The sequence below is a fragment of the Adiantum capillus-veneris genome, chromosome 7 (assembly GCF_014529385.1).
Source record: "Adiantum capillus-veneris isolate H3 chromosome 7, ASM1452938v2, whole genome shotgun sequence".
NCBI lineage: Eukaryota > Viridiplantae > Streptophyta > Polypodiopsida > Polypodiales > Pteridaceae > Adiantum > Adiantum capillus-veneris.
The window spans coordinates 19,243,143-19,315,231 of NC_140937.1; the positions used below are offsets into that span (position 1 = coordinate 19,243,143).

The 72,089-nt window shown below is 41.2% G+C and overlaps 1 protein-coding gene across 3 annotated transcripts; it reads left to right on the forward strand.

The window, feature by feature from the left end:
* The first annotated feature begins 36,643 nt into the window (after window positions 1-36,643).
* LOC147453518 (jasmonoyl--L-amino acid synthetase JAR4-like) lies at window positions 36,644-42,512 on the forward strand. 3 transcript variants are annotated; one of them, XM_086515692.1, is made up of 7 exons: window positions 36,877-36,938; window positions 37,333-37,384; window positions 39,437-39,538; window positions 39,665-39,864; window positions 40,653-41,030; window positions 41,160-41,456; window positions 41,610-42,512. In XM_086515692.1, the coding sequence occupies exons 2-7, from the start codon at window positions 37,377-37,379 to the stop codon at window positions 42,179-42,181; spliced, it is 1,557 nt and encodes a 518-aa protein (XP_086371818.1). In that variant the 5' UTR covers window positions 36,877-36,938; window positions 37,333-37,376; the 3' UTR covers window positions 42,182-42,512. The 3 variants fall into 3 exon arrangements, with proteins under 3 accessions (XP_086371817.1, XP_086371818.1, XP_086371819.1); XM_086515691.1 differs by lacking the exon at window positions 37,333-37,384 and having other exon boundaries at window positions 36,644-36,958; XM_086515693.1 differs by lacking the exon at window positions 37,333-37,384 and having other exon boundaries at window positions 36,931-36,938.
* The last annotated feature ends 29,577 nt before the right edge of the window (window positions 42,513-72,089 follow it).

The window sequence follows — 72,089 nt, forward strand, 5'->3', positions numbered from 1 at the left end:
TGCACCTCCAAATTGTTTCCCATGCGACCACAAAGCTCCATATTTGTGATACTGCAGTCACAAAATTGAAACATACTAAAAGTTATTAAAGCAATGTGATCATGTGAAGCTCAAAAAGGAAGTTGTGAAAGTATACATGTCAATCGCAACCCCTTGACATCTCCTCTTCTCTTTAGTAATCAACACTCCATTCCTCTTTTCCTTTGAGATTGTTGCATCTAACCACCACCCAGTTGGAAATTCAGGTAGTTTTTGAAGATGATCTAGAAAATAAAGGTTTCTAGTGGCACGGTTGCGCTTGAATTGCGTGTTGCATCGATGTTGTCTTCTCTTATCTCTTTTGAACTGATCCAATGTACCAACTCACTGATTTTGTAGATTGTTCTTCTAATGTCATCTATCAAACAACCCTTCATGGCAATTGGTAAGATGAACTATAAAAATTTGTGCCAATCGTGGGACTTAAGACCACTGAGATTGTCATCTTTTGTGAAAGCCATTTTCAAACATCGCATGCACCTTGTGTGAGTCTTGAATGGAGATAGAGTCTTCTTCACTTGTTTCTCTTCTGCACGACTCAAAAACCATGGACCTTTTGATATAGCAAACTTTCCATTGGTTTAAGTCACTGCGGCATTCGACCCACAGCATGCAGGTCATCTCTTTGGGCCGTTGATCTCTCCCTTTTTCTAGTGATGGTTTTGCATATGATCTCCCCCACATTCTTGAAGATGTACATTGGGTCAAGAAAATGATTAATCAGCAAGTCATTCCAATATGGGAGTTCATGGAAAATAGAAATTCTTTTCATTCCAGGTGGCATCCAATCTTCCCTCTCCAGCCACATGTTTTTCCAATCGCTTGCTTTCAGTGGATGCATGTCATGTTTGCATATGTTTGGTCCACGTAGCTCATGTCCTTCAGGCAAAATTCTACCATGCTCCTTGTAAACTGTCTTGCTAAAATGCTTAGAGCGGCAGAAGCCATGTCGAGGACCACATTTTGAACATGCATGATTGCCCGAGTAAGTCAAGCCTGAAACATCACAAAATTCAAATATAAAAGCCTTGGCATAGCCAGCAATCACATGTGTGTAAGGGTTTCAAAGGCACTTACCTGAGCACTCATTGAATCCTGGCCAATTGTGTATGGTCCACATGAGAAGGCCTAGCACATGTACATTCCATCGTCTGATTGGTTAGGACATATCAACCACATCGATTCCTGTCCACAAGATTTGGAGCTCTTCTATAAGTGGTTCCAAGATAGACATCCATGTTTTTTGCTTTGTACTTTACTGGGACGATCGATGACAAAAACAGATGGCCCTTCTTGATAGCTAGCCATGGTGGAAGATTATAATTAACCAAAAAAATAGGCCACGTGCTCCATGACGAACTCCGTAATCCGAATGGGTTTACTTCGTCCATTGCCAGATCAAAGTGGATACATCGAGGCTCATTCTTAAATGTAGGCCAACTTTCCTCTATGCGCTTCCATGCACGAGAGTCAGCAGGTACCCGCATCACATCATCTGTCGATATAGTATTTGAGTGCCATGTCATCAAAGAAGCTATGGACTTGCACTTGAACATGCTCTTTATTCTTGGAATGATAGGAAAGTGTCAAAGGACCTTTGCAGGGATAAATTTTCCTTGTGTGTCCTCCATGTACCTGTTTGATCCACAATTGGGACGTTGTTCCGAATTTGCATACTCATTGCAAAAAAGTATACAATCATTAGGACATGCATGTATTTTTTGATAATCCAAGCCCAAGCTAGTAAGAAGCTTTTTAGCGGCTGGACGGGTAGGGGGCATGTGATTCCCTTCTGGAAACATTTGCTCATTCAGCAACCTGTCGTTACATGAACAAGTCAGTCTCTTGATCACATTATTGAATTTTAATTTGCACTTTATCATGCTTAGAATACAATGTATTTACCTAAAAAGCTCTGTGACTGAAGCGTCAGACCATAGACAGGAGATTGCAAATTAAGCATTGCCAACGTGGTACGGAGAACTGATATTTTTGCACCAGTGTAAAGTGGCATGCGTGCCAAGACTTTGCATCATCTCCCCCTCTTTATTGTTTCTATCATGCCATCTATATGAACGGGATGATTGAGTTTGGTCCGCATTATTGCGTTCAATGTTGTCGTCTTCTATGTTTTCAATGATGGGATCCATGTCAAAGAACGCGTCCAACATCTGCTCCATCTCTACTTCGTGAAATGCCACATTAGGTATTGGTTGAGAGGACTCAGTTGATGGCTGCTTGTTTGAAAATCATTTTCTCTGGGATGAAGTTGGAGCAATATCTACTTGTGGAGTTTGACCTTCAACCTCTAGACCATGAGATCGATAACGCTAATTTTGTAGTTGCTCTATCCGAAAGAGACCGTGATTGCATATGTGTTGGTTATAGATTTTTCGTTTTTGAAAGATCTGATACTTGCAATGCGCACAAGGACACACCAACCTATCATCCATACTTTATCTACCAGTGATGCAACAAATAATTAAAACACTCTAGTTGTTATAACTACACACTTCTAAGTACATGACAACCTCACATTCTCTAGCCAGACCGATCCCCGCACACCTTGGTCTAGAGGTGCACAGAGATTAGGACCACAGGGTAATAATCTCGTCTTTATTGGTCAATGACTATATATTAAGGTTCTTGAAGTCCGTGTCCACTTTTGAAGTCCAATTGCATTTTTTCAACTATTTGCTGCTAGCTCTAACAACCTCACATTCTCTAGCCAGGCCCAATCCCTGCACACCTCTGTCTAGAGGTACACGAAGATTAGGACCACAGGGTAATAATCTCGTCTTTATTGCTCAATGACTATATATTAAGGTTCTTGAAGTCTGTGTGCACTTTTGAAGTCCAATTGTGTTTTTTCAACTATTTGTTGCTAGCTCGAGCTCTAACAACCTCACCTTCTCTAGCCATGTCCGATCCCCGCACACCTCGGTCTAGAGGTGCACGGAGATTAGGACCACATGGTCAATGACTATATATTAGTGTTTTTGAAGTTTGTGTGTGCCTAACCTAAACTATAACCTAACCTATAACCAAATTAAACCTAACCTATAACTTCACCTTTAACAAAACCTAACTGAAGTCCGTTTATGTTTTTTGAAGTAGACGAGTCATTCTTGAAGTCCCTTTGCATTTTTTCTACTATTTGCCGCTAGCTCTAAACTAACTTATAAAATAACCTAACCTATAACCTAAACCTACCTAGCCTAATGTAACCTAACCTAACCAAAGTCCGTTTGCATTTTTAGAAGTACATGAGTCATCTTCAACGTCCGTTTTTGTTTTTTCTACTATTCATTTGCCGCTAGCTCTAACATCACCTATAATCTCTTCTAACCTATAACCTAACCCTAGCCTAACCTAACATAATCTATAACCTAAACCTAGCCTATAGGCTAACCTAACCGAAGTCTATTTGCGTTTTTTGAAGTACACGAGTCATCTTCGAAGTCCGTTTGCATTTTTTCTATTATTTATCGCTAGCTCTAACCTAACCTATAATCTAACCTAACCTATAACTTAAAACTAACCTAACCTAACATAACCTAACCTATAACCTATAACCTAAACCTAACCTATAATATAACCTAACCAAAGTTCATTTGCATTTTTAGAAGTACACAAGTTATCTTCGTTTGGCTGCTAATAATAGATGGACGTTGTGTTTGGACAGTTAGAACTTATGGTATGGTGTGTAAAGCCGCTTATATTAGGTTTCTCCAAATTGGATTAGGAGAGAAATTAGCCATTTCAATCCACTTAGGGCTAGCCACCTAGGGTTAGCGTCTTAGGACTAGTGTTGGTTTAGCCGCTAATAATAGATGGCCGTATTTTGGAGTGTTAGGATGCACTATGTAAAGTTGCTTAGGTTTTGCCACTTCAAATTGGATTAGTGTAGCTTTTTTCCATTTCAATCTTCTTAGGGCTAGCCGCTTAGGATTTTATGGATTTTGGTTTGGTCGCTAATAGATGGTGCATCGTGTTCGAACGGCTAGGGCACACTATGTAGAGCCGCTAAGGTAAAGCGCTCTAAAACATATTAGGGTATCGTTTGGCCATTTAGTCTGCTTAGGGATAGCTGCTAAAGGTTATCAGCTTTAGATTAGCGACTTTTTTTTGGCCAATAATACATTACTATATTTGGATTGTTAGTGTAGGCTATGTAAATCTGCTTAAGTTTGGCAACTTTTGATTTGGTCGCTCCAAATCCAATTAGTGTAGCGCTTGGCCATTTCAGTCTGCTAATAGGGTTAGAGGGTTATGGTTTAGATGCTGGTAGATGGTCGTGTTTGGAAATTTCATCGATAAGTGTTTAGATTAACATAAAAGTACATAAGTTCTAACTGTCCGAACACAACGTCCATCTATAACCTAAACATAGGTTAACTTAGCATTTAACCTAACCTAACTTTTTACGTACAACTTATAACCTAACCTATAATCTAGCTAACCTATCCTATAACCTATAACCTAACTTATAACTTAATTTAACTTTTAATTTAAACCTAACCTAGAACCTAACCAATAAGCTAACCCAACATAATTAACGTCCTATAAGCTAACCTAACCTAACCAGCTAACCTAATGTAACCTAATGTAACCTAATGTATAACGTAACTTATAATTTATAACTTAACATATAACCCATATATACCCTAACCTAAACTAAACATAACCAAAACCTAAAACCTAAAGCCTAAACCTCATCAATTGAATAATTTAAAAAACGACATAATTCATAATGAAATTTCTTCAAAACAATATTTTTTCATAAACCAAAACGGTTTTTTTTCATAATTCAAAACAAAATTTCACAACACAAAGCATAATTTCTTTTAAAGCATTAAAATTTAAAGAATAATTTTTTTTTAATCATATACAAATTATTTTATATAAATTTAATATGCATTAAAAGTTCAAGCACTCACATGCGGCCTATTTGAGCAAGAAAAGGTGTTGTAAACGTCTTTGAACCTACAAAAATTCACACACACACCATGTTAAACCCTAAACCCTAAACCTACAAGTAAACTTGAAAACAATCTCACCTTAGTGCTATGGAGTAGTCCACGAGCAACATTAGCACCTCCAACAACTTGTTTCTCACACCAGATCTGTAAGAGGTGAGGAGGAAGAGAGCAAGAGAAAAGGCACAAGAAGAAGAGAAATGCGCAAGGAAAGCCTGCAGATTTGTGTTTTTGAAGGCTCCGTCAATGCAGGTATCGGTGCAGGCGTCGAAAAGGGCATTCGTACAGGCATCGAAAAGTGCATTCGTGAAAGCGTCGGAAGACACATCGGAACAGGCATCGAAAATTTAAAAATGAAGATTTTTAAAAACTTGATCTTCCTCCATACTTACCTACACATATACCGACGCCCGCCATTGACGCCGGTAATTTGGCGCTGGAATTTAAGTGACCTCTTGTAGTGTTTGTCTTGAGTTGTGGAAGTTTAAAGCACTTGATATTGCGTAAAGTCTTAAATCAAACCATCAACAAACGTATTATTGCGTAAGTACCGTCAAATGCCTGATACACTTCCGTACAGGAGATAAAAGGTCTCCTGAAACAAGCCCAAGCACCCACATTCAAAGGCAAGGGAACCCATATCGAGCGCAATGTTGAAATCTGGATTGAGGTAATGGAAGACTATTTTGAAACTGTAGGAACCCAACATGTAAACCAAACTATGTTGCAATGTTATGTCCTACTTGTGATGCAAAAATATGATGGAAACAACATTGCAAGGACTTGAGAGTTTTAGGTTCTTCCCAGTCTTGGGAGGATATTAAAGAAGCGATTACAACACGATATTTTCCACCCGCTCATCGAGACACCAAAATGAATGATTTCTTTGCTCTAAAACATTTATCTTTATCCGTGGAGGATTATTACTCCAATTTTATAACCTTGTGAAGATATCCCCCGATAATGTCCATTGAGCAACACGTAGCATGGTTCTTTCAAGGATTGAATCATCCCTTGAATACCCATTTTGAAGCAATGAGACCCACATCACTTTAGGATGCTCTCTTAAGGGCAACACCTCTGGCTAAATAAATGACCACGACTCAGGGGAGAGAAGACTTTAGAAATCAAAGGGGTAGGCCCAACAATTGGAGTCCCATACCTGCTAATCAAACTTATCAACCTCACCCTGAAGTGGCAACTATAACAACTCAACTTGAACATATTGATGTTTGTTGTTATGAGTGTAATGAGCTAGGACACTGTAGGAACATGTGTCCCAGAATAATTCTAGCAACTAATGCAAATGCAATCCCTGTAGCACCGAATGGTTGAGGTCAATCGACTCATGGTGGAGAAAGGAATGCAGGAAGAGGTCGTGAAAGAGGAGTTGTGGATCAAACTCATGCCGTTATTATGGAAGAGCCAAATTAGGAGACCTAGCTAGTATGAGAGTAACTTTTCACCCTTGAAACTTGAGAAAGGAAGCTTAGGAATAGAAGCACCATTGAACACCTCGTCAAATGGAAAGATTTTTCTGAAGAAGATGCAACGTGGGAAGACGAGACATCTCTCCTTAAAGATCATCCAGACTTACCTTTGAGATGAGGACATCTCAATTCTTCAAGTTGGGGAGAATGTAAGGTCTTTGGCACCCTTGTAGAGGGGATTCCATGTAAAGGATTAATATCAGGCCAATTCAATCAGAAATAGAAAGTTTCTATTTTTGGCAATTTTTCCACCTCTGATGTACTAATGATGACTATATTGATGTAAGCTTTTCAAAAATAAAAATTTTCACTTTTTGCAACTTTTGTCCAAAAATAGTAAGTTTTGAGGTGCTTACACCCACCTAGACGGAACCGTCTGGTCAAAATCTACCCCGTCCTGAATTTCCATAAAAACAGTTGATTGCTTTAAAACTGCTAAATATAGCAGGTGTGTGCATCTGACACCTTAACTCGTCATCCTCAAGATTGTGTTTTAATAGCAGCTTTCAGAATTAAACTCTAATAAGCCAAGCTCACTCTAGACAACTAATTTTTAGTTTAGTGTTAATAAATGAATCCCCAAGTCTAAGGTATGTATGTGTATGCATGTGCATGGACATGTATGTGTATGTGTATGTGTATGTATGTATATGTGTACATAAATGACCATATCCATGGACCTATCTCTTATGGTATGTTGACTATGAGCATGGGGGTACTACATAAGGTGTATTACCCAAAAGGGTAAAGAGGGACACCTCTAATGACTAAGTGGGAGCTTGTGACACCTCTACTCATGCATTTAGCAAGAGGGGGCAAGCTAGGGAGGTATGGTTTTGAATTGGGCAACAAGACACCTCCAAGTCTCTATATAAAGGGCATTCATACTCAATTTTTATACACACTTGGGAGAAGGGAGCTCTGCTACTGTGGCGAACAACTTAGTGACTACCACATCAAAGCTTTGAGATATCAATAACTCCAAAGCACATTTGGCTAATGTAAATCTATTGTTTAATTAAATTATTATCAATCTCTTCTGTCAATTGGAATCCTTTCCAATTGCACCATACTATTATTCAATTGGAATTCTTTTCAATTACTACCATATTATTGGCTAATATAAATCTATTGTTTAATTAAGTTATTATCAATCTCCTCTGTCAATTGGAATATTACACCATATTACTATTCAATTGCACCATATTACTATTCAATTGGAATCCTTTCCAATTACTACCATATTATTATTCAAATGGAATCCTTTCCAATTGCTACTCTATTATCAAATGCTATACTCTTATTACCTATTCTCAATTGGAAATCAACAATCATTGTACCTAATTTATGGTAATTTCTCTGTATTACAAAGTAATGAAGGTCTCGCTGCTCGAATACATAATCAATTGTGTTGACTGCATGCACAATTCTTCATCAATGTAACCTAGACGCTTGCATGAATTAGCTAATCATATTCAAGAATTTAACCGACTAAAATGATGGATTGTTCTTGCAAGTAGATATAAGTGATTAATCATGTGATTAGTATATAGGTTATAGCAATTTTTTATCATAAGATTATGGCAGGAGTAAGCAAGAATATGTTTTTGGTTTGATGTGTGGAATAACCATATATGTTTTGGAATTAAAACACTTATAATCATTTACCCTACTTCCATCCGATTCTTATACTTTAGCTTACATCTTTTCAAGTTAAATTAAGTATCTAGTGGCGGGAATGGCACCCAAGAGAACTCGATATGGTGGATCACACGATCACAAAGCCGGAACCAGTGATGGTAAAGGCAAAGGAAAGGCCCCAATGAATGAGGATGTGCCACTTATCCCACGAAGTGATGTTATTGCTATGAACAGGTAGGAAACTTCTTTTTGTTCAATGCATCATGAATAATTAGGAAGGACAAAACTACCTAAACATTGGGTCAGTCCCAATTTGAAATTGCATCAATTAAACTTGTTAATTTTCTTTAAGCTGTATTAATATGGAAGGATTGCTTGAGGATATACTGTTTGAAGTAGAAAATAAGTATAGTAGGAAAAATCTCTTCATTCAAAATCCTATACCGATATAGTCAAAACTCCCTTTAATATTCAGGGAGGAGGGCTTAGCGGAGTGAATGCGCTAAAGCAGTGCATATGGGTGCGCACATCTTGTGGGTTTGTGCCCAAAATGCAAGATATTACTTGTGCATTTGTGCCAAGGTTGCAAGTTAGTCACTGCTGGTTTGTACCTAGATTGCAGGTTAATTTAGTTGTATGGGCAACTAAAGACACCGGGACCTATAAACTCTCGCTAAGAGGAGTGAACTGTTGGGGTTGGGATATCTTAATGAAGAAGGGTCTTATGTTGTTTTTCTTCTAGAAAATATTGTTTTAGTGCCGCTTTGATCATGTTGGAAGGGCTATCTTAACGAACTTGTGATGGAAATCATAAAATGGAATTTTGTATATGAACAATCATGTTGTAGTAATTAGAAAACAAGCAAAACAAAGTGTGAGTGTGGGGGTGGAAAGTGGGGTCAGTCAATTAATCAAGAAACTCTCCACTCCCTCTTATTAAGAGAAGAAAAATTAGAGACTCATTGAGCCAAGAGTCGAGAAGTCCCATATATACGTGCCCCTGAAAGCTATGGGGAAAAAGGTATTTGGATTTTCTCTCTTTTGAAAGGTGAGAACTAGGAACGTATAAAATTCTTGTATTAGTTCATGATTTCCCTACGAGACAGGGCTAGGAACCCTCTTCAATGGTTTGGACTCAAGTTACTTGATGACAAGGGACAGTGCATTGGAAATCAATTCCTTCTTGAGTATGTTTTCTCAAGCGATTAGGGCTTAGCGACCTGTCAGGTACCCTCCTATTGCCAAATGGATATGGTAACAGGGTGGGGACCACACACACACACACACACACACACACACACAGAGGAGGTTGCCAACCTTGCTACTGATTGCGACAATCTATGTGGAGAAGGTTTGGCAATCCCTACCATGCTGGAGATGCTGAACAAGATTGCAGGTGAGAGATAGCTGATGCGAGATTCACTATGTAAAGCAAGCTATAGAGATTCTCTACATATAGTTGTTGCATGAACTAAAAACATGAATTTTTCTGTTAAAAAGTCTCGACCACCACTGGATGAACTTCCAGCCATAATTTTGAATCTGCGTGTATGCTTATGAAGTAAACATATCCCCAAGTTCAATTTTGGAAAAGAATCTGCAAATTTGGGTCAATAGACACAACAGGTGATAGACTAAAAACTGCAGAGTAGACCTAGGTTTGGACATTTGACCTATCAAAATAGCTCCAAATCCAAAAAGATTTGAGATATAGCTTGTGAACAAAAAGTGTAACAAGCTACCGAGAGATCAAGTCTATATGTGATTGAACATGGATTGCAATCCATGTACCCTGACCTCAAAAATTGATAAAGATTGGTACAAAGCCTATGCATGACCTTATCTAGCTACTGTCAAAATTTGGAGTCAAAATTTGACAGAGGAACATGGATTGTGATCCATGTAGCTCTTCATACTGGGGGTATTTGACTTGATGAGCTTATAGGTATACTTGAGTACATATCAAATCTCAAGTTTGAGCTAAAATTATCTTTTGGAAATCAAGATACAAGCCAAGGTTCATGTGTCCTGATCCTGAGACTGTTTTGAGTGATGTTTTTAGTGCAGTTCACCAAAATTACTCTAACTTTTCATACATAACTCCTAATTGAGCCAGGTAAAGATATAAAGAGAGATTGCAATAAATTCCAAACTTTTAGAGTGCCCAAATTTTTTTTTGTTTTAGACCTGACCAAGGGGTCACAAAGTCTTGTATTTTGATAGACGTGACCAGGGACAAAAAGGGATAGGTTTCACTAAGCCAAGGTGGGCCTGTCATAAACTATCTTGAGAGTTTTGAGTGCGCCTTTATCATGACAAATCATCCACCACCAAGGTTTTCTGCTCAACTCAGAGATATGCATCTAGAGGAAAACAATCCTTTAAGCAAAAAACCCAATGTGAGATTCATCTAAATGAACAAAGCTATGAGAGGAGTCCAAGGGATCATGCTCATGAGGACTTGTATAGGTTCAAGACTAGAAGAGAGAACGAGAGACGTCTTTGCAAGCAACTCCAAATTGGTCAAATTGGTGACTTAATCACAACAAATGAGACCATCACAAGTGGCCAAATGTGTCAAGACAAAGTACAATCAGTCAAGGGATTCATATGCTCATGTCTCAGTCTTCAAACAAGTTTCAAGATTTGAACAAATTGCAATTTTCACACCCAATACAATGCATTTGAACGGACATTGGAAGGAACGGCCTTGATGTGGTTCCAACCACTTCAAGGCCAACCACTAAACAAAGATGATTTTCCACACATAGAAAAACTCTTACCCAAATTTGCAGAGGAGTTCTCCAAAAGGTGGATCAAGCACCACATAGTGTCACAAATCTACGCTTTCAAACAAAGAGAGAACAAAAAAGTGAAGGAATCTTTGCTTTGCTTCAAATAATACATTGAAAGATATCCCACACGACAACTACCACAAGATGAGAGGCTATCATTTCTCTTCATATAGGGTATGAGGAACAGACTCTAAAAAAGAACCTGCATTTGAAATCATGCACAACATTTGAGCTAGTCACTAGAGAAGCTGTATATCTAGTTGATAGTTGTAAGACTAACAGAGAGGTGACGGACGATGTAGACAATGCAATAGTAGTGCTTCTTCTACGACAATCAAATCCACAATGAAGAGGGATATTCAAGAATTGATCAAGTGATCAAAGAAGTGGTGAGGAGAATAAATCAAGGCTATAGACAGAACATATAATGTATGATAGTCTCAACTGAGGAGATGTGGTACTTGTGGAGGGAACCATACCACTCCATGGTGTGACACTCAGTTAAGACCGCAACATATGCTAGGGCAATGACAACCTCTTCTGAATGATGCTAGAGTAGTAGTCAACTACACTTAACCATCAGATGTGCCACAACACATGAAAAATCATTACTCCATCGAGGAGAACACACTAATGTTCATAGCCAATCAAGAGTATGGATCAAATACCATTCTTACTAGGCAAGAGAAACCATCAGCTGCACCACTAGCTACACAACAAATAGGACCATGCTATGAGTGTGGAAGCAATCATAGCCACAATTGTCCCTATCAAGCAAAGAATGTAGATATATTTGGATATTGTTTAGATTGTGCTGCTATGTACTTGATTCTTGATTGTCCAAAACATCCAAACAATGAGGGGAAGCAACAATGAGCATTGTAGGAGTGTTATCTTCTTCCATCGGATTTGAGGTAGAACCCACGGTTCCTATGAATGTGGTGTCTTGAGCTCAAGATCAAGAAGCTCCCAAGAACAAACCTCTTAAGGAGAAAAGCAAACGGCATGTTCAAATAGAAATGAAAAGCATATCAGTGAGGACTCAAAGAAAATTGTGGAAAGTAAAAAAAGACAAAATGAAAGCAAAAAGACTTAGGGAAAAGATGGCCTTAGAGTCAGAGCTTCAACAAACAAGGGAGAAGCTCAAGCGTGAGCAAGAAAACAAAGAAAAATTTGAGGGAGCGAAAGTGTCAAAAACTTTATCAAGTTGTTCCGTCTTGGTAGATAAAGTTAATGAGCATTTGGATGCCATCATGCAAGCCTACAAAGCAAGAGTTAAAAACAACCAAATATTGGAACAAATGTGGTTGATGTATCTGCATACAAAGTCAAGACAAAATGGTTGGAAATGTGCAAGCCGATGATAGAGACAACCCAAGCATTAAATATTCATTAACACTAGAATGGTAACCTAACAGGACATAAAAGTGTCCTTTCAGGGTTTTGGAAAAAAATTCCAAAACCATAGTAGATCCACTCATTTTGAAAAATTCTTTCATGAGCTTATAGTTCAATACCTACGACATATGGAAAAAATGAGAAACTTGTAATTTTTCTCATCCCTTGGTCACTACAAGCCTCCAAAGTTGATGGACCAGTGCATTTTGCCCAAAACAGCAATTTCTTACGGTTGATTGCATATAAATAAGAGTGGGGATTTTTGTAGGACATGAGATAAAATGCCCCGTTAACTTCAATGGGTTGGTGACCAAAACATATGGTTGCTTTTACCTCACTAATTGTTTTGGGCAAAAAAAATAGGTACAGAAAAGTTGCAGTTTTGCCATTCTGCGGACCTATCATCAAAGTTTCTATAGTCACGCTCAATACAGATACTATATACATGTTTTCTAAGTTCCCTTTGGGCCTTTGGATTCAAAAGGAGCCATGGAGCATGTCAAAAGGATAATGGATCTCTTACAATTGGAACTTTGGGGGCAATGATAAAGTGCTAAATACAGTAAACATGAAAAAACTGGGTTTAGCATTATGACCTCTAGAAACCCATAGAAACTACTCAATATCCATCCAAGTTTGTAGTCTATGATTAGATATGGTTACTACCTACAAAATACACACAATTGGCCTAAGAAACTAGCAATATTGAGAAAGTTATACTTGCTACTCTAAAATGTATCGTATTCTTCAGCAATCAAAAAACTCAACCATCATCATATACTATGCTATATAGCATATTAGGTCCCCCAAAACTCAAGGAAGATTAGCTTTATGTTATACATTACCCTTACAAAATCAAAATTGAATTTGGATATCAAGAAAGCCACCAAAAAAATCATAAAAGTGCTAATTTTGGCCAAAAAGAAGGATTATGAAATTCTTGTAAATTGGTCATAACGTTCAATTTTAACACTTAGCTCTCCCTACAAGCATCAAAACATGTTGAGAACTATGAAGGCCTAACCTCTAGCCATCTAAACCTCACAAACATGAAGTTTAGAGTGGTATAGTTGCCAAAATTTGAAAAAAAAGCAAAAAACAGGACCCGCTTTTTCACACAGTTTAGGTTCAAAAATGTTGTGCAAGAGTAAGGTTAATGGTGAGATCGATACTCCAAAAAAAAATGCTAAGTTTTTTTCAGCTCATAAGGCAACTTTGTGGATATATAGCACCTAGAAATTCATTTTCACACTCTTCAAATAATTCAAGCAAAATGGTCACTTAACAAGACACAAAAGTGTCCAAGGACATAAAAGTGTCATGTTACCATTCTAGTGTTAACAAGTTGTGTTGATACCTAAAAAGGAGGAAGAAATCACGCACAAAGCAAACAAGACATGTGAACCAATGAAACTTGGAAACAAAACACCATTGAATACAAGGGTAGTAGCAAGCACGACGGATGAGGCCAAGTCTCAAAAGATACAACCTATCCCAGAGGTAGAGAAGCCATTGCTGCAATTCTTGTGGAAAACAATCAGAAACCGCAAAGATGGTAGTGCTACTTTATAGTCAGCACCTATCACTAAGATCAACATAGAACACGAATTTTGTCCCAGGGGAGAACACTCTCTACACGTAGATGCCGGGCATATAGCATTTGAAGAGAGAAAAACACACTCTCTACAAACTTTGCGATCTTTTATAGGATAACACAAAGTGAAATTTGATGTTAGAGTGGCCACCTTCATAGTGTAAAGCCACACCAAAAATAATGGATACTAAAAGGAGACTCAAAGCATGCATGAATTGGTGTCTAATCTTATACAATGCAAGATTAATATCTTAGAGTTGCTAAAAATTTGACCGAATCTATGGGGCCAAGTGGGCAAAATCTTGAAAAGAATGAGAGTGAAATTCCTCATCAAGACATTCTTGTAGATGAAAACATGGGGAAAACTCCACTAGATTACTCTAAAGAAGGTGGGAGATTACTGTGAAGGTGAAGAGGGAGACACCACCTTGCCCGTGGAACACAGAGGTGTGAAAACCATAGCCTTACTTGATAGTGGGGCTAGAGTGTCCATTGCCCCAAAATAAATATGAGGGGGACCAGCTCTCAAAAAAACACGAATGAAATTGCAACTTGCAGATGGATTTATAAAAAGACCTTTGGGCCTACTAGGATAGATCATAGTATTCTCATGCACGATCAAGTATGAGAATACCTTTGCAATAGTGAATTTTGGAAAGAGCAACAACTTCAAAGTCATTTTGGGACGACCATTCATGCGTCAACTTAAGATGGTGCAAGATTGGGGCTATGACCACATCTACTTGCGGCATAAGGGCGTACCACTAGGTTCAGCAATTATAGTTATAGAGATGTTAATCAAACCTGTGTGGAAGACTTTGGACTCAACTACGGTCCATGAAAACCAAATACCTACACAGTTGCATGGCAAATAATATATTTGGATTTGTAGAGCATCCAAAAGTGGAAGCGTGAGGAAATAAGATTGCATCCTAGAGAGAACAATGGAAGACAAAGATTACATTCAAGAACCATTTCCTTAAGATACGTTTGAACCTTTCGGATAGGATCAGATAGTGGTTACTCTAGATGTGTGCAAAAACAAAATAACTCCTACAAAGTTTGGTGATGAGGAAGGCCATTACATAGCTCCCTATTTTATGATAAAGGTTGAAGTAAGCTAATGAGAATTGTATGTGTGAAACCAAAACAGGTAAGACAAACAATTTTGTCACGAGTTGTGATGCAAAATCACAAAGGAAGGAAGAGAAGAAGCCACAAGAATATGTCATCATTGACATACCTGAAAAATCGACAAAAGTTGTTTCAACGAATCCAAACACCATATTAGTGAATTTGGGAACTTCCCAATTCCCACTTTCAAAATAATCTTAAGATTTGACCACATGGCCAAATCTTAGCCAAAGTTTTGAGAGCATGGCTTGAAAGATCTTTTCAAGTACTACCTTGTGGAAGGACTTTGTCTTAAAAAATAGTCTGACATTTGTCCATATGGACAAATCTTTCAGGCATTGGTGATTCCCAAATTTACTCTAAGGTCTCAAAATCTCTAATATGGTGTTAACTCCAAAAAGTGCACAACTGAAAGAAGATAAAGAAACAAGTTTGACATAAAGTGATCAACAAACTCAAGATCAAGAGAAGAGCAAGGTTAAGATAGAAGATTGATTGTCCCTACCATGATCAAATTCAGTGTATGTGCAGAAATAGGACTTAGAATCACATGTTTAGCTTTGATAGATCCATATGTGACAAAGAATCTAATTTATTATGGCACATGGATAATGATGGGAAAGCCGCCAATGAAAGAGCTAGACACCAGCTCTAAAATGCCAATTCCTAGCTTTGGCGTGGCAGAAGTTGTACTCAAGTTGAGTATTGGGGAGTTAAAAGACACTTCATACATAATCGATTCCCATCACATCAATGAGAGCTTAATCCTAACAAAAATCTGGATGAACATCTTCTTGCAACAACAACAAAAAGCTTCCACAATAACAACAACAATAGTAGTAATCCCAGAGCCATCTCAAGACCATGCAAAGAAGAAACAACCATCTGCAGCTTAAAAAGGTAAAGCTAAAGCAAAAGCTGAAGCAAAACAACCTCGCAAGTCAACTTTACCTTCAAGAAGTCTCTATCAAACTTTCAACACAACCTCTACATCAAAAGCCAAACCATTGACAATGCAATGGAAACCTAAGCAAAAAGTCATCAATCAAAGTTTCCTTCACAAAAAAGCCTCCAAAAGAAGCCAAAGAGAGTCAACAAAGTGCTTATATCAAAAGAACACATAGATCCAATTTGGATACATCACTCACAAGCTCAACCTAACAACCAAAGGTAATAGGGTGGGTAGCATCAAATGAGTCAATCACTCCTCAAGGCTACTTTCAAGGAAACACAAATATTTGGGCCAAAAATCCTACAATATCAGCCTAGACCTACTCACCTCAACAACCAAGTTCCACAAAGAGATCTAACAACGAAAGACAAACACCTCAAGGAGGAGGAAGAAAAATCGCAAACGGCAAAAGAAAAGACCATCAAAGAAGCAAGCAATGCAGTCGCTATGGGTATCAAAGTCGGACTTCTACCAAGCTACCCAATGAAGATAGGCAAAGCAATGGATGATTCCAGTCAAGCTACTTGACAATAGGGAAAATATGAACCCGGAAAGGGTCCTTCAGGGTCAATGATGCTTTTGGAATATACTGTCTACACCAATGAGAATGGGTTTGTGGCCACAGATCCCACCAATTTTTGTTTTTTTTTTAAATTTCCATAACTTGAGCATTTAAACTTCAAATTTGTCGGATAATAGTGCATTTAGAGCACATTGCCAAGCTCTTTCCATTGATATGTTAGATGATATAATTACGAGGCTTGGGATCCTCTTTGGGGGTGGAAATTACTCATAAGCAGAGATTCTTGTGGGTTATGGAGAAAGTCAATATTAAGATATGGAGGTGGAAGTATGTGCTTCTCCCCTTCCCCAACAGAGTGGAGGTTATCAATTATTTTATGTTGCCTTATATAGCCTTCAACATGCTCCACTTCTAAAGCTGGCTAAATGCAACTGGAAAGAGCTCTTTATACTAGCTAAGAGATTTATGTGGAAGAACAACACTAAAGACGTGCACCCTAGCAGTGGGCAAAACAGATGAGAGATACCACTCCGCAGGGGTATATGCACTAAAATATACAATTTACACCTTTATACAATTTTCATTATACAACAGAGTTGCAAAAGTCTTTGCATAGGGGAGGAATTCTCAGCGCTCGACCAAGCATGGAGTTTAGGCCATGAGCCGGGCGGACTGCATCGTGAGGCACCTGGCAACTAGTGCTACCCCTGAATGGGTGTTATAAATGAAAGAGTACTCAAGATAAATATAACATTATGGAGGGTGAATATATGTTGAGCGAGAGAGAGAGAGAGAGAGAGAGAGAGAGAGAGAGAGAGAGAGAGAGAGAGAGAGAGAGAGAGATATAGTGGAGGGTGAAATAGACTTCCCAAAGACATGAGAGAATGACAACAGAGAATCTTTAAATGCCCCATTTAAAATGAAACAGGCAACCATGTATTAATGTAAAGGAAAAATTTGGGTATACCATAACATAAAAAAGAATATGACAAAATAACTAGCAGAGCACTACACCCTGTGTAGGGATTGACCGGTCCACCCATCCACTTTCGCTCTACTACGGACATAGAGAATTTCACTTCACCGGGAGCAAGCCAGAACACGTCAAACCTACCTGAGCCTGACATAAGTTGAGGCCTCTTTGCCTCCCTCCATGAACCCAAGCTCTGAACGGATTTCAAATACCAGTAGGTGGTAGGGTATCAATACCAACCATACCACTTTAGGCGCCATGCTCTTTGGTGCCCAGCATCGGGTGTTTAGGTAAAGCCAAGGAAAAATTGCCCACGCATTATCCATGTAGGTCATTCAACCCCCCACCCACTAACCGTGTAGATGAGCCTAACAAATAGAAGAAGACTAGGCAACACCACCAATCTAGCAAAACCTAACGTCAACGACCCTTTTATCTAAGGATAAGCGATGTAGGTGATACTAGTCTTGTAGCGATGCTTCCATGAGAAACATTACACGTAAGTCCATCACAATAGTATCTTCCATTTGCACAAACAATCTTGTTCAAGCAGTTAGATTGTACAGGGTCTCTACCCTTATGCGTCTACCATAAACAATCCAAATCACTTCATGATCTAATCCCAAAACAATAAACCATATTTCAATCACATCACACAGGTGGGCACTCCACACAACTTGGGTGAGGCACAACCAATCCTGCATAACCCCTTTAGAACATAACATGGCTGCAAAAATTTTGGCAGCATAACCATATCCAAAGAAAAACACCAAGAGCCACGCCAGCTTTCACAAAACAAAAATCACAACCGTAATCCATGAGGAATCTCATCCCTTATCCACAACCCATATTCACACTGAACCAACTCCCACACTTGGAGTTTGACGTATCTACTGCAGTCATTGGAGGGCACATACATGGCCCTTAAGACATGATCCTTCCATGCATAAAATAGGTATGACCAGCAACTAAACATGATATAAAATTACAATATTGACAACATCTAATCATGCATAGTTGATGCATCAAATCTGCACCATACCTCTCTAGCACATTGGGCTAGTTTTAAACTAGAAAGGTGGAAAGAAATCATACCCATGCACATGAGGCATCCATGTCTATCCATAAGGTTCCATACATCATATGATATCATTCCATCACCATAATCATGATGCAAAATAGCTCCGACCCGTAGGTCGACCATAAGCCATAACTTCATACATATGCGAAAAACAACTTTTCGCCATTTTCGAGAACATACATAACATGCAAATGACAGTGCTTGATCTCAAAAAAATGCATCAAGATCAGCTCCATAATATAAACTAACACTCGATCACATCACTTTGCCCATTTGATACTCATACAACAAACGGTAACACAGAAAGAAAGATACTTTATTCATATATGCATGTGCGGTTCGGGTTGACTAACCATATACCCTCACATGAGTTTATGGACATCCAATACTTAAAATCAACTCACGAAAATAAACCATAAAGCATACATAAACAAATCGATTAACTCATGACGTTATACGGTACTCCCCCTTGGTAGCACCCCTACACGTGTAGGTAAACCAGGTTATGGAAGGATTAATAACTTGCATACCCAAGGTGATAACGAAGACCTAAATACTTTCATCATCAAGTTTAATTATGCTTTTTAATTGGCTAAGTGGTTTTTCCCATCAGGTGAATCTATATAGGTTCTCCAAGGACCCCGAGGTCCAAAATTTTGACAGTGCAGTGACCAGCAAGCTATTTTTTGACCATATCTCTTAGCTCATGCGTGATTTTCACATGACACCTAAGAGAGAAAATGTTCTAAATGATGTGTTTTATCTCTGTTTTAAAGGATTCTTGAGTTATGACCAAAACAGTGCTCCTATCGCTTAGTATCACGTGAAACAAAAAGTGCTTTTTATGCACACACGTGAGCATAAACATATCATCTGCATAAATCAGTGTATTAATCATGATGAAATAATCATAGGGCAGCTTCATACGTACTCAAAAAATCCATATATACACTCGTATATGAAAAAACAATCACCGAGAGGATGTCTACTCAGAAAAACGACATAAGAGAGAGAGAGATGATGATGGCTATGGAGTTTAGAGTTTCTCACCATGCTTTAGAATTGATTAGGTGTTGTTGAAAGGCTTCTTGCTTTGCCACAAGAGAGCGGTGACGAGAGCTACATAGAGGTTTCATCACGAGAGATTTCGGAGAGCGAGTACACCGTGAAACGAGAGAGGAGATAGTAAGCAAGTAGAGAGAGAATATCCTTCTTCTTCTTCTTCTTCCCCATAAACAAGAGAGAGAAGAGCTTACGGAGATGGTGATGAAGAGCTTGCACCACTCCATATAAAAGGTAAGAATTGCCTTGCGGTAGTAGACGCAACCGACGTCACTGAAAACTGAGCACTCCCTGTCAATTTATAGGCACTGCAGCAAGCCAAAGTGATGACCAAGCCAGCTACTAACGCCCCCTCTCAACGTAGATTAGCTACAAACTTTTGGGAAAAGACTCCAGTCTTTTCTAAAATCATGGCACAACTTTTGGCAGTCAACTCTCCCACTTACCATTCAATTTTTACAGTAAAAATTGACTAACTAGCTGGTATCCTTGCGACTAATGAAACCGTTACTAGACTATGGCATACTATGATGTCACGACATAATTATGGATTTCCCGCACTGTCTCAACGTATTTATGGTACTGCTTTTTATAAAAAATAATTCTCATAAAAATCTCGTTTAATCCCGTTTTTTCTCTGGGTGGTCATTTTTTAAATCCGACAGAGACTAAAATTAATATTTTTATGTTTAGGTCATCCTAAAAAGCACATAGCTTTTCAAAAACACCGAAAAGCACAAAAAGCTAGAAATAATGTAAAAAGAAAAAAAAGTTTTAAAATCGAACCACGGGTTTTCCTTGCTCATTGGAATAAGAAAGTGGACTCGCTTTTCAGTGAAAAGCACAAAAAAATCATGAAAAAACTAAAAATAGCGTGAAAAACACTCGAAAAGCAGATTTTTACAAAATTGAACCATAGCTTTCTCAAAATATGTAGGTTAACGATCCGACCCTGATTTTTGCAAAAAAAAAGCACCTAAAAGCATGAAAAACCTAAAATTAGTGGATTTTCTCAAAGTTGAACCAAACATCTATTTAACGTACTGGAACATGGCTTGAAACCTTACAATACTGTCAATCAAGCATCTTAAATCAAAATTTGATAAAACGAACATTAGAATTTGTTTTCCTTATTTGCAAAAGAGACCCAAATTTTGGGGATCTTACAATGGGATACAATCGCAAGACCTATGGAGCAAGGAGGGCTTGGGAACCTTAACCCCAGCACTTACCCAGAGGCTCAATGCACCAAGTTTACGGTAGCCCTCGCTGATCAAGGTCAAGCTTGGGCCATTATGGCCAAGGATATGATGGATAGCTCCAAAATATGCTCACAAGGCGGCCAATGGAAAAGGACTAGAGATGCAAGACAAGCTTGCGGCCCCACAATGGGCCATCCTAAAACTTGGGCGTACAACAGGTGAGCTTGCTCATAAATGCAACAAAGCAATGGAGTATTTGGAATTGGGAGAGCTACCAAGGTACTTCCACAACTCTGTATCGCAATGGTCCCCTTGCTATCTAAGGTTGGAGGCATCCTTCTTATCCCTTTCAGGAGGGAAGTTTCCAGAAAGGTTAATAACAAAGGTATTAGACCTATAGGCCAATTGTGGGACTAGAGTAGATGCTTTTGGAACGGAATGGATCAACTAGCCTTTGAGTTTAGCCTTTGTGGGTCAAAACGATTGTTGATCAATAGAGCTTTAGAACGGCTCGAGAGGTGGTATCCGCCAGATTGTGAATCCAAGGTCAAGTGGGAAGCTTGGCACTGGCCTGTGAACATGCATTCCCTAAAACCAAAAACTAAGGATGTGTATGTCACCCTTATGGAGTCTCAGGATTGGTTCTCTTCGCTCAATAAGCAGTGGGGAGAAAATTGGCAAGAATCAAGGTGGGAGATGGTAGTCAAGAACATATGGCACCTTCAATGGCCGCTTAGGAAGAAGGTTTTCTTATGGAAGGTGTTATGGGGATCCATGCTGGCTGGGGTGAAGGTCCTTGCCAAGGGAATTGGGCCAGACAGATATAGTGTAAAATTGCTTCTGAAGACCTCTCGCACCTTTTCAAGGACTATCCGACAATCTTTGGTCTGGCAGGCAAGATCTGCAAATGGATCCAAAAAACTTGGAAAATAGGATTCTTTAAGAATGATCTTTTCTTGGGAGGAAAGAGTTTTGGAACCATGCACTGCTCATTTCTACACAAATTGTGAGGTATTGCTACTTGAAACACATCAGGAAGGAAAGGAACTATCGAATCTTCGAGAACTCCTGGGAAGTAGCGAAGTTCACGGAGATAGTCCAAGAGAGCAAGGTAACAATCATTGATAAATGAAAACAAAGGAACTCAGAGGAGTGGAACAGAACCCTGAGCGCCGCAATAACGAACATACAAAATTAAAAGTGTGGGCTCATCCATGATCGTGGGGTGGCTCCACGAGCATGACATGAATATGTAATTTTCTGGGTCTATCAACATAATCTACTCACCAGTGTGAGTTTTGCAACAACAAAAAAAGATTGTAAAAAATGATTACAATGTAAAGTCAAAAGAATGTCATTTTTTAGTAGTGAAAAAATATTTTCTATTGTACATAAAATGAATGTACCCGTTTAAATACACCTAGCAATAAAGGGATATATTTAGTGGAGATTTTATTATTTAATGAGAATTTATTTTTGAAGATAGATTTGGATTTATCTTTTCAAGGGTTTTTTTTTTCAAGGCCAGTATTGATATTTATAAAAAATTTCTAGAAGTTTGTTTTTTTCTAAGAGATTGAAAAAAAGAAAAAAGCTCGTGTGGCAACAACTTGGAGTTGCCTCACTTTGACGAAATGCATGCAAATGAAGGGATCATTATCCACGTTATTGACCATGAGAGAGAGAGAGAGAGAGAGAGAGAGAGAGAGATTTTATTGTCGAGCTCATAGGACTCCGTCTCACCAAGGGCACCCTTCAAGCCCTTCAAATTTCCAAGATATTATGGTTATCTTGGAGTTATAGTGTATTTCCAAAAGGTGGCTAACATTTTTCACTTGTAGAAAATGAATAAAATGCCCGACAAAAACCAACCCTCACATTAGCACCCCAAATTGGGAGAGAGATCTCCCAGTTAATGGACCTTTTACCAGTTCTAAGATATATTTTCCTTTTTATTTTTAACAATTAAATTGTGGTCCATGCCTAAAAATCTAAAAATTCTCTAAATTGTGAGACAGGCAAAGGTGCCTATAAAAAATCAGCCACAGAGAGAGAGAGAGAGAGGATAATTTTTTAGTGCCCAATAAATTATACAGCAAGGAGACGGGGGGAGAGGGACACAATGCTTAAGTGTGTGGGAACACTTAAGCATTATTCTTAAGAGTTAAATTGTGGGCCATGCCTAAAAATTTAAAAATTCTATAAATTGTGACAGGCAAAGGTTTCTATAAAAAATCAACCAGAGAGAGAGAGAGAGAGAGAGAGAGAGAGAGAGAGAGAGAGAGAGAGGATAATTTTTTAGTGCCCAACAAATTTTACAGCAAGGAGATGGGGGGAAAGGGAACACAATGCTTAAGTGTGTGGGAACGCTTAAGCATTATTTTTAAGAGTTAAATTGTGGGACATGCCTAAAAATCTTAAAATTCTCTAAATTGTGACAGGCAAAGGTGCCTATAAAAAATCAGCCAGAGAGAGAGAGAGAGAGAGAGGAGAGAGAGAGAGAGAGAGAGAGAGATAATTTTTTAGTGCCCTACAGCAAGGAGACGGGGGGAGAGGGAACACAATGCTTAAGTGTGTGGGAACACTCTAAAAAAATGTTAAAGTTACACAACAACTCTTCAACAAATGAATATCTATGGGGAGAAGACGAGACAAATATATGAGAGAGAGAGAGAAGAAAAAGAAGAAAATGAACAAAATTTTCATTCCCATAGGAACAATCTCAAATATATATATGACAACTTGGGCAAGAATAAAGTTATTTTTGTTTCATCTTTTGATTCTCTCTCTCTCTCTCTCTCTCTCTCTCTCTCTCTCTCTCTCTCTCTCTCTCTCTCTCTCTCTCTCTAGCATCAACTTGGGGTCGGCACTTCAACCGTAGCGCCAATTTGTCAAATACGTAACACGATGACAAGTCGTATGTGTAAACAAACATGAGCTCGAAGCAAATTGCTATCTATCCAACACGTGTGTGTGTGTGTGTGTGTGTGTGTGTGTGTGTGTGTGTGTGTGTTGGGGGGAGGGGGCGCACACACACACACAGACACACACATAGAGAAAAAGAGAGAGAGAGAGAGAGAGAGAGAGAGAGAGAGAGAGAGGTTGGGGGGGGGGGGGGGGGGGATGCAGTGGGAGCATTAAGATTTTGAATGTCATAGTTACCCTACTAGAACAACACTGAGAGGCCTCAAGATCTTTGTAATAAATCTTTGGTTGTCAACGAGGGAAAGGGGGCGAGATTTCTAATATCATAGAAACAATCAGAATGACATGTGAGAGAGAGAGAAAGAGAGAGAGAGAGAGAGTCATCCTTAAAAGTTAGATTGACCTATGGGACCAAATACAACATGTAGCATGCTTGAAGACTATGGATATAATGATGACCACAACGAAGATAGGCAAAGCAATGGATGATTCCAGTCAAGCTACTTGACATTAGGGAGAATATGAACCCGAAAAGGGTCCTTCAAGGTCAATGATGCATTTGGAATATACTGTCTACACCAATGAGAATGGGTTTGTGGCCCACAGATCCCACCAATTTTTGATTTTTTTTTAAATTGCCATAACTTGAGCATTTTAACTTCAAATTTGTCGTATAATAGTGTATTTAGAGCACATTGCCAAGCTCTTTCCATTGATATGTTAGATGATATAATTACGAGGCTTGGAGGCCTCTTTGGGGGTGGAAATTACTCATAAGCAGAGACTCTTGTGGGTTATGGAGAAAGTCAAGATTGATATTGAGGTGGAAGTATGTGCTTCTCCCTTTCCCCAACAGAGTGGAGGTTCTCAATTCTTTTATGTTTCCTTATATAGCCTTCAAAATTCTCCACTTCTAAAGCTGGCTAAATGCAACTGGAAAGAGTTCTTTATACCTGTTAAGAGATTTATGTGGAAGAACAACACTAAAGACGTGCACCCTGGCAGTGGGCAAAACAAGTGAGAGATACCACTCCGCAGGGGTATATGCACAAAATATACAATTTACACCTTTATACCACTCCGCAGGGGTATATGCACAAAATATACAATTTACACCTTTATACAATTTTCATTATACAACAGAGTTGCAAAAGTGTTTGCATAGGGGAGGAATTCTCAGCGCTCGACCAAGCATGGAGTTTAGGCCATGAGCCGGGCGGACTGCATCGTGAGGCACCTGGCAACTAGTGCTACCCCTGAATGGGTGTTATAAATGAAAGAGTACTCAAGGTAAATATAACATTATGGAGGGTGAATATATGTGGAGCGAGAGAGAGAGAGAGAGAGAGAGAGAGAGAGAGAGAGAGAGAGAGAGAGAGAGAGAGAATACAGTGGAGGGTGAAATAGACTGCACAAAGACACAAGAGAATGACAACAGAGAATCTTTAAATGCCCCATTTAAAATGAAACAGGCAACCATGTATTAATGTAAAGGAAAGATTTGGGTATACCATAACATAAAAAATAAATAAAGAAAAAAACTAGCAGAGCACTGCACCTGTGTAGGGATTGACCGGTCCACCCATCCACTTTTGCTCTACTACGGACATAGAGAATTTCACTTCACCGGGAGCAAGCCAGAACACGTCAAACCTACCTGAGCCTGACATAAGCTGAGGCCACTTTGCCTCCCTCCATGAACCCAAACTCTGAGAGGATTTCAAATACCAGTAGGTGGTAGGGTATCAATACCAACCATACCACTTTAAGTGCCATGCTCCTTGGTGCCCAGCATTGGGTGTTTAGGAAAAGCCAAGGAAAAATTTCCCACGCATTAGCCATGTAGGTCATTCAACCCCCGACCCACGAACCGTGTAGATGAGCCTAACAAATAGAAGAAGACTAGGCAACACATCCAATCTAGAAAAACCTAAGGTCAACGACCCATTTATCTAAGGATAAGCGATGTAGGTGATCCTAGTCTTGTAGCGATGCTTCCATGAGAAACATTACACGTAAGTCCATCACAATAGCATCTTCCATTTGCACAAACAATCTTGTGCAAGTAGTTAGATTGTACAGGGTCTCTACCCTTACGCGTCTACCATAAACCATCCAAATCACTTCATCATCTAATCCCAAAACCATAAACCATACTTCAATCACATCACACGGGTGGGCACTCCACACAACTTGGGTGAGGCACAACCAATCCTGCATAACCCCTATAGAACATAACATGGCTGCAAAAATTTTGGCAGCATAACCATATCCAAAGAAAAACACCAAGAGCCACGCTAGCTTTAACAAAACAAAAATCACAACCATAATCCATGAGGAATCTCAACCTTTATCCACAACCCATATTCACACTGAACCAACTCCCACACTTGGAGTTTGACGTATCTACTGCAGTCAATGGAGTCCACATACATGGCCATTAAGACATGATCCTTCCATGCCTAAAATAGGTCCGACCAGCAACTAAACATGATATAAAATTCCAATCCTTACAACATCTAATCATACAAAGTTGATGCATCAAATCTGCACCACACCTCTCTAGCACATAGGGCTAGTTTTGACCTAGAAAGGTGGAAAGAAATCATACCCATGCACATGAGGCATCCATATCTATACATAAGGTTCCATACATCATATGATATCATTCCATCACGATAATCATGATTCAAAACAGCTCCGACCCTTAGGTCGACCATAAGCCATAACTTCATACATATGCGGAAAACAACTTTTTGCCATTTTCAGGAACATACATAACATGCAAATGAAAGTGTTTGATCTCAAAAAAATGCATCAAGCTCAGATCCATAATATAAAATAACACTCGATCACATCACTTTGCCCATTTGACACTCATACAATAAACGGTAACAAAAAAAGAAAGATACTTTATTCATATATGCATGTGCGGTTCGGGTTGACTAACCATATACCCTCACATGAGTTTATGGACATCCAATACTTGAAATCAACTCACCAAAATAGACCATAAAGCATACATAAACAAATCGATTAACTCATGACATTATATGGTACTCCCCCTTCGTAGCACCCCTACACGCGTAGGTAAACCAGGTTATGGAAGGATTAATAACTCGCATACCCAAGGTGATAACGGAGACCTAAATACATTTATCATCAAGTTTAATCAACCTTTTTAATTGGCTAAGTGGTTTTCCCCATCAGTTGAATCTATATAGGTTCTCCAAGGAGCTCGAGGTCCAAAATTTTGACAGTGCAGTGAGCAGCAAGCTGTTTTTTTACCATATCTGTTAGCTCATGCATGATTCTCACATGAAACCTAAGAGAGAAAATGTTCTAAATGATGTGTTTTATCTCTGTTTTAAAGGGTTCTTGAGTTATGACCAAACCAGTGCTCCTATCGCTTAGTATCACGTGAAATAAAAAGTGCTTTTTATGCACACACGTGAGCATAAGCATATCATCTGCATAAATCAATGTATTAATCATGATGAAATAATCATGGGGCAGCTTCATACGTACTCAAAAAATCCATACATACACTCGTATATGAAAAAACAATCACCGAGAGGTGTCTACTCAGAAAAACGACATAAGAGAGAGAGAGAGAGATGATGATGGCTATGTAGTTTAGACTTGCTCACCATGCTTTAGAATTGATTAGGTGTTGTTGAAAGGCTTCTTGCTTTGCCGCAAGAGAGCGGTGACGAGAGCTACATAGAGGTTTCATCACGAGAGGTTTCGGAGAGCAAGTACACCGTGAAATGAAAGAGGGGATAGTAAGCAAGTAGAGAGAGAATATCCTTCTTCTTCTTCTTCTTCCCCGTAAACAAGAGAGAGAAGAGATTTCGGAGATGGTGATGAAGAGCTTGCACCACTCCATATAAAAGGTAAGTATTGCCTTGCGGTAGTAGACGCAACAGACGTCACTGAAAACTGAGCACTCCCTGTCAATTTATAGGCAATACAGCAAGCCAGAGTGATGCCCAAGCTAGCTACTAACACCCCCTCTCAACGTAGATTAGCTGCAAACTTTTGGGAAAAGACTCCAGTCTTTTCTAAAATCATGGCACAACTTTTGGCAGTCAACTCTCCCACTTACCATTCAATTTTTACAGTAAAAATTGACTAACTGGCTAGTATCCCTGCAACTAATGAAACCGTTACTAGACTATGGCACACTATGATGTCACGACATAATTATGGCTTTCCCGCACTGTCTCGACGTATTTATGGTACTGCTTTTTATAAAAAATAATTCTCGTAAAAATCTCGTTTAATCCCGTTTTTTCTCTGGGTGGTCATGTTTTAAATCCGACAGAGACTAAAATTAATCCTTTTATGTTTAGGGTATTACAAAAGCACATAGTTTTAAAACACGAAAAAGCACAAAAAGCTCAAAAGAACATAAAAAAGCATGAAAAAGCTAAAATTAGTGGATTTTCTCAAAGTTGAACCAAACATCTATCTGACCTACTGGAACATGGCTTGAAACCTTACAATACTGTCAATCAAGCATCTTAAATCAAAATTTGATAAAACGAACATTAGAATTTGTTTTCCTTATTTGAAAAAGAGACCCAAATTTTGGGGATCTTACAATGGGATACAATCGCAAGACCTATGGAGCAAGGAGGGCTTGGGAACCTTAACCCCACTTAACACCTTAATGTAACTCAATGCAAAGTTTATCCCTCGTGATCAAAAGCTCCAGCCATTATGGCCAGGATATGAGGATAGCTCCAAAATGCTCACAGACCAATGGAAGGACTAAAGGCAAGCCCCCTCGCGGCCCTAAAAATGGGTAACAAACGGTTGGGGATCTTACAATGGGATACAATCGCAAGACCTATGGAGCAAGGAGGGCTTGGGAACCTTAACCCCAGCACTTACCCAGAGGCTCAATGCACCAAGTTTACGGTAGCCCTCGCTGATCAAGGTCAAGCTTGGGCCATTATGGCCAAGGATATGATGGATAGCTCCAAAATATGCTCACAAGGCGGCCAATGGAAAAGGACTAGAGATGCAAGACAAGCTCGCGGCCCCACAATGGGCCATCCTAAAACTTGGGCGTACAACAGGTGAGCTTGCTCATAAATGCAACAAAGCAATGGAGTATTTGGAATTGGGAGAGCTACCAAGGTACTTCCACAACTCTCTATCGCAATGGTCCCCTTGCTATCTAAGGTTGGAGGCATCCTTCTTATCCCTTTCAGGAGGGAAGTTTCCAGAAAGGTTAATAACAAAGGTATAAGACCTATAGGCCAATTGTGGGACTAGAGTAGATGCTTTTGGAATGGAATGGATCAACTAGCCTTTGAGTTTAGCCTTTGTGGGTCAAAAAGATTGTTGATCAATAGAGCTTTAGAACGGCTCGAGAGGTGGTATCCGCCGGATTGTGAATCCAAGGTCAAGTGGGAAGCTTGGCACTGGCCTATGAAGATGCATTCCCTAAAACCAAAAACTAAGGATGTGTATGTCACCCTTATGGAGTCTCAGGATTGGTTCTCTTCGCTCAATAAGCAGTGGGGAAAAAATTGGCAAGAATCAAGGTGGAGATGGTAGTCAAGAACATATGGCACCCTCAATGGCCGCATAGGAAGAAGGTTTTCTCATGGAAGGTGTTATCGGGAGCCATGCTGGCTGGGGTGAAGGTCCTTGCCAAGGGAATTGGTCCAGACAGATATAGTGTAAAATTGCTTCTGAAGACCTCTCGCACCTTTTCAAGGACTATCCGACAATCTTTGGTCTGGCAGGCAAGATCTACAAATGGATCCAAAAAACTTGGAAAATAGGATTCTTTAAGAATGATCTTTTCTTGGGAGAAAAGAGTTTTGGAGCCATGCACTGCTCATTTCTACACAAATTGTGAGGTATTGCTACTTGAAACACATCAGGAAGGAAAGGAACTATCGAATCTTCGAGAACTCCTGGGAAGTAGCGAAGTTCATGGAGATAGTCCAAGAGAGCAAGGTAACAATCATTGATAAATGAAAGCAAAGGAACTCAGAGGAGTGGAACAGAACCCTGAGCGCCGCAATAACGAACATACAAAATTAAAAGTGTGGGCTCATCCATGATCGTGGGGTGGCTCCACGAGCATGACATGAATATGTAATTTTCTGGGTCTATCAACATAATCTACTCACCAGTGTGAGTTTTGCAACAACAAAAAAAGATTGTAAAAAATGATTACAATGTAAAGTCAAAAGAATGTCATTTTTTAGTAGTGAAAAAATATTTTCTATTGTACATAAAATGAATGTACCCGTTTAAATACACCTAGCAATAAAGGGATATATTTAGTGGAGATTTTATTATTTAATGAGAATTTATTTTTGAAGATAGATTTGGATTTATCTTTTCAAGGGTTTTTTTTTTCAAGGCCAGTATTGATATTTATAAAAAATTTCTAGAAGTTTGTTTTTTTCTAAGAGATTGAAAAAAAGAAAAAGGCTCGTGTGGCAGCAACTTGGGGTTGCCTCACTTTGACGAAATGCGTGTAAATGAAGGGATCGTTATCCACGTTATTGACCATGAGAGAGAGAGAGAGAGAGAGAGAGAGAGAGAGAGAGAGAGAGAGAGAGAGATTTTATCGTCGAGCTCATAGGACTCCGCCTCACCAAGGGCACCCTTCGAGCTCTTCAAATTTCCAAGATATTATGGTTATCTTGGAGTTATAGTGTGTTTCCAAAAGGTGGCTAACATTTTTCACTTGTAGAAAATGAATAAAATGCACGACAAAAACCAACCCTCACATTAGCACCCCAAATTGGGAGAGAGATCTCCCAGTTAATGGATCTTTTTATTTTTAAGAGTTAAATTGTGGGCCATGCCTAAAAATCTAAAAATTCTCTAAACTGTGACAGGCAAAGGTGCCTATAAAAAATCAGCCAGAGAGAGAGAGAGGATAATTTTTAGTGCCCAACAAATTATACAGCAATGAGACGGGGGGAGAGGGAACACAATGCTTAAGTGTGTGGGAACACTTAGGCATTATTTTTAAGAGTTAAATTGTGGGCCATGCCTAAAAATCTAAAAATTCTCTAAATTATGACAGGCAAAGGTGCCTATAGAAAATCAGCTAGAGAGAGAGAGAGAGAGACGATAATTTTTTAGTCCCCAACAAATTATACAGCAAGGAGATGGGGGGGAGAGGGAACACAATGCTTAAGTGTGTGGGAACGCTTAAGCATTATTTTTAAGAGTTAAATTGTGGGCCATGCCTAAAAATATAAAAATTTTCTAAATTGTGACAGGCAAAGGTACCTATAAAAAATCAGCCAGAGAGAGAGAGAGAGAGAGAGAGAGAGAGAGAGAGAGAGAATAATTTTTTAGTGCCCAACAAATTATACAGCAAGGAGACGGGGGGAGAGGGAACACAATGCTTAAGTGTGTGGGAACACTCTAAAAAAATGTTAAAGTTACACAACAAGTCTTCAACAAATGAATATCTATGGGGAGAAGACGAGACAAATATATGAGAGAGAGAAGAAAAAGAAGAAAATGAACAAAATTTTGATTCCCATAGGAACAATCTCAAATATATATTTGACAACTTGGGCAAGAATAAAGTTATTTTTGTTTCATCTTTTGATTCTCTCTCTCTCTCTCTCTCTCTCTCTCTCTCTCTCTCTCTCTCTCTCTCTCTCTCTCTCTCGCATCAACTTGGGGTCGGCACTTCAACCGCAGCGCCAATTTGTCAACTACGTAACACGATGACAAGTCGTATGTGTAAACAAACATGAGCTCGAAGAAAACTGCTATCTATCCAACACGTGTGTGTGTGTGTGTGTGTGTGTGTGTGTGTGTGTGTGTGTGTGGGGGGAGGGGGGACACACACACACACATAGAGAGAGAGAGAGAGAGAGAGAGAGGTTGGGGCGGGGGCGCACTGGGAGCATTAAGATTTTGAATGTCATAGTTACTCTACTAGAACAACACTGAGAGGCCTTGTGAGTGTGTGTGTGTGTGTGTGTGTGAGAGAGAGAGAGAGAGAGAGAGAGAGTCATCCTTAAAAGTTAGATTGACCTATGGGACCAAATACAACATGTAGCATGCTTGAAGACTATGGATATAATGGTGGCAACTAAAAAACAGAATCCGTGAAATTTTTTGTGAGAGAAAGAAATGTAGTCCATGGTTTAGGCTAAAATGTAAGAAAAGAAATTTGATGTGATCGTAAGCTGAGCACTTAAGTAGGTTATGATACTCATACTCTCAAATTTTCAAGGAACATAATGTATATACAAAAAGAGACTCTCCTACACTATCTCAATGCACGGTCTCACATTTAACGGAGTAGGAGATAAGCCAAATGGTTGGTATGGTATACATTGTGCACAAGGGAATAGACTCAAGCATGTAAATGGTTGAATACAATCTGCTCTCTCAACCAGGAACATGCTTTTGTAATTTGGCAAGAGAGGAAAATAGAAATTAAAGACATGCATGATTTTAAGTTAAAGCCTCAAAATTGCACCACATCCTTTAATTTAGGATAATGGCCAAAAATTTGCAAAAATAAACAACTCAGCAACCTTATTTTTCTTTCATTTCTATCACATTTTAAGATGCAAATGACATGAGTGTTTACATAAACAAATAGTGTGTACTTTATTGTACTAAGTTGCTTATACATTGTTGTGACTAGGCAGCCAAAACTACTTTTTCACAAATGCATTAATTAGTTTGGGGAGGGGGAAGAAAGGAAAAAGGGAAGGGTGGGGGATAAAAGGGAAAGTAGAAAAAGGGGGGGGGGGGGGTTGTATCTTTTTTTTATGGCTCAAGGGAGCTCAAGGACCAACGTAGGCATATAGCCTAGTGGTTTACTTTGAGTTTCATACTATGTAGATGATGAGTTCAAGTGTTACACATTAATATTGGTTTTAAGTGGTGACTTGCATGGACAGCTAAAGGATCTGGGGGAGATTCTATCTAATGAAAAACAAAAGTGGAGCTTGTAGGTCCCCAAGGTGGGGGAAAAGAAAGGAAAAAGGGGGTTCCAAAACAACTTTTTGAGAGAAACCATTAATTAGTTTGGGGGGGGGGGGGGGGGGGGGAAAGGAAAGGAAAAGAAAGGAAAGGGAAGGGTGGGAAAAAAAAAAAAAGGAAAAGGGGGTCCCCAAAACAACAACTTTTTGGAAACCATTAATTAGTTTAGGGAGGGAAAGAAAGGAAAAAGGGAAAGGGTGGGGGAAAAGAAAGGAAAAGAGAAGCGTAGGGGAAGGGTAGGGTAGGCTTCTTTTTTTCTTTTGGGAGGGGGGGGGGGGGGGGGGGGGGGGGGGGGGCGGGTTGGGGTTGTATTTGGGCACCTCTAAGGGCACCGTAGGCTTGTAGCCTAGTGGTTAAGGTTGAACCTTTGTCCTCCTACGTGCTGAGGTCAAATCCTACCCATTAGCATTGATTTTAAATTGTGAGTGGAATGGAGATGCTAAAGCATCTTAGGAAGATTCTATGTAATGGAAAATAAAAGTAGAGCAGTAGGAGCAGTAGATAATCATGTGATTAGGTGATGATGTAAACCATTACCTCTTGAAAGAAAACCCTAATCTTTTATAATCCCTAATCTTTTCACAACTCTACTCTTAGACATGAAATTGTTTATAATGACAATGTGTAGAAATTATGGGCCTTCATATTCAAAAACTTGTTGGATTACACCAAGATACAACTTGTTGGATTACACCAAGAAATTATGGTTGAATACAATCTGCTCTCTCAACCAAGAACATGCTTTTGTAATTTGGCAAGAGAGGAAAATAGAAATTAAAGACATGCATGATTTTAAGTTAAAGCCTCAATATTGCACCACATCCTTCAATTTAGGATAATGGCCAAAAATTTACAAAAATAAACAACTCAGCAACCTTATTTTTCTTTCATTTCTATCACATTTTAAGATGCAAATGACATGAGTGTTTACATAAACAAATAGTGTGTACCTTATTGTACTAAGTTGCTTATGCATTGTTGTGATTAGGTGATGATGTAAACCATTACCTCTTGAAAGAAAACCCTAATCTTTTCACAACTCTACTCTTAGACATGAAATTGTTTATAATGACAATGTGTAGAAATTATGGGCCTTCATATTTGTATAATCAAGCTTGGTAGCATTGTTAGACCAAGATACACCAAAAGGAGGACTCTCTCTCTCTCTCTCTATACCCCCATAAAGGTAGAGAACTCCTATGTTTGTTTAACAAGGGCTAGCTGCACCTCATGAAAAAAATATCTATGAGAGGCTCCCAAGCTTGAAATCAAAGAATACTTTGCAAAATCTTACATGTATTTATGTTCGTTAGAATATTTCAAGAGGTTGTGTCATGCATCACGTTTAGAAATCCAATAGACTATACATGTACGAAGAGAGTATTGATAGTGTTCCACTCGGAAAAGAAGATAGCTCTACGAGAATAGAGGCGATGTTTTTTTGGCCGCAACAATGTGCAGGTCACATACTAATTCTACTTACCAAGATAAATTTATGTGATGTGAAAAGGTACTCAAGCATTTCCACGACTCTTTGGTTGACCTTGAGTCTTGCCTACTAGTAAAGAGAGGGTTTTTGGCAGCAAGAACCCCCTCAGGACTATATGACACGGGCATGGGGGCATGGGATCTATGGTGAGAGCATCGAGCGCCATAGATATTGTCCGCACTGCAAAAAGTAATCTCAGGAATAAAAAATAATCTCGGATACCCGAGATTACTTTTGGTCACATTTGGTATAAGAGTAATCTCGAGCCCATACCATCACAATAAACACACGGGTGCTCGTGGATAGGACATGGGAGTCTCAAAGCTGAGGTCAAGGATTCGAGGGGTGGCCGGAAAGTAATCTCAGATGCAAAATAATCTCGGGTATCCGAAATTAATTTTGGTAATCTCGGGTATCCGAAATTAATTTTGGTAATCTCGGACACCCAAAATTACTTTGCTACGCCCGAGATTACTTTGCCACGATCTACGGCTCTCCTTCATCCCACCCCCTCAATGCCCGTGTTAGATAGTCCCCAAGCAAGGACCCCTTTACCTTCGATTATTTCAAAGTCCTTGCATGGCCTTGAAAAGCTGACTATACTTTGTCCACTGATTTCAACTTTATTCATAGTGCTTTATTCAACTTTATTCATGGGGAAAGCACCTTCTCAAAAGGTCACATATTCCAGCACTATTCCCACCCATCCTAATACTATTCCTACACATATGGGCTTGTCAGATTTGAAACTTTTCAGGAGGTATTAGCATGTGACAATAGGAATCTTCCTCCTCAATTGTACATCTCTATGGTGGGAAGTGTGACATATTTGCATGGATTAGGTTCGTGACAATGGACCATCGTCCTTTAAAAAAGAGCCTTTCACCACATTCTTCGGAAAAGTTATTAGCATGTGAGGATAGGAATCCTCCGCTTTGATTATACATCTCTCTCCGAGAGGTGTGACATATTTGCTATTTGCATGGACTAGTTCTTGACAATGTACCACCATCATTATGAAAAAGGAGAGGAATCATGAAGGACTACTTGAAGTAGGTGTGAATGAGTGCTTACAATCACATGTCATTTTTGTTGTGTTTCAAATACACATAATCACAAATGCCTTATATGTTACGAAGGGCCTCACTCATACAACAATTTGAAAGGCTCACATTTGCATTATAAAACAAAAAAAAAAAAAGTAAAATAAAAACAATAGTATTAAAAAAAATCATTAATAAATTAAAACAAAAGAATAACTTAATGCTTCCACAAGAAAGGGTAGGTCTAATAAATAAAAAAAATATTTTTAAAAATTCAATGAAATGGACCTTCATGAGGTTTTTGAATGAAAGATTTTTTAACAAATTTAATATATTGAAAAAAATATGAATGAGTTAATATTTCACATCATGCTCTCAAACTCCTATGAATGCACTCCTTAATTCCTTCTTCCTAAGGCTTCTTGAGCAGGCCAAAAAAAAACTCTTTTCAAAAGGTATTAGCATGTTTTTTAAAGGACCAATCACGTCATTTTAACTTTAAATATATGGCTAAAGTGCTCACAAATATCTTGAATAAAAAGCACATAGGCCTGTTCGACCCTGCACTATTGTAAGAAATACTAATTTTCCTAAATAACTCTTCTCAAAGTAATGTGGAAGGCCCATATCAAGTTGATGAAATATCTCTCATGTAGTACGAAAATAAAACCCCTGCCCTTTAAAGTTACTGCATTGCAAATAATACTGTGAAATAATACTGCAACTTTGAAATGTGAAATAATACTGCATGTGAAATAATACTGCAACTTTGAAATTTGTACTCCAAAATCAAGCAGCTATAACTTTTTACTAATCTTATTGAGGAAATTTCAAAGTTTTGATTAATATTTGTGGCTAATTTGAGGTTTTTGTGAAATAATCAAAAGAAAAACATCCCAAATACCCAATGGAAAGTGAGAATATTGGTTATGTACATTAGCTAGCTCCCCACTATAACATCAAGGTCATGTGACCTAATCAGAGCACATTGCAAGTGGCACAAGATTTGATGGGATTCTAAGCGTGGTGTTAGCGTACATGTGTGGTTTTGTAATCAAACACGGGTGACGAAAATGAAGGGACTCATCACAGTTGAAAGCTTGGATATTGTAAATGCACTAAGAAACTACCAAGGCCTTGTGAAACCAATCATTTTCCTTTGGATGGTTGTTAATTTTTTATTTATCACACAGGCATTTCTGATTGTGTGAGTGCAATGTTATGGATGCCTAGTTCTTATAGTTGAGCATGTGGGCCCAGCTCATTGCTTCCCTTGATTATAAATAGAGGGCAGCCTTCTCTTCCCAAACCAAGCATACATTGTGTAAGGGTTCCTGAAAGAGAGATATCTAACATGGCTCCCAACTTTGAGGAGATGAGCAAGAATGTAGGTCACGAGCAAAGGAGGTTGTTGCGACACATCTTGCAAGAAAATGCAACTTGTGAATACCTACACACACTAGGTGTGGGCACATCTACAGAGTTGGCAAGTATGGATGATAAGACTTTGGAAATGAGGTTCAAAGAATGTGTGCCTGTGGTCTCATATGCTCAAATCCAACCCTTTGTCCTTCGCATTCTCAATGGTGATTCATCGCCAATTCTGACGTGTGCTCCTGTACGTGCAATAAGCTTGAGGTTCTCTTCTTGCATCCCATGCACATCCACATTTCTTAAATGTAGAATGCTAAAATGGGTTTGCTAGATTCGCTCTAGCCTCTTCATGTTCTATGCTTATCAAATTTAACTTTTATTTTTCAAAAGAAAACTCTCTCTCTCTCTCTCTCTCTCTCTCTCTCTCTCTCTCTCTCCACATAACACACACACATGCACATGTGTGTGTGCACGCATGTGTATATATATCATGTGTGTCGTTGTGCATGCATGTGTTTCTCTCTCTAGTTAGAAGTAGAAAAGGCATCAATATATGCATGCATGAGCACAACACGCATGCACAAAGACACAAAAGTGATTATTCTTTCGTCAAAACTCACTTTCACTCTTTGGTCTAGGGAAAGCAAGATAAAGGATCACGTTGGCATTCTACAACAATAAAATGAAAAGGTAGTCATATGAGGCTCTAAAACAAGGTGACAAACTGCCAAACTAACAAGGTGAGGAGGCCCGCAAAGTTAAGGGGGGGGGACGAGGGAGAGTAAGTTTAAATACTTGCCTATAATCACATGAAATTTTTATTGTGCTTTAATATAAAATTTTATTATCTATTATACATATATAATCACAAATGGTTAGATAATGTGGAAGGTACACATTATACATCAATATTTTAAAACAAAATCAAATTAAAAGAAGTAAAATAAAAATTAAAATAAATAAATATTTTAATAGTTTTTTATTAAAAAATATAAATTTATTAAACATAAAAAATATTAAAACAAATTAGTGAAATAAATCTTTATGAAGTCCTTAGATCTAAGGCACTTTATCAATACTTTACATCATGGATCATGGAATCAAACTCTTACAAATACACTTTTAATCCTTTTAATCCAAAACGACGAATGCAACTTTAAAAAATAGCATTTAAAAGACCACGATTTCTTTTCGTTCATAAACTTTTAAGCTTATTTGGGGACACTTGTCAAGCAATCAAAAGTAAACGACCTTCACCCATAGTGCACTAAGACCGTTAAGAGACCAAAATCAAGAAAGATTTTAATATTTCGCATGCAAAATTAGATCCAGGTGAAGCTATGAATAGGAAGAAATGACAAATAAAGGTATGAAATGAAAGAAACCATTGTGTATGCTATCTCTCTTCTCTAAAACTTGGTCTAGAAAAAGTCCTCATATCTCCCTTTCCAATTCATTAGTGTGAATTCCGCTTGTTTATTACGAACCTAAAACTTATACACAATCACAACCATCAAACATAGACAAGGACATATGAAAACTATATGAAATATAATCTAAGCCCACTGGATGAAGTTGGTATGCTGCATGTATTGTGTTATTTTACATTTTAAAAAAACCACCCTCTTCCTCGCTCCGTACCAGCTCCGCCCAGTGCGGCTTGTCTGACCCCTCAATCTCCACCTTTTGTGCCTCTTGCGTCAACCACCAATGCATACCTGAGCGCTATGTCTCTCCTCACACTTGCCTTCGTGTGCTGCTATCGCCTCGTTTCCTCTTGCCAGTTGTGCCTCCCTTTCATTTCATTCATGAGCCACCAAGAGCATTTTCTTTGATTCGCAGTCAAGAAATTGACCCAAAATAGCACGCACATACTCCCTTCTTGTTTTAGAAAGATAGAAAGTAGATTGTGGCTCAAGTCGTATGCAGATTCTATATTCTCATTCTACCTTTAGGGTAGAGGTGCCAGTAAAAGTACGGGCCCCTCTTTAGGACCCGTCCTACCTGCAAAAATTGATTAGAGACAAGAAAGCTCGAATGCTTTTGTGGTTAGCATAGTTTTTAGAGAATCTTGGTCGTTGGATCATGCATTTAGGCCTTGTTGGTAGCATTGTACCTAATTACCCCCTTGATGGGTTTGCAAGTCACCCCCATTTTTGTTACACAAGAAATAATATTTTTGCATCGCGTTTGAGGTAGCGAGCACCATTCGATGTTGTAGATGCACGCGTTCATGGTGCATCCTTTGTACCCTTCCTCACTCAAAATGGCTAACCGAAGCTCTTGCGAGATGCATCGAGATTTTGACGTCTCTAAACTGGCTCCTCTACCTAATATATAAACTGGCTCCTCTACCTAATGTATAGAAAGAAATTTTGTATTGAGGCAAAGGATGCCAATTAGAAGCATATTAGGAATTTTGGTAAAATTCAAAGGGGGTTGATCCTTTAACGAAATAATCTATAGTAAGCAAAAACATTTTCAACAAAGTACCATTAATGACCTTTGTTTATGATCAATAGAAAGGTTGACAAAATGATTTTTCCCCAGCACCATTCTGCAACATTGCAGCAACAACTTGTTCTGTGTTTCACGTCAATGTGCTTATTATGTCTTTCCTCACCATGAAGTTCACTAAGTTGCTCTCCCCCGCCCCCCACCACCACACACACACACACACACACACACACACACACACGTGCACACACACAAGCAAAGCTGATATGCAAAAGTGGAATGCAGCTCCGGAACCAGCGACGGTCTTGAAAAGTACATTCCTTACTTTGATGGTCTCAAAAGTGGCACCTTGGAGGTGGCACGCATTGCGAGTACATATCTAAATCGGTAATTGATCAAATGCTTAAAAGTTGTTTAGGAGCAAGATTTAAATGCCTTCTATTATAACGTCAGCTTGTTGGCACTTCAAATTCTAGTTATCGATCCAACACTTGCAATTCTGTATAAATTTAGGGCCTACCCACTTACCTCAGCTGCAAAAGTCGTGGAGTTTCTCTTCGGTAGCAAACTGAGCACCACCAAGGGCGGCCTTCAATTGGCAACTGCCACCACACACCTTATTTATGATGATGCCTACCAAATGCGACAACAGATACGTGGCTTAATTTCATGCTGCCCAGATGAGGTGGTCTTTGCAAGTAGCTTTGAGCAAGGCACGTAATTAATGTTTAAGCTAATACTCAACTTTGAACCTAAGTAACAATTACCGTCTCTTGTTACACAAGAAGTTTTGGACAGACTCTCATAATAATTCCCACATTATGACTTAACTCAACATCATGAGCTTCTATGAGGGAGGCACCGCATACCTAGCTAGGTACGATTGGGGGCAGGGGACTGCCGTGGGGGGTCGGCGGTCCCCTGCTCCGAATCGTACCTAGCTAGGTATGTGGTGCCTCCCGAGCAGAAGCTCATGATGTTATGCATTATATGAAAAACAGGCTCCCTTTACCTACATGAGAAAATTTCTAAATCTTCTTGTGCTATATCCACATGACACCAATAATTCTTTATTGAGTCTACTGACATAGATATCCACGTGACATCTTGTAGTGTAGGAGGGTGATAGCTCTTTTCCGTGGCCAATCTATGAGTTTCTACTATTTTTAGTTGTAGAATCTGGGGGTCACACTCATTGCTCACAATCTCAAGGTGATCATTGCATTTATTCTACCTGCCAGTCATCAAAAGTAAGCAGATGTTCCCATTCACAATACTCTCATTGGTATCCCCATAATGCCTTTAGTATATGAGGGTGGCAGCTCTTTTCTAGAGAAATTCTATGAGTTTCTACCATTTCTTGTTATACATTCAAGGCAACACTCATCATTCAAGAGCACGACTTGGTCATTACACTTTATATAATCATAGCACGCAGTCATGTCTTTCATGGTACTTGAAGCTTTTGTGCTAATGTCAACTCTTTACAATGTTGGTGTAGGCATGTATTGCCACCTTTTGTGTGCCCTTGTGCATAGAGATGATGTGGAGGTATTGACTGCCATTTTTGCATTTACACTAGTGGAGGCCCTTAGAATGCTTGAGGTTGAGTGGAAGAACCTTTGCCATGACATCAAATTTGGCCACCTAAATCAAAGCAAAATGATTGACCCTTCTCTTCGAGCCATCATGAAGCACAAAGTTTTAACATGCGGGAACGCCCGTCGTGCCGACCAAGTAGCGGCCATATGTGAAGCGGCAAGCCAGCAATGTGCTTGGAATGGCATTATCAAGCAATTGTGGCCTAGATGCAAGTATGTGCTCTCCATAATGACTGGAAGTATGGAGACTTATGTAGAGAGATTGCAAGCATATGCAGGTGAAGATATGCCATGTTGTCTGCCTTTCTCCCACATGGAATTAATAGAATAGCCTCCTAAACTTGGCATTACCATGTGTGAAAGATAATCGGAAAAAGTTCTAAAACTTCTTGTGAAATGATATGCAGGCAAAGATGTGCCACTAGTTAGTGCAGATTATGGTGCTAGTGAAGGTTGGATAGCCGCTAACATTAATCCTCGCTCACCTCCCAATCAAGTCTCCTTCACAACCATCCCTAGTCTGGGATACTTTGAGTTCTTGCCACTTTCAAATGTCATCGAAAATGCTAAAGTTGCACCTTCTTCTTCCTCTTCATCTGATCAAGTGGGCCACATGTGCACATCCAATCTAGAGACCACACCGGTCAATCTTGATGAGGTGAAGCTAGGACAAGACTACCAAATTGTGATGACCACAACAGGAGGTGAGTGACCAAAGGGACAAAAACTGCATGCTTTCCTGTTTGACCACACCCCAAGAACAAAGCTCATGAGGATTTTGTGTAGATAAGTTGACATCTTAAGCTTTAGCTTTCTCATATAATAGTTGCAGTCGAATAAAATGCTTTTGCTTTTAGGCCTCTACCGGTACGTCCTCGGGGACATCCTTCGCGTCACTGGGTTTTTCTACGACAACCCACAATTTGCATATGTATGCCGAAAGAATGTGATTCTAAGCATAAACATTGACAAAGTGACAGAGAGAGACTTGAAAATGGTTGTGCAGAAAGTTACTACTGTGCTTCATCACGATCAGTCAACGATGAAACTTGTGGACTATAGCAGCTATGCTAACACGGATGATGCACGCGAACACTATGTGATTTTTTGGGAGGTGCAAGGTGGTGAAATCAACTCTTTGGGAAACCAAAGATTGCTTGCTCAATGTGCAACATTGCTGGATGAAAACTTCTTGGAGCCTGCATATGTACTTTCACGCAAAATGGGCACCATAAGGCCACTTGAACTCTGCATTGTCAAGCAAGGGACCTTTAGAAGACTCATGCAATCCTTTATGGTAGATAAAGTTGGGGCTTCCATCACCCAATACAAGACTCCTCGATGCATTGACTCTAAATGCTTCCCCACCATCCTCTCCATCCTCCAACAAAACACTATTGCCAACTACTTTAGCTCTGCAATATTTTAAAGGGGAATGCACCACCAAAACATGCAAACATGTTGCTTTAAGTAGCCTTTCCATCCTCCAAGAAACCATTATATCCAAGGACCTTACCTATAAGCATCCCTATATACTTGTGGTTGCATATGCACATTTACTAATTAATGATATATAACCATAAGCTATAAGCAAACCTGAATAAGCGCAGTTTCAGAGCAAATAAGTGACAAATTCAATGATTTAGGAGCCATTGGGTCTCTTCAATATCCGAACATCAATATTTAGTGGAAAAGACTTATGATACTAGAAGTTGTACACCAAAACAAATTGCAAATAACTGAGAATTCTTCCTCGACTAGAGGGGTGGCTAAGCCTATGATAAAAGCCATCGAAATTGGGAAGCTCTCACCCCTTGATGGATCAATAGTGTCTAGTTCTTTAAAATCATGATCAAATCGGAGAGGTACTTGGGATGTTTATAGACGTATTGTCAATCAAATTTTGCTTGTTCCATGGAATGGCCCATATTGGTGATTACAAGTTTGGAAAGCTCCGATCGTTTACCTCAAGAATGGGCACACCATTGACATTAATTAATGATGGTTTTGACCATTGTGTGGTGGCTATATTGTAGGTGATGATATATGCCTTGTTTCTTTTTGTAAAACTAGCCAAGAGAGACAAGCATTAGTCCATGGTAGCTAGGCCTCCTTGCACTAGAAATAGCCATGCCAATAAGTGGCTAGCTTGGTGTTACTATTTTGGTAAGTAGCATAAACATCCACCGTCCCTTCTTTGTCCCTTACCTTGAGGTGCTTTAATGGACTCTGTTGGACTCCAAATCATCTCCTATGTCTTCAGACTCCGTGGTGCTTAAGTAGTCACTCTCTACTACCAGAAGAAGTTTTGGACAAATTCAATAATTCCCACATTGTGACTTACCTCAACATCATGAGCGTTTATGAGGGAGGCGCCGCATACCTAGCTAGGTACGATTGGGGGTAGGGGACCGCCGGCCTAGTGGGGAGGGCGGGGGGGGGGGGGGGGGGGGGGGGGGGGGTGTCCAGGTCCCCTACCTGCATTGTATGAAAAACACTGAAAAAGACTCCATGTTCCTACATGAGAAAATTTCTAAATCTTCTTGTGATATATACTAGTAATTGATGTGTTGGATGGTCAATGGATCCAGAGGCTATGGTCATACCCGGTCTGAAATGTATGTAGTCGTGTCAAATATCAGTATGAGCAATGGCCGAATGCCCTAGACCTTAACTTACACTATTTGTTATCAATTCCCACTAATGATCTTAGCACTTGAAGCATATAACAAATAGAAATCGACATTTCCAAAGTGCTGAAACACTGAAACGAGCATGGGGCCCAAATTGAAACGTTGCAACACCATGTATCAATGTGTGTTCAATGCCACACACACACACACACACACACACATGTTTAATTTCTTTGCAGGGTATGCGTTTGATTCCTAGGTACGCTGGTTGTTAAATTTGGGGGCTTGAATGCATCACGTTTATAAAAATTGGGGGCGTGTTAGCCCCGACGTGGACTACCCTGAGACTGGGGGGCAGCACAGGAGAATTGGTAAGAAAATGCAATAGGACAGCAGGAGTCTTAAAGTGGGAGGAAAAAACTAGATACTTCAAGAACTCCATTTTGCATTGGTCCCCCTGGCTACCACAAATTCCCTATTGGATAGAGACGGACAGGAAGCTAAATAATAAGGGTCTGAATCGATTGGGGTACTTCTGGGACAGTGACAACAAGAGTTGGAAAACCATTGACCTTCTAGTTACCCAATACCAACTGAATAGCTTGGAGGTCTTACTAGTCCACAAAGTGAGGAAAGAGCTTAACAATATAGTGATGCCTATCTGTGATTCGGAGTTTGACTGGAATGCCTGGAAATGGCCCGAAAGCAGTCTCTTCTAGAAACCCCATCCTAAAGACATTTACCAGACAATGATGCATAAGAAGAATTGGTCTAGCCCCCTTAACAAGATATGGAAAAACCAATGGCCGGAGGAAAGGTGGGTGCAAGTAATGGAGAACATCTGGAAGCCAAAGGTTCCGCATCACATGAAGGTATTTTTGTGGAAGGTAATTTGGGGTGCTCTACCGACGGGGGTGAAGATTCGGGAAAGAGGGATTGGGTCAGATCGATGCTTGGGATGCAAGTTGGCTAGTGAAGATCTGGCTCACCTCTTCATGGATTTCCCAACTATCAAAGGCCTCGCAGGGAAAATATGTAAGTGGGTCCAAAGAAAATGAAAAATTGGTTTTTACAAGACTGATCTTTCCTTGGATGGAAGAAATTCAGGTGGTCTTGCCATCCTCATCAGCACTCAAATCATCAGGTATGTCTTCTTATAATGTATGGAAGACAAGGAACCGCCGTGTGTTTGAAGGAGGTCTCGACGTGGCAAGCTTCGCAAAAAAATTATGCAAGAGAGCAAAGTGCTAATATGGACGCTCGGATGCAAGCAACACTCGGAGGATTGGTCTAGGACTACTTGTGCCTTGTTGACAGCAAAGGGCATGCCTAGGACGGGGGAAAATCTTGACTATCAGTAATTAAAAGATCTCAGAAGAACATGATAAGGGACCCTATGTATCAAGGATAAGGGGGCGAGTTGGGTGGGATGGTTGCCTTGATAGCCGATGTAATTATGGTCCTTGGATGACATCATGGCTCAACACGAGCATGACAAGACCTTGTAATTATTTGGGTTCATAAACACTCACAATTGTGAGTTTTTCTATAAAATAAAATAAAATTGGGGGCGTGTCATTTTGCCCAAAATCTGCTCCTTTAGTAGCTACTCCAAACCTGAGATTACAATTCAAAGTCAATGATTAGTTGTAACAATACAATGACTACATTACGCAATCAAGCATCATGTAGGTTTCTTTTGTAGATATTGTGGATGACCTTAGAAATTCAATGGATTCCACTGTGCAAGCTAGAAACCAGTGTGTGGGGATGTTTGACGCTTCTCACCATAAGGAGGAATTCAGTGTCAATGAATTTCGAAAGTGTCAGTAGAGACCAAGTACGTGCAAGTCCAAGCAAAGAAGATAAAACCGATGGCCTTATGTCTACATGCAGACTGTGTGCAATCCTAGTGATAGTGTAATGCCTGACACCCTAAGATCGACATACTCAAGTTGTCAATTTAGGAGAACATTGCTGACACTCAAGCTAGTGGGAGGTAACCTAAAGCTACTCTAGGTCGACACACCGATGTTGGGGGAGCATACATCAACACTCCTAGCCTACAATACCCTCCCAACACTCTCAATCCCTAATTGGGAGCTCAACTTAGGCCTTAGTCCCTAGCCCCCCTCTCTCCAAGGTACTGTTGCAAGCCTTTTCCTCAATCTAGGCTTGAGATTAAGGTGACATAGTGTGAATACGCGGATGCGTGCATGCGCAGTGCGGTGTGTGCCGGGAAGGGGAAGAGCACAAGCCGGTGTGGGTGGAGCAGACTCAGGAAGAAGTGAGAGTGAGGTGCTCCTTATTCTCATGTATATGAAGAATAAGGGTATGTGTAAATGCGGACGGGCGGTCGGACACCAGACGTCTAGAACGGGAAAAGCCGTAGCACCTTTACCCCAAAAATCTCCCACTTAAAGGCGACGCGCCGATAAGTGAGAGCTACTAGATAAACTACTAGTATGTACAAGAAACTATGTAAGAGACTCTCTCAACCTATGTCCATTGGCTCAGTCTATCGATCTACACGCAGTCGTATCGGCTCTGGTGGTAGGCAAGTGCGTGTACCCAAGCTAGAGCCTGCATGTAAATCCCATAGACAACTCTTTGTGATCTGAAAAGCTCCAGGAAGCGTCATGCTAGTGTCAGCCACCGTGCGACTGACAATCCCTGCTGCAAATGCTCCCACTGCAGCAGTTGCTAGGTCGAGCCTCGACAGTAACAAGTCGAACATGAGACGTCCAAATGCTGATAAAATTTGCACAAAACTGGTTGTACTCGCCTCCCTTGTGCTATTTGCAAATACTACATCATCACAACTACTTAGTGCGTATGGATGTGTCACTGCCAACAAGGGGATGGCAATGTCTCTCTCATTCATAGGAAAGCTATGCGTCTTGGCACCAACTCATCAACCTCTAACATGAGTATATCAAAGAACTCCATATTTGTCAGCTATGTCTGTGTCTCTAAGGAGCAGACCTCCTCTATCTCTGCGTGCACAAAGGCTGACAACACCTGTTGTGTCTCACTAGAGCACTGCCGCTCTATCTCTATCTCTACAGAGTCTACTGGCACGTCCTGCATAGCTAAATGCTCCTTCTCGTGAGGATGGTGGAGCTCACCCGTAAAAGAGACACATCTCCTCTCTTGCTCAAATCATGCTAGTAACAAAACCGAGACTACGTCATCTCAAACCTCAGGCACATGCATAGGATATACCAGGCCACTGCGGGCTTCTCTAGCAATCACTAGTGAACCGTAATGCATCTGGAAAGATTGCTTTCTAAGCAGTATCTGACAACCAAAAGATGCCAACTGTCTAACTGTGATCAAGATCTATCTGAGCTGAAGAACGTAGGCACATGCTGTAGCGTGTATGACGCACCACTAGGCAAAGATAAACAAACATCTCCTGCACCTGCAATATCAAACACCGAACCATTGGCCAAGTGCACACAGCTAAGTCTTCCACTAGAAAAAATGTGATGAACCAGTCACGATGCGGTGTGATATGAAAAGCAACATCGCTATCTAGTAACCACTGTGGAGAAAGTGTGCTATCTATAGACAAATCTACAAGAGGTACACTCAAGGCAAGCATGACATCACCGTCACTGGCATAGACTACCAGTGGAACTACCTCCATATCTGCATCTCACATACATCTCCGCTGCTATCTCATATGTATGAAACAATGGCGTCTAATGTGCTCTGTGTGACCGCAATGCCAACAACGCAAGTATTGTAAGAACGAGACCGTCGTTTCTCAAAAGTCACCGTAGTGGACTCTACACTATCACACATATCTGCAACCATAAGTGAATGACTAGGAAACTATAACGAGAAAACCTGCCAGAAATCTAGCAAAGTCTCCCTGTAAACTAAGCAAAACCTCAAGTACAATCCCAACCATAGACCATGACAAACTGGCAACAAAGTGGGAGGTAACTAGACCACTACACAATCATCAAAAGCATGATCAAACGCATCAAATTTGATACTCATGTATGCATAAACCAACTCCACAATATGCAAACTGTGCAAGCATAAACTGGGACAAACTGCTCAATCGAGCGTAAAGCGCATAACCATATACGCAAGCAGAGAGCAAACTAGCTCAAAACACATCCTAGAAGAGGAACTGCCCGCAAAAATCTGCAAAAAAACATATGAAACTTGTGACTAGCAAAGTCTGTATCCACACACGCATACGCTAATCCTCACTCCTACAAGAGTTGGTACAAGAACACGCAACCGTGTCCAAACTGACAAAACCTGTCAAAATCTGTCAAAGTGAGAGTAAACACTCGATCACTATCAAAATGAGAGTCTAACTTGACCACTAAACCATTAGAGAAAAAACCGCGGATACGTATAAACCATGGCAAGAATCTAGGAGAAATCCGACAGAGTTTCCCTTGAAAACTGAGAAAAAACTCAAAAAAGTCTCACCAAACCGCATAAAGAACAAGCAACTCAGTGTCTCAATCAAGAGATCCACAAATGATCTACATGCAATGCCAAAAACTTGGCAATTTGGCTCACTCCTGACCGAGTGGCTCTGTGGATGTGTACCTGTCCAAAAACCACTGCAAACGTGTAAATCTACTACCTGCTAGCTACACCTAGATCAAGCTCTATCCACATATGCATACATAGCATGATATTGCACAAGACTGTGCAGAAAACTGCTCTCTAGTGCTCCACACAAGTTGCACTGCAACCTGTGAGCAAAACTGGCAGCTACTACCTCATCGATCGGTAAACTCGTCGATCGAAAACGCCGTCCAAGAGCTGTGTGTGCTTAAGGAAAAACCTGCTCTGGATGGTCCATCAGAGCCGTATCTATCCGATATGTGCCGTCAAAGCCGGAACTCAAGAAAACCATTGAAGTCACAATGACCGGGGTTGGCCGTCAGAGCCGTCTTCTGCTGCTGGGCGAAAATGTCAATGCTATGGCCGCGTGTGCTCGAAGTCGAGAAAACGCTCGATGTCAGCTTTCGTCGTCGGACGGAAGGGTGCTAGTCGAATAGCCACAAATCGATGTCGAAACCGATGCGTCGAGCCGTAAACACAATACCATAGAGAAGAACACCGAGACGCCGATAAAAAACGCCAAATCGGTGTCCAAATTGATGTCGTGTCGTCGATATCTGAAGTCGAGAAGAGGGAGAAAAATCACGGAAAAAATCGACAAAGTCGGGCCGATGCCGAGTGATGTTTGGGCTTACTCGCCGGTACCTGCACGTGCTTGCCTATCTGCATGATTGCACGCCAAAAGAGGCAGACTCAATCTCTACCTCTGACTCGCTCTCTATCTCTATCTCACACTCTCTCTCATAGCTCTCACTCGCTCTCTCTCTCTCTCTCTCTCTCTCTCACACACACACACACACACACACACACACACAACTCTCAATCTCGTACACCTGTCACTCGCTTTCTCTCTCTCACAGCTGTCACTCACTCTCTCTCACTGCTGTCTATCTCTTAGCTCAGCGGAGAGTCGAGATCCGGGGTCAAGTAGGAGAGGGGGTGGTCGGAGAGTGGGGGGGCTTTGTGGGAACAGTCCCATGACTGAAGTCTAATATGGGGGGGGGGGGGGGGGGGGGGGGGCGGGGTTTGTGCACCCACCCTTGCACACACTATGTGTTAAGTCACATTTTTTTAAAAAAATGACTTTCACTGCAATCCGAGCTCCGTCTTCTGACAAAAGCCCACTGTCAGAGACTCGGATGAAGAGCGCCAGATTGGGGTGTGTGTGTGTGCTCCTTGCAAGCTCACAGGCCTGCTGCTCGGCCTCGGTTGCCTATGCTTCAACTGCTCATGACTGCCTTAATCTATGCCAATGTTGCTGCACCCCAATACTTAATCCTGGCTGCTCCGAGTATCAAGCTCGATTCGATGCACTCCCACAGAGTTGCTTAAGGCCTTGATTTTCCAAGCCACTGCTTTCTTACAGTCGATGGCTGCCCGAGACCCCTGAGCTTGGATCCCTCTGCTCGCTGCAGCTCGAGAGTTGGCTACCCCTAATTCCTCTCACTAGCTTGCAGCCCTCACTTGTGTGTGAGTGTGAGAGAGAACCACACACATGCCCGGGTACCCGATGCTACTCTCCCAAACTTGATGCCGAGCTCGTTCGATTCCAAGCTTTTCTCTTAGTCAAGCACACAAGCTTCTTGATTCTCCTCAAGCTTGCAATGCTTGCTCGAACCCCTTGCTCAAACCCTGCAGAGCTTCAAGTTCTACCAAAACCAGGCTTTCCTTGCTGTGACCTTTGCCCGACTGTCTGCTGCAGATCTAATTTCCTACTTGCTTGTTTCCTCAAGAATCTCCAAGATCTCCCACATGCCCAAGAGGGACTGCGTGTGTTGGGTTTTCGGGAACCTCACCGACCTCGCCCGATCTCCTTCAATCCGTGCCGGATCCGCCCCGAATTAGCCCAATCCGGTGTTGTGAAGCACCGAGCTTTGATCAAGCTCCATCGTCGGCGAAAGATCACCGATGCCGCCTAGCCGTAGCTCTGATACCACTTGTGAGTGCGCGTGTGCGTGTGCGTGCGGAGAAGCGGAAGAGCACAAGCTGGTGTGGGTGGAGAAGTCTCACGAAGAAGTGAGAGCGAGGTGCTCCTTATTCTCATGTACATGAAGAATAAGGGTATGTACACATGGACGGGCGGCCGGACATCGAACGGGCGACCTGGGCAAAAGCGTAGCGTCTTTACCCCAACAATCTCCCACGTAAAGGAGATGCACCACTAATAAGTGAGAGCTATTAGCTAAAGTCCTAGTATGTACAAGAAACTAGGTGAGAGACTCTCTCAACCTATGTCCACTGGCTCACTCTTTCGATCTACACACAATCGTGTCGGCTCTGGTGGTAGGCGAGTTTGTGTACCCATGCTAGAGCCTACAGGTAAATCCCTCAGACAACTCTGTATGGTCTGCAAAGCTTCAGAAGCGTCATGCTAGTGCCAGCCATCGTATGACTGACAATCCCTGTTGAAAATGCTCCCACTACAGCTGCTAGGTCGGGCCTCGACAGTAACCACTTGTTAGTGTGCGTGTGTGCGGATGTGTGCGTTCGGAAAAGGAAAAGAGCACAAGCCGGTGTGGGTGGAGTAGCCTCAGGAAGAAGTGAGAATGACGTGCTCCTTATTCTCATGTATATGAAGAATAAGGGTATATACACATGTGGACGGGCGGCCGAACATCGCATGCCTGGCCCGGGAAAAGGCGTAGTGCCTTTATCCCAACACAGGACATAAATCTCTCATCGAATGGTGTGAATGCCTAATGTGTAGAGCTCAATGCCTACTTGCCTACACTAATCCTAGTCTAATCTTAATATGGTGCAATATTGGTCCCTCTCCATGATCCAAATGTGAGTTTTGTGTGAGTATGCAAAGCTATGTTTAATTTAGGGTCTTACTATTTCTCATTGTTGATAGTTTTGATGTTTTCTTTTTGTGTAATGGACATTGGAGTCCGGTGTTATTCAACATTGAAGCGAAGGTCATCCACTACGGAAACTTTGGGCAAAGCATTTCAAGGGCGTGTAAAGGTGTAAGTCTTATCTTTATGCTTTTGCGTGTAGTGTCTGTTTCTAATGCCCTATTGAGCAAGTGCTTATGTATGTAGTTCCACGAGAAAATTTGTTTGTTGTGTGGAGCACATTTTGTTAGAACATGATCTAGGTGCTGTGCCACTGAACATCGACGGGTCAACGTGCCCACTTAGAGTGATGATTTCACTTGGAGCTAGAGGACGTGTATGAATGCTATGCTCCTTCTAAGCCAAATTCTGAATGTACCAAACGTAAGTACGCATGTTCTTTTAGTGCTTGTATCGCTGCAATGCCTTTATGAAAAGAAGTCACTTCTTTACTTATTTTCTTATTATCATGCATCTATAGGACCTTGAACTACATGACTACAGCCCCTATGATGTGCACAATTTTTTTGTACTCGCCATTCAACATATTATAATTCCGGTGCATAGTCTGTCAAGAGAGGAAAGCGCATGAGCTGAGGAGTTTGAACAAGCCCACATTGATAAAATCACGTAGAGGTACCAGCAGACTCAAGAGGAGGTTCAAAACATGCAAGAAGCAATCAATCGATATTATGCGAACTCCACAGAAGTAGACAATTGGGTTACACGTCAACGTCAAGAGAGAGAACATAGTGAAGCATCACAGGTTCAAGATGCATGGGAAGCCATGGACGAAGCCTCGGCATTCAAGCGACGTGAAAGAGCACCCAAGATCGGTGTCCCCCAAGGAAGAAGGAGCAACAAACTGGGGAGGGGGCAAGGGAGCACTGGTAGCAACAGGGGTAGGGGACAGGCAAGCAGTGGTAGCAACCAAGGCAAGGGGCAGGGGAGCAATGATAGCAACCAGGCAGGGGGCAGGCGAGTAGTGGTAGCAACAGGAGTAGGGGACAGGCGAGCAGTGGTAGCAAACGAGGCAGGGGGCAAGGGAGCAATGTGTGCGCTCCTTGCCGCACTGTCAAAGCAAGGGACTTGCCGATACACCGCGTGCGAGCCACAGACGGCTCCAAGCACACAACAAGCCTAAACTAGCAAGCTCAAGAGAGCAAAGGGTGTGTCACTCACCGCTCTACGCTCGCCTTCGTGGTGGATTCCTCGCCGCGATGAAGAAGAAGCTGCAGTCGTGCCGCGCTCAACCGCCTGGCCGCCGTCGTGCCTTCGTAATGCTCGATCGCACACACACTCTCCCTCTCTCTCTCTCTCTCTCTCTCTCTCTCTCTCTCTCTCTCACATACACACACACACACACAAGGAGGTGAAGAAGAAGAAGATGGAGATGGAGATGGAGCAAGAGCACTCTTCTATTGCACAAATGAGAGAATGAGTAAATTTTAGGTTTAGTTGGCTTTTATATGAGCTCACCCCATTCACACTTGGGCGCCCATGCTTAGCCAACTAATCCCTTGAATGTCCCAGTTAGAGTGCGCCTCTCATCGGCGATCACTCTTACCCTTTTCCTATTGGTCCGACAAGCCCGGTACCTGACTCTACCAAATATATAATACACGTCCGTCGCAGGTGATGGGGTGTCCGTGAGCCGTGAGGGTTAACATGCCCCCCTTCCAGATGTAGATTCCGTCCTCGGAAGCTATTGAGTTGAAGCTGGTTCGTCGAGGTGGAAGAGCATTTGAGATAAATGTCCTTAGCCTTTTTCAGTCACTGCAAAATCAAACAACATTGGCACAGTAATTGCTTTCTCTTAAAAAGCATATGCAGTTTTAGGTAGACAAATGATTGGTAAAAGAATTTCAAACAATTTGTTAGCAATGAACATTAAATTGCAATGTAATCAAATGCATAAACAGATGTAAAGGTAAAAAATTAAACAAGTCTAGGGTTGCTAATTTGACGGTCGAAAGGCACTAGAGATCGAATATTAATACCATAGGTAAGCTTCTTAATTTTCTGTGGTCAATTAAGTTGTTTAATCGCGAGAGCCAAGTATTTGATGTTCGAGGGCTGACTAGAGGCTATATCTAGAAGACCTTGTAGTTAAGCTACCATAAAAGGAATTTCTCATGAAATCATCGCCTGACTGATTACTTTTTCTTTGACCCCCCAAAGTCTTTTCACATTGATTCAATTATGATGTGTGTGCTTATTTTGTATGCCTTGGGTTTTTTGCTTTTCAAGGAAAAGCGCCCACACTGGGAACCTCTAGGGCTCTAGTACCATAGGCAATACATGTGAGTGAAGTACCAAATCAAGCTGAGATTTCTCTTCCAGCTTAAGATTTTACAGTGTGGCACTTTGATTTTTTGTTTGTTCATTTTCAACATTTTAATTTTGTAACTTTGGGGGGTCATATAACACTGTTACCCTCCCCAGGCTCATCACATTAGTAAACTCCCTTTATAATACTTAAGCTAAAGGTCAATAGGGTTAAGCCCACTAGAAAGCCCTAGTACATTTCATACAATGCTGCCTAAATCGGATTAAGAACCTAAGTAACCATTGCTTATTAGGAAGGCATTCCCCATGGTATTAAGAGAAGATTTCTAATACCTAGCTTGGTCAAACTAGTTTAGTCTGACTGCTTGATTTTTAAACCTAGACAAGTGATTATGACAAAACATTACATTGAATTAAATGTTTGATACTAAGCCAATGCGCTGAATATTATGCTACCAATCACAATCAAAGCAGACAAACATGGATGCAAAAAAGATAAGGGGCAATGCTAATGGATATAAAACACCTGTTTGTGTTGATGGTCGCGCTTGATTTGAAGTGTGAACGAGAGAAAGGTTCCATGAAGGTCCAAATCCTATCAATAGCAACATGCTCCTGTACACACCAGGAAACAAAAGGAATACCTCCAGGAGGCACATTAGTGGGAAAAGAGAACTTCGCTAATCTCTCAACTCTAAAACAGAAACACTCCTATCGTACTAATCTTACCTACCCTCCATCACTCAAGTGATGAGGATCAAAGGTGTTTTATGGCATAGGTTTCTGTTTCACTGTACCAGATGTGAATGTGTAGGTCTGAGTCAATGTTTTGACTTTTATTGTGCATACTCGTTTGCGAATTGCTCTTGCTCCTTCTTCTTTTTTTTTGTGAGTATAAAGCTTTATATGTACATTCCCTAAGATTGGAGATTAAGAGGTCAGGGAAAAAGGTTGAGAGGGAAGCAAGTGAATGATGGATGTCCACAAACACTCCCCCCTTCCTTGGGTAGATCATACCGTTTGAAATGAGCTTGTCACCCTTTGAAACCAATTGTTCCAGTTGGTAATAGGTGAGGATTTTTGCCAGTAGTTTTCTATTACCCTAGGTGCCTCGTCAAGTTTTAAGGGTGGTAAGGTACTCTCCCAGGATCGAACTTGAAGTGGTACATCAGGTGATTCTTGAACACTGGGAGGTGTGGATTCTTTTGTAGCTTCATGGAGTTCCACTACCATAGATGGAGGCTGTGTAGAAGCTTTTACCTCTATGGATGTATTACATGAGGAGCTAGAAGCTTCATGGGACTCCCCCCTTCCTGAGCTAGGTGGAACAAATCGTTCTTTCTTTGGTACCCAAACTAGCTCGGGAGCGGGTGTGTAGCATTCTGTGATTTTTTTCTTTCCACGATCATTGATTCGTTTTGGAGCTACGGGGTTGGGCTCACTTGGGTCAGGTGATAGGTAAGAGCACAATCCACGTTTTGGCACCTAGATTAGATCATTTCCTTGATAGTAGCCTTGGGCTTCCAATAGTCGTTTAGGGATCCATCGCAACATTTTCTTACTTTTCTTGGAGCAAGTGGTACGTTTCTTACAAGGCTTCTGTTTTTTAGCACTAGCTATGGTCACTAAAGAAGCTTTAGGGACCCACTTGTATGTTTTCTTCGTTACATTAGGATGAGTCTTGTCGGAAGCGATATGCATTGCTTGTAGCATATTTAAGGGTATAGGCATTTCATCCCCCTCAGGTGTTACCCAGGTCGTCCCCCTATTTCCCCAAGTGTCTATGGTTGATGCTAGGTGGACCCAATCCACATTGTCCGACTCAGTCATCCCAGGTAGGATATCCATATAAGGAGAATCTTGGCCAATGTCTGTATCCTTCTTACAAGTGTAACAATATTGTAGTGGGGCCGAGTGAACTGTGGTGTCAGAGCGATGATCAATAATGGTTTTACTCCCTAAGGGGTGTACCTTACCAGTCACCAAATCCACTCTAAGGACAGAGTCTTGGAATTGCAAATAGACATGATTTTTAGACCAATCATGAACCATTTGTGCTTCCCTCATGATTGGTCGTCCTAAAATCATTTCATATGACATAAGGTGTTTAGAGAAATCCATTACAATGAACGTATGTCGTACCTTGTGTCCTAGAACTTTGATCTTAAGATCCTTGAGCATCCCCATAGGTTTGGCTATGGTACCATTTGCCATCTTTACCACAATGTTAGTAACACTGAGGCGGGGTTTTCCCATGGATTCCCAACAATCTTTTGTAACGATGCTAACTCCCGCACCACCATCAAGAATTCCCTTTATAGTTAATCCCTTGGTAGTGATGGGTAGGGTCGCATTAGACTCGTCGCCTTCAAAATACTGCCCTAATTCGTTAATGGGTACCTCTATCACAGACTCGTGTCCATCTAAGTCAAGTGATTGCACATGATTTTCCTCATCAATCATAATCGAGTCAGGTCTATTTGGTTGCGCAAACTGCGGTAATCCCGTTCGTAGCTCTCCGTTAAGGAATGCTCGAAGTGCAAGGAATAACTCAGGATCTCCATACAGCTTTGCTATGATTGTCGTTCGGACCTCAGAAGACATGAAGTCCACTAGTTTGGCAACATTCATTGGCGTTTTGCAGGGTGTAGGTCCTTGACTAGGAACTGGTGAGGATGGAATCTCATATTCCTCAATGGGATCAGGTATTCCTTCGTTAAACATCCTTTCCAACAAGAAGGGTGTATGCTCACTTTCTGATGTCCCGTCCTCACTCCCTTCTTGGATGATACTAGATATGGCTAACGGTCTATGGTTCATGTGGGGTGGATGAACTTGCGTGGGAAACACTGTGTCATGAATTTTGACATGCATGGGTTCTGGTTCTATTTTCCTTTGAGTTTCCTCCACTAAACCTCTTAGATGTTTCACCTGCTCAATCTCGTCTACTGGGTTTGGGTACGTCCCAATCTTCTTTTTACGATTCTTCCCTTTTTGCCCCTGCGGTTTATCTTGGGGGTCTTGGATTGGATTTGGAAACACTTGTGGTGTTTTCAGAGGCTCTTTATGGTTTTCTCTTATTCGGTTTTCATTTGGTTCCATGTTACGGTTTTCTTTGTCGGTCTTTCCCTTTGTGGTATTGGTTCTAGTCTCCATTGTCTCGACTAAATCTGAATCATCCTCGAGGTCATTCATATACACGGGGTCATCTCCTGTTCCTATGTTTGTTTTGGAACTTGGCTTTGAATTTCCCGTATTCTGCGACTTCTTCCTTCGTGTCTTCTTTTTCTTTGCTTGGATAACTGACGCGGTATCTCTCTCTTCGAGGATATGGCCTGGCCCTTGAAGCCTCGACCGTGTAATCGCATAAGCGGGTGCGACGGGTGGTATTGGCGATGTCACACTAGCAATTTCGACCAAATTTAGGGGTGTGATTCTAGGCGCATTTGGGTTATAGGGGCATTGGGCAATCAAGTGATCTATGCCACAACGATTACATGTGAGTATTGGCATTGCAGACGTGCTCCCTTGATTCATTTGCATCTGTGCAGCATTCTTTTGCAGCCTAATAGGGCACTCCGCTGCCCGATGTGGTCCACCACACTCGTAGCATTGAAGAGGTGGCCTCCTAGCCTGGGTGTTGATATTTTGACCTCTGGATGCGAGAGCAGCAGCTTGATAAACCGGCTTGACTTGCCCCCAACAATCTTCCATGTAGTATATAGGACACTCTTCCAATGTATCAAGTCCGTAGGCAATACTAGTGTCTATTTCCTCCTCACAGCCATCTGCATAAGCATTAGTTGGCTCGCAACCCACTTGGTTCATAGGGGCGACTCTTGGATGCGGGGGTTGCGGTCCTAGCACAGGAGGTGGTAGCGGTGTAGTTTGTACAACATTTTGAGATCTAGGGACTTGTTGCGGTAGTTGCTCAACAGGTGGAGCAGGTATCAATACAGGAGCTCGAGGCGCATCCGTCCAGGCTACAGGTGGTCTATTTGCCATCATACATTTGATCATTAAACAATCCTTAGCTTGGTGACCATACCTACCACATGCGTTGCAAGTTCCATTAAATTTTACTCTAAACGTAGGGCACTCACTAGTGCTATGTGGACCTAAGCAAATGGAACACCATTGTTGCTCCCTTCTTGGATACATGTGACTATTTTGAGGGGGTCGATTATCCTTAAGAGACTCTTGGATTGCCTTGGTGAGGTCTGTCAAGAATGTCTCAAATACCTTTGGCTCATTGGCAATGGGCTTTGCAGTCATGGGTTCATACTCAATGGCTTGTGAGCTAGTGGATCTCGTGTCAGTAGACACCCTCATGCCTGCTATCATCAAGTTGTCCTCTAATTGGATTGCATTGGCAGTGACATCTTCCCAGGTTGTGATACCTCTAATCACTAGTCCATTATAGATTCCTTCATTCCTCAACCCTCGAATGAATCGATCAAGTAGTTGGTTATTGTTGAAGCGCTCATTTACAGGGCAGCGAGAGTTTAAGTGCTTTAGACGACTAATGAAGTCCCTTACTGACTCTCCTTCCTTACGTTCGGCCTTCTGTAGCTGAGATGCTACACCCCAAAGCACACCTTCTCGTATGTACTCCTTTAGAAACAACCTTCGAAGGGTAGGGTAGATTGTTTTCTCGTCCACCCTTAGGGTTCTATACAAATCTCCAGCCTTCCCACTTAATGTCAAGCTTAAGGCATTGCACTTATGTAGTTCATTGCGTTCCCCTAAGGAATCACATACTTGTTCAAACACTTCAATGTGTTTTCTAGCATCTTCGTCCCCATTGAATTTTTGCGTGAGTTTGGCAATTTGTACTGCCTTACTTCTAGGCTCTCTATCAGATGCGTGACGCATATTTTCCGCGATAGATCGACCTATGGTTTGAGCAAACGTTGCCAAGTCACCTATGTGAGGAGGGAGGGCCGGTGGAGGTACTCTTGGAATCATATGTGGGAGAGGGACGGGTACCGGTCTTGGCATATGTGTGGATGATGCAGGATATGGAACATAACCGGGCATAGGTCCACTCGGATAAGGGCTAGGGAGCGGCACTCGAGGAGCATGAACAAGTGGTACAATTGGTGGTGTGGGGGCCATGTGTGCATAAGGGGCTAGAGGCACATACGGTCGAGGCCCCATATTAGGTATTACGACACTAGGTAGTGGCACTGCGCTAACCGTAGATGTCATCGGTAGATTCGCTATCAGGCTTATCCCTGGAGTGAGCACTATGTTTTCCTTAATAGAGGGTTGAGCCAAGTTAGGAAAGCTAAAGTTGTCGCTCGAAGGCTCAGATTGCATAGAGACCCCAGGTGAAATGACGTAAGATGGGTCCATGGGGCTCATTAGAGGAGTCTCCATTTGTGATAGAGTAGGCTGTTAAGCCTTGCTCGTATCCAGAAATCTCATGGGGCCAGTTGAGAGTATATTTACCCCTCGGTTTTGCCTTTCTGATTGAATAATGCCATGGATAACATTACAGATCATTTTCTGTTGATCTTCGATGCTCGTGGCACTAGAGGTGGATTGTACAATCTCTATCCATCCTACATGGTAGGCGTGGCCAGAGTGTAGATCCGTCAACACCTCAGTGTGGAGGTCGTATGTCCAATGATCGTTAATGAACAATCCTTCTAGAGTCGACGTGTTAACGGTTTCTTGTGAGGTAGAAGCAATGTTGCTCCCCGTGGTTTTACTTGTCACCAACGGTACTCTAGAGGGAACTTCTGAAGGAGGCAGCTCAACAGTGCCTTCTTGGTAAGAAGTTGGCAGGATATCCACATGGACACTCTTTGGGGGTGTGGGGTCCACGTGCGATGTGAAAGAAGAGTCCACTTCCCCACCCCCTTCGTGTGCTTCATTTGCATCAGGTTCCAAGCGAGTAGCTCTACCTAATGTTTCCATGAAACGGCTAAACATACTAGTACTAGGCTGTGGAGCTTCGGGAGGTGCATGGCCTTCTCTCTCAGTGTTTTGGGTAGGGTATGCTTCCATGATTTCTGAGTCGGAGGAGGAATCACTAGCGGCTATTTTAGGGTCTTGGGTGGTGCTACCTTGTGTCCCTGCTGAGGGTCTAGAGCCTATCGTGGATGGGTAATGGGTGTCCGTATGAACAGAGGCACTACGAATGTGATCGTGCTCTAACGCTCGTCCAGAGCGTAGGTTCATATGACTTGATCCCCTAGAAGTGTCAGTGAGTGCCCGTGAAGGCTGCTCACCTAGTATTTTTGGGTGTTTTGCAACCCAAGTCTTTCCTTAATTTGACTTTTTGGTCCTTTTTTTCTGACCCGGCTATAGAATAGAGTGTATGATAGCTCAAAACGAGCGGCTCGGTCAGAGGGTCGTGCCGTGCTTTACAACCCTCCGTTTGGTCACTCTATGCCCTCAGAAGCCCTAAAACTGTCAATTTCCAGTAGGGAACTAGGCCCAAACTAGAAAGTCTAAGGGTGCAAGTGGGAAGAGAAAGGAGGAGAGTGGAGGACTTGTCCCACATGCTCTTATTCCCTCTTGAGGGAGTAGGGTATATATATAAGAGTGAGTCTAGTATATATCATAAGACTGAGGACTGAGGCTTGGGCTTGGGCTTGGGCTTGGGCTTGGGCTTGGGCTTGGGCAAATGATCCCGATCCCGATCTATCTTTTAATGACAGAACCAGAAAATGCAGAAGATGCAAAATCGCAAGAAATGCTAACTGTGCAGTGCAAACCAGAAAACGTGGAAAACTCAAAAAACAGAAATCTCCACACAACTACACACACTCATTCCCTGCCTTTCCTATGATAGAAATTGCACCACTAGAAAGCGTAAAGTGCTAACCGAGCTTAGTGTAGGGCATATCCCCGGCAGCGGCGCCAAAAATGTGCGCTCCTTGCCGCACTGTCGAAGCAAGGGACTTGCCGATACACCGCGTGCAAGCCATAGACGGCTCCAAGCACACAACAAGCCTAAACTAGCAAGCTCAAGAGAGCAAAGGGTGTGTCACTCACCGCTCTACGCTCGCCTTCGTGGTGGATTCCTCACCACGATGAAGAAGAAGCTGCAGTCGTGCCGCGCTCAACCGCCTCGCCGCCGTCGTGCCTTCGTAATGCTCGATCGCACACACACTCTCCCTCTCTCTCTCCCTCTCTCTCACATACACACACACACACACAAGGAGGTGAAGAAGAAGAAGATGGAGATGGAGATGGAGCAAGAGCACTCTTCTATTGCACAATTGAGAGAATGAGTAAATTTTAGGTTTAGTTGTCTTTTATATGAGCTCACCCCATTCACACTTGGGCGCCCATGCTTAGCCAACTAATCCCTTGAATGTCCCAGTTAGAGTGCGCCTCTCATCGGCGATCACTCTTACCCTTTTCCTATTGGTCCGACAAGCCCGGTACCTGACTCTACCAAATACATAATACACGTCCGTCGTAGGTGATGGGGTGTCCGTGATCCGTGAGGGTTAACACAATGGTAGCAACCAGGACACGGGAGCAGTGGTAGCAACACGGGTAGGGGATAATAATCATCACCCCTTTGTATAAATTTTGAATGAAAAATTACAATGTATAAAGCCTTGAGACAATAGAAAGTTTGCAATTTTGAGACAATGTTTAAACGGCATAAAATGTCTTTGTATTAATCATTTTGGGGTGTACATCTTGGATGGCTTGGCAGTGAGGCGGTCCGGGGCAGGCAACAAGAGAGGCGACCTCTAAACACCCTTCAAGGCTCCCGTGCTGCTCAATTGGGGCTGGAGAAACCACAAGCAAGAAACAACAACAACAAACCCACAGCCAAACAAGTGAAGGGGCACCACCTAGCTATGGTATGTAAACTAGGACGCAAAAGGGATTTTATCACAACCAAGAAGATGCGACATAAAACACACACAAGCAATCTCACACCAAGACACATACCAAATGGAGCAGAGAGAGTTAGAGCAAAGGGAAGAGAGAGAGAGAGAGAGGAATGAAACTTACGTAATACCTTGTTTGTGACTTGCAAGTGGAGAAGGTTCGTTATGATGCTATCGTAGAGCTTGTACAAAGCTAACTCAATGCTTAGTGAATGCTAAACATTGCCAACACACACACACACACTGTCTTAGGGTGTGGGAGAGCTCTCACCACAATACCCTCTGACAATGGACACAGAAATGGCAATGAAAACACACTAAAACACTTTCTCTACCGAGATCAAATGATAGAAACTTAAAATACACAAGTCACCTTGAATTCACCAACCGTATTGCACAAGTGGAAGGACGAAGATTTAAACGTCGAATCACACCTTTGATGCACCAAAACTCAATTTATTGATGATGAAGGAACATATATAATAGTAGTTTTGATGTTTTGAACTCACGCTCTCTCACTTGCAATGTGTAGTTTGAAAGCTTCTCTCACACCAAAAGTGAAGCTCACAAAGTGGTTGCTACATCTAAGTCTCTCCTCACGCATAGAGTGTTGGGATGCTATGTGAGATATTGGGCGTTCTTTACAAGAAGGAGAGGGGCCTATTTATAGGTTGGAGACCTCTCATTAAGATTATTGAAAATCCTAATTTACAAGCTAACAAATCAAGATTATGATTTTTTTGAATATCAAAACATTACGGGCCTTCTTTGTCTGCTTGAGTCATGGATGTGGGCTCAAAAGAGAGCATTATTGATGGTAGATAAGGTGAAAGTAGAGTTTTAAGGAAGGAAGGAGAGAGAGAGAGAGAGAGAGAGAGAGAGAGAGAGAGAGAGAGAGAGAGAGAGAGAGAGAGAGAGTTACTATGCACATGTCTTGAGGTGAGGTGTTTTTCATGGTTAGGTCAATAGCTATTTTGTGTTAGTATGTTAGTGGTGGTTAGTGTTAGTAATCACTAGAAAGTTAATGATATATTTACAATGGGTAGAATGAGGTGGATGGTTAAATTAAGATGGTTGAATGAAGTGAGTAAATCCTTGTGATGGTGAAGCTTGAAGAAGTTTTGGACTTACTTGTGTAGGTTCTCAAAATGACTATCGATTCTCTTCTTCTTCTTCTCTTCTTTATGCCACCGCCACCGAGGTTGATTATCGCAATGAAAATGGCAATTTGGTTGATGATAACTCTCAAATTTTAGAGGCTAATCATGGTTTACATGTTGAATTTTATATATATAGAGAAGGGGTAAGATGAAATTGTACTTTGGCAGTAATAGAGAGAGGCATAGAGATGGTGTATGTACATGTAGAGCTCATATGAGAGCTATGGAAGGAAGAGAGGAGGTTAATAGTGAATAAGGTGAGAGAAACCATGGAAGGTGCAGGTTTGAGTGAGGGATTGAGTGAAATGTGTGTGTGTGTGTGTGTGTGTGTAGAAGTGCGGAAAGAGGTGAGAGAAGACTATGGGCTTCTTGTGAGGAAAGTGGGCAGACTAGGGTCCAATCAAAAAATCATACATCACCGGTGGTGGTAGCTCCAAAAATTATCAAATTTTTAAAGGTGATTATTCAACTCTTCGTCCACATTTTGTCTTCGAACCACCACTTCAAATTTGGAGTGAAGATGGATATAACAAATCCCACCAAAATGCCCATTTTTCTTCACAAAATAATCTTCAGTGACCTCCTTTTGTTGTATTTGCATATGGCTCCGAAGGTGAGCCCCTCCTTGCATTAGAGCATGACCTAATTGGTTCTTAGGGATTTGAAAATATGCATGGTTGTGGATTATGCATAAATATAATATATGGATACAATGGAAAAATCAGGCTAGTATATATAAATAATTCATGGAATCTAGAATAGTGTGGGCTATATATATATATAGATTAAATATATGAAAATATAGGGAATCGAATGAGGAGGACCCTCATTTGTTTTTATTGATGTATATTTATTTACAAGAGGTAAGAAGAAATACTGTAGAAAATAGAAGTTTAGTGAAAGGCAATGACTGATGGTGGAAGGTATTTTTTGACGTTTTTCCTAAAAGTGGATTCACACCAAAAATAAGAGAAGTTTGCATGAAATGATTTTTTATAGAATATATGGTAAGAAAAATCATGGTAGTGTTGAGTAAATATACATACCATATTTAGATAAATAGCACATACTTAGACAAAAATATTTAAATAAATACCAAAATAATTATAATAAAAAATCTCTATATTTAGGCCCTATATACAATGAAATACTTATACACAAAAGGGCCATAATATACTTTGGATTTTCTTTTAATTTTTAATTTTTGCTCGACTAGCCTTGTGACTAGCTAAGGGAGGGTTTTAAGAAGATATGGGAAAAGTCTCCTAATTAACTCACACACGCCTATATACAATGAAAAGGTAAGAATAGACACAATGTTTAGGTGATTTTGGTAGGGTGAGGTAGCTCACTATGGAAATTACAGAGAGCCGAAAAACGGCTATCAGCTAAAAACTATTTGTGTACACAAGGTTTGTGACCTAGCTTTTGCTTGAAGCAATCAAGTGAAGTGTACTTGAGAGGGACTCCTTGCACAATGTTGTTTTCTCCTTGCGTCTTGAAATCTGAGAAAAACAAAGTGTTTGTATCTATATCCTTAAGGCATTAAAGACAATCCATTTAGTAAGTATCTTTCTAGTGTTGAAACTAAATGCATACACTTTTGACAGTAGTGGGCAGGTCTTCATATGTAAGATCTACCCTAAGCTGCACAAGAGTTGTACTTGACATTGTGTCCATCACCAGAAGTAGGATCTCTCAAAAGTAGATCCCCATTGCTAAAGGTTTTTTCTCAGAGTTAGACTCTATATCTTGGTTGAGTGGAATAACTGTCCACTAAGAAGATGATATCTAAAATAGTAAAATGACACTATGAAATTTTGAGAGCTTATAATGTACTTGCAAATTATGGACTTCTCTTGCAAAATATAGGTTTTGCCCTCCGACTGTTTCCTATGCCAATTATCATCTAAAAAGTCCAAATAGCTCTCAGACTTGCAAAGGAACATTGTTGTGGTAGTTCTAATTTGCTCATCGAAGAATAAGTCTACAAACACTTCAATAGGCATAAATAGAGTTGGGGGTGCAGGCAAAGGGGAAACATCTTGCAAGCATCAAGAAGACTCCCACATTTGGAATACATGTTGATTAATGAGATTCCGACGTACATATCGATCTTGCAACCAATTTCCAATGCAGTACAATGGATCAACCTCCCCTCATCCAGTGCAACTAGAAGAGAGTGCGCTTTGAGAGGAGACCGGCAAGGTCGGACTAGACAAGGGCAGGGCCCGGCTAGGCTGTGTGGAACAGGGAGTCCAACTAGGGCAAAGGGCCAAGGGCTTGCCTATATAATCGGTGGTTGGGTGGTGGACTCTTATACCCTAGTTCCCCTTGTCTTACATTGTTATTAGAGCTCATGGAGGGAGCAGCCATGGAGGAGGGGAAGAAGCATGGCCTTCTCTCCTGTTCTCTCTCTCGATCTCTCTCTCTTGATCGCCTTCAACATGAGACATGGCCTCTTAAGGGCACTCTCTCTCACTCTCCGTTCGTAGACAAGCCGACAGGGCATGGTCGTGGGAAGGAGTGCTCCACAGGCGGGGAAGGCAAGAAGAGAAGACCCGACGTGTGCATGCCCGCTTACGAAGGGTAGAGCCGACGGGAATCAATAACGCCGTGTGCAAGGCCGCTTGCGGCGAGGGAGGAAGATGGTCAACCTGCACCAATCGAGGTCATGGCGGGCTTGAACTGTGCGCACCGCTGAGCCAAATGGTTCACGTCCTAACGCGCACCCTGACGAGCAGCACAAGTCGAGCCCCTTCGTCTGCAAGCCCTGCGCAGCTACCCGCCACCATCGCTTCAACAGTGAGGTTAAATTTTATTTTATTTTTTGTATTTTACAAAGTGGGTGCCCTAATTTTGGGCAACTCCCCAATTAAGGGCTTTAGCCCACGGCAGCCCATGACAGAGCCACCTCTTTGGCAATTTGAAGGGAGGCATCGATTCGATTCCTTGGGGTTTAGTAGCCTCGGAAAACCAAACTATTTAGTGTAGCCTCGGAAAACCGAACTGTTTAGTCCTAAGCTGCAGATATAAGAGATTCTGCAGACTTCGGGGATCGACAACCCACAAACTTTCAGACTCAACCTCGTCTTCCGAAGCTGTCAATAACATGCAATCCGGAATTCTAATGACAGTCATGTGGCAAGGAAGCTTCTCGGTTCCGAGAGGCAATCTATTCACAAGTCACAAATGTGGTATGCATATTTTGTTCGCTTTTCTTATTGATTACTTACAATTATGCAGTGCAAGCAATTGCTAGAGTTGCAAAATGTTGGGCATGCATGGTCATGCAACATGCAAGATATTGGCAACATAGCATGTCGATTCGCGGGATTACTGAGACGGCAAGCACAAGGTGTTTTTTTCGCGCCAGCTTTTTGTGACACAAGCAAGCATGCACGGCATGTCTTGGATGATTCTTATGCATGATTTCACGTTCAGCACTCCAAACACAAGCATGGCTTGTGACATTCTGTGCAAAGATTTGACTCAAGAGTACACACGGATGCTCGAAAACGCAAGCACTGTGGCTGATACGATAAATTGCTCCTGAATAGGAGGGCATTAAAACCTTGCATGGTTGGATCATGCCGAGGGTGGTGTTTAGCAAACTTTGGTGGTCCAAAGATCAATGATTGGTTTGACAACCGAAATCAAACAAGGCTTGAGTAAGAAATGCTCTCGTTTCATAGTAAGGCTTCTGTCCATGCCTACCCTTTGGTTAGGGCATGGTGGTGCTAGGGAATCTCATGGAGATCGGCACGGTATGTTGCTAATTTGGATAGAGGAGGTAGCAGGTGCTCGACAGAACCAACCATTAACGACCATTTCAAGATGCTGTCATGCAAATTATTAGGGCTTGTTTTCTCGACATCATTGGAGCAAGGCTTCGTCTCCGTAATCAAGCCCAGCAGGCACGAGGTACATACTTTGCAATAAATTTTTGTTTTTGCTTTTCAATACATTGTACAATTTGACAAGGTCGATTATTTGTGACTGTTTGACACGGTCGACTTTCTTTTACTATGACATTTGTCTATGAGCAAGAGTATCTGTAGCCCTGAAGCATGGTAGCATCTAGAGTGGATCTACTGAAAAGTATCATGCAAAGACTTCCATGTTTGGCTTGTGCTATGAGCATACAGACTTGGGACGGACTTGACAATATGCCAGCATGTTATTTCATGAGAAACAGACGGGCGTATATGATACAAGGGACGTATCTGTACATACGACAAACCCCACTCGTGCAGCAGATATGGCTACGCACCATTTTTAAGCAAGCTTTCTTCCACGGATTATCGGGCCAACTGATTATAGCAACAACCAGGTTAGCAAAGTTTCAATTTTTCTTGTTTTTTCTTGTTTGAACTTTACTTTGCAAATACTCGCATTGTGCAAAGCAAAGTGCTTTGGCACTTTCACATGAGGCAAGGCTTCGGGGAACTAGAAACATAGGGACTATCAGAATCCCTACCAATCTAAACTGTGCAAGGCACTCACGGTTTTGGTTCTCACGTTTGAGGCCATCACTCTCGGCAAGGGCTTACCATACTGGATGCAAGACATGCTACTTCGTTGGATTCAACTCTACCGCCTCATGAATTACGCTTCCGCTATCACACTTGCAACTCTGTCAGACAGACTAACAAAGGGATTGTTTAATATGATTGTTGGTTGTTATCAACACACAACAAGACTAAAAGGAACCTACCTCTAGGACTTACTTTACGGGCAAAGTGCCGATGCTAAGTCGTCCTCATACAATCATGACCCCTTCATGGTAGGTGGGTCGGAATGAGTTTTCTGTTTTTCTATTACCTTTCTCGATGAGAGAGTCATACCTGAAAACTATGGACTGCGTATACAATAAGCTACAATTTAGACATAAGATGCGTACAAGCACACAGCTTGCGTACACCCTCTAAAACCTTAAGGAAAGTTCCTCAACCCAGCATGCTCGTGTTCTCTCTCTTTCTCTCTCTCTTTACGGGAATAATGAAAATCGTCTACGAAACTTTTGATACATGTTTTGCTCATGAGTCAGCCTGAGCCAAGGTGCTCTACCTCTCAGCTAACACGTGACTAAGATGCTACTCAAATTAGTATTCATCGGTTTCTCCATTTGAACACTAATTTGCATCATGGCCATGAGCTACATTGGCTAAGAGCCATTGTCAGGCCAAGGGTAAGACCTAACTACTGGCATTCTTTAGGTGATTGTTTTCAAGATCGAACAGCTCTACCCAAGGAAGTACACATCGATATTACTAGACAAGTAAGAGTCTTGTCAGTACGGATGTCTAGGGTGTCATTTTTCTACAACTAGAAAGGTGGAAACCTTGCAGCCGGTCTAACTCCACATCTACAGAGATGTCGTCCAAAATACTCTGAAGGTCATCCGCAAAAGTATATGTTTGCAAAGTCACTGAAACTATATCATCTCGCACATGTGACTCTTACTGGACAAGTAACAGTCTTGTTAGTACGGATGTCTAGGGTGTCATTTTTGCACTATATGCGACGCTCAAGTTGAGTTCTTGATACTCTTGCAATTACATCAGCTGATCTATACCATGGGGTCTAGAGTCAGCAAACAGTTGAGACAGCATGGCTGTTGATACGAGCTAGGCATCTCACTTGTGTGGATTTCTTGCTCTCTCTATAGCACTACGAGTAACTATGGCATCCCAGTTTTGGGGTACGACCATGCGGGTGCTTACTAGGTCATGGAGGAACACAGTTTGATCTTTGCCCGTTATACTTTCAAGGAAAGAATTCCGCAATCTACCACCGGGTAGCAAAAAAATTCAACTTTTTAAGTTGATTCTCATCATTCTGTACACGGTTAACTAGGTTGCGTACCGTTACCTGCTAGTTGCGTAGTTCTACAAAGGGTCTTACCAAGGCGGTTGACTACATAGCTTCTACCCAATGGGTTTGTATTGGGAAGGAAACACCCAGGGTTTCTAGTGCAATGTTGCTTGTTTTTTCACACGTGGATGACGTGTTCCTCTGTATTTGAATACGGATAAGTGTACATTCAGTTCAATCTCCAGGTACGCATCTATTGATTTGGTGTTATTCCAGCTTTTAGTATGCATTGCTTGGTTTTTTCAAGTCGTTTAAATACGCTTGAATATTTCAGGGCCATGCCAAGGACAGGTCAAAACAAGTATTTTGGGCCATAGTGTCCAAAGTACATTATGCTGTTATGAATGCACTTGCAGGATTCGATTTGGCACATGTTGTCACATGGGATACAACATGGTCTAGGGACTCAAGAAGTTTGGTTTAGCCAGTGTGGAGCAAAGAATGAGGGTCCCTCTCACTCTTGTCACGAGTGTTTAGAGTTACCTCCACACACAAGTACATCTTGTACTTGAAGGATGTTCTTTTTTACACATCCTTACATGACACATATTCCACATGTGGACAATATGAGTCTCTGGACTGACACTGGCGCCATTATTTCAATTATGTGTCACGACAAAGTCCCTAGGTGCTGGTCACATCTGTTTTATAGACCATTTTCAACACAACGTATCAGGAGGAATTTCAGTGGCCAAAAATTGTCGGATACTTAGCATGACTTGTTCACGTATAAGTACTACTAAACAACATTATAGATGGTTGTTTATACATATAACAAGGCTATAAGTTGTTGACAAAAAAGTTTCGTTGTCTGTACCTAGAAGTGATCAATGTTTTACCTTCTATTGTGATTCAGACATTTCAGCTAGATTTGCAAAAGATTGCAAACTGAAAGTATTTAGTTCAAAACCATTTACATTCCTTTTAATGTTTGCTAGGCGCATCACATTTTCCATAAGTATTGACACGGATCACCATGGATATACAGGTTCGGATCTATTTTTTGCTAAATGCATGCATTCTAGGTGTTATGGGCCCTAGTGTTTAGCAAAGGATGATTTGGAATGGCATGTGTATTCATCAAGTCGTTTCTTATGAAGCCTTCTGCACTCGGTGTGCATTCTCTCAATGAGTTTATTTTTTGGTCTACAAATCACCAATAGAGGTCATGGCTCGGTTTGGGTGCTTGTGGATTTTTCAAGTTACCCACGATGGTTATTCACCCAATTGTTGATTCCTTAGTTATGTGGTACGATATTGTGATCCCCGCTTACTTGCCATCTAGAACGATTGCCTGTAAATCATGGGGAGAACACACCTCCCTACTTATCCAAGGGGATATACAGATTACAAAGTGTAATCTTGTGCTAAAGGATATGCAAGTGTGTACGTTAGCACCAAGCGATCCAATTAGTAAGCATTTATTGCTCTTCTTGGAGTTTACTTACTATCAGTTAATGCATGTTGCGACTTGGTAGTCTCTTCATGTATAAGTGAGGTTCTCAACCTTGACACTCGTTAGGGTGGGGTTGTTTACTGATGAAATTTGAGAACAAGTCAAGGACTTACACTTGGTTGATGATTTAGGTCAGCAAGTTACTTTCACAGAAAGTGAAAAGCGGTACTCTTTCAGGTATATCTTTGTCATGATAACCGTTTAGCATGCTCAATGTGTTCTAAATGGAGTCTACACACTATGATTGGATAGGAATAGGTAACACCAGATGGTTGCATATGGACAACAATGTGAAAAATCAAGATGTTACTCTTGGTTTCATTGAAGCTCCTGTTGCACCGTGTTCCGGTCAACCAAACAGCTAGGATGCCACTTGGGAAAACATTAGTGTTCTTAAGAAGAAGTTTCCCACTTTTGTTTTCGAGGACGAAAACTCTTCTTAAGGGGGGAGTAATGTTACGACACCGTCAAGGCCGAGGACTAGACAAGGGCAGGTGGTGTGGAACGGGGAGTCCAACTAGGGCAAAGCGCCAGGGGCTTGCCTATATAATGGGTGGTGGACTCTCATACCCTAGTTCCCCTTGTCTTAAAATGATACTGTGATTCGGTTCAACAAATCCACCCTCTTGTAAATCATGCATTAAGTTTAAGACTTCTTGGCTTAATCCAGACTCCAGATAGCCTGTCATTATGATTGCCCATATTACAACATCTTTACCTGAGAGGTGGTCTAAAACTCTATGAGCATCCTCAAGATGATTGCATCTCTATTGGGCATATCCTGCAGTCAGTGTGTTCAACAAGATGGCATCCTGCACAGTAAGCTCAACAAAGACTTGTTGCACACTGAAAGGTGAACCGCACTTGACATATATACCAACCAACATTTTCTCGAAGTATGCATTCTTTTCAAGTAACCCACTATCGGAATATCAACATGAATCCTACTGCCTTGATACAAAACCTTCTCCATAGCACAGTCTTTCAGTGAGCTCACAAAAGAAAGACTCATTTTCTTGCTCTCTATTTTTTCTTGTGTAGCCTTTATTGTTGCTTGCTTGGTGGCATTGCGAGAGAAAAGAGATGTGCGTAACTTGCAATCAATGCATTCCAAGAGACGCCGTTCCGAACATGAAGCTCCTCAAGCACTTTTTGTGCTCTCTCAAGTGCACCACATTTGGCATACATGTGAAGGTAGTGCCAAGTACGTAGTTTTTTTCAACGGTCCCTGAGTAACAATATCATCATGAATTATTTTGCCCATATCAGCATCTTTCATAATGCCACATGCCTTCAAGATAGAAGCGTAGGTGATTGCATTTGGAGAGTTGTCGTCTCTTTGCATCTATTGAAAACAGGCTAGAGATTCTTGGCCTTGCCACTGTTGGGCATATCCCGCAATCAGAGAATTCCAAAAGACCACATGGAAGAGCTCATATTAGAACCTTGGGTAGAGCCACATGCCTTCAAAATGCATGACCTTTTTTGTGAACAACCCCTGACTAACAGTATCACCGTGAACTCTTTTGCCCATACCAACATCTTGAATGATGGCAGATGCCTTCTAGCTGCACATGTAGGTCATTGTATCGGGAGCTCGATGCCACATGCCTTCAAGATAGAACCGTAGGTGATTGCAGATGCCCTCTCTTTGCATTTGCTGATGGCCAAAACAACCATCTCGGACGGCTACCCCTTCCATCTATGGTGGGCAAAAGGCTCAAGTCGCTTCTCCACAGCAGCTCGCTTCTTCTTGTACAAAGCACGGCACCTGTGCGAGTGCTCATGAACTTTTTTGTAAACACGAGAGCAATTTTTTGCCTGTTTATAGCAGCCCGCAGGTTTTTGGAATGCAGATCCTGCCATGGTTAAAAGCAGCACTGTTTTTACTTGTTCCTACGAGGCTCCTAGCCATGCAATTCCAGTTGTGTGCAATGGCTTTGATCATGCCAAGTGGCCACTTGTGGGAACCTGTGCGAGCGCTCATGAACTTTTTGGTAAACACGAGAGCAATTTTTTAGCTAGTTATAGCAGGCGCGCAGGTTTTTGGACTGCAGATCTTACCACTGTAAAAAGAAGTGCTAGTTTTACTTGTTCCTGCGAGGCCCTTGGTCATGCGATTCATTTGGTGGTGCTGAGAATAACCACTACTCAGACTTCTTAATACTCTCTTCACAAATAACCACAAGGGTCCGAGCCATGAGTATGTGCAAGCATTCTCAAACATCAATTCTCTTTAGTACTCCTCCCGAGAGTAAATCACCAATCCTTGAAATCAGTATTAAAACCAGAGTAACAATTCAAATCGGCACCAACAGGTTTAAAGTATTTAAACATTTTCCAAAAAGTACTTCCTCAAACAGAGTTCAAAAGTATTAAAAAAACAACTAGATAATTCATCTTGGTTTTTTTTGGAGAGCTGAACTTTGAGGACGATTGGCTTGCCCTTTTGCATCAAGGTAATTGTACGGTTCCGAATCTGGAGTGTCGCATCATTCTTGTCATGGCAAGGCATGCCCAAGAGAACGTCACAAGTGCCCAACTTCATAATGTGAAAAGCGGCTTTTTCGTGGTATCCTTGGATGGTCACTAGAAGAGGATCAATGAGAAGTACCACC

Excerpts from the sequence above, each read along its gene's own strand:
- LOC147453518 (XM_086515691.1), top strand. The coding sequence starts at position 36,675 with ATGGCTCCCAACTTTGAGGAGATGAGCAAGAATGTAGGTCACGAGCAA. Across the intron at positions 39,865-40,652 it reads TGCAAGTAGCTTTGAGCAAG|GCATGTATTGCCACCTTTTG; the intron begins GCACGTAATTAA and ends ATGTTGGTGTAG. Across the intron at positions 41,457-41,609 it reads TGTGATGACCACAACAGGAG|GCCTCTACCGGTACGTCCTC; the intron begins GTGAGTGACCAA and ends TTTTGCTTTTAG.